The sequence below is a fragment of the Lolium rigidum genome, chromosome 4, assembly GCF_022539505.1.
Source record: "Lolium rigidum isolate FL_2022 chromosome 4, APGP_CSIRO_Lrig_0.1, whole genome shotgun sequence".
Lineage (NCBI taxonomy): Eukaryota > Viridiplantae > Streptophyta > Magnoliopsida > Poales > Poaceae > Lolium > Lolium rigidum.
This window is the reverse complement of record NC_061511.1, coordinates 150,980,701-151,052,789: the sequence shown is the minus strand read 5'-3', so window position 1 is coordinate 151,052,789 and position 72,089 is coordinate 150,980,701. Positions and strand designations below refer to the sequence as shown.

The 72,089-nt window shown below is 45.1% G+C and overlaps 4 protein-coding genes across 4 annotated transcripts; all 4 read left to right on the top strand.

Annotated features, from left to right (window-relative positions):
* The first annotated feature begins 5,203 nt into the window (after positions 1–5,203).
* Positions 5,204–6,940, top strand: LOC124708690 (actin-depolymerizing factor 10-like). Its single transcript, XM_047240363.1, has 3 exons — positions 5,204–5,236; positions 5,475–5,743; positions 6,429–6,940. Exons 1-3 carry the CDS (start codon positions 5,204–5,206, stop codon positions 6,583–6,585), a joined length of 459 nt encoding a protein of 152 aa, XP_047096319.1. The 3' UTR covers positions 6,586–6,940.
* A 20,067-nt stretch (positions 6,941–27,007) lies between these two features.
* Positions 27,008–32,902, top strand: LOC124647640 (probable trehalase). Its single transcript, XM_047187548.1, is given in 13 exon segments — positions 27,008–27,040; positions 27,682–27,704; positions 27,706–28,305; positions 29,800–29,919; positions 30,211–30,326; positions 30,420–30,520; positions 30,627–30,736; positions 30,887–30,959; positions 31,179–31,343; positions 31,449–31,536; positions 31,890–32,007; positions 32,116–32,329; positions 32,528–32,902. Coding segments are annotated over 13 exon segments (1,851 nt in total). The 3' UTR covers positions 32,618–32,902.
* A 3,026-nt stretch (positions 32,903–35,928) lies between these two features.
* Positions 35,929–39,669, top strand: LOC124706010. The gene is made up of 12 exons (XM_047237684.1): positions 35,929–36,079; positions 36,178–36,455; positions 36,560–36,633; positions 36,712–36,806; positions 37,291–37,388; positions 37,549–37,632; positions 37,713–37,793; positions 37,887–37,991; positions 38,065–38,160; positions 38,598–38,677; positions 38,841–38,929; positions 39,015–39,669. The coding sequence occupies exons 1-12, from the start codon at positions 35,944–35,946 to the stop codon at positions 39,368–39,370; spliced, it is 1,572 nt and encodes a 523-aa protein (XP_047093640.1). The 5' UTR covers positions 35,929–35,943; the 3' UTR covers positions 39,371–39,669.
* A 1,601-nt stretch (positions 39,670–41,270) lies between these two features.
* Positions 41,271–45,708, top strand: LOC124706009 (5-oxoprolinase 1). The gene is made up of 2 exons (XM_047237683.1): positions 41,271–41,460; positions 41,748–45,708. The coding sequence occupies exon 2, from the start codon at positions 41,799–41,801 to the stop codon at positions 45,552–45,554; it is 3,756 nt and encodes a 1,251-aa protein (XP_047093639.1). The 5' UTR covers positions 41,271–41,460; positions 41,748–41,798; the 3' UTR covers positions 45,555–45,708.
* The last annotated feature ends 26,381 nt before the right edge of the window (positions 45,709–72,089 follow it).

Genomic DNA, 72,089 nt, shown 5'->3' with positions numbered 1-72,089 from the left:
GAAAGGTTGCAATGCACTAGAGAGACGCTAGCAAAGCTCAACGAGACAGGCACAAGATTGCTCAACTACGGGTGCAGTAAAGTAAACTTAGGCCTTCACTTGATTCAACTAGCACAACACTTTTCTTTTTGTAGAACACACGCAGCTATGTAGCTCTTTTGCTTCTTTTCAATTTTCTCTTTTTTTTTTTTTGATTTTCTGACACAACTCCTTGATAACACGGCCAACAGAAATTGCAAAGCACCAAAACCTAACGAGCAGCCTGTCGAGCGGTAAAACTAGTCTCTTCTGGGAAAGTTCCTAGTCACTTTATATCGATAGGCTGTGTCTATGGTTGGGAACAAGCACACTGTACGCTATGTGGACTCGGAGTAACAAAACTGACACCACTAGATATAGTAACACAAGATGATAGAGTAAACACAAACCCTAACAATTCTACTAGATGAAAGATAAAGAGACGCAAAAACTACTACGAAAAGCAACTAAAACTCGAAATTAGTGCAATCTAAGGCTATGGCAAACCTAACCCTAACTTTTTTATGGCTTTTTCTGGATAGGAAAACACTCACAACTCAACTATGGGGTGGATTGTGGATGGCTTACCGAGGAAAGCTGGAAATCTGATACCAAGATGATAAGGGGGTGGCCCGATCTTCTCGATAGCGACGGGTGTTGATGAACACGGGATGGTAGCAGCGGATGGAATCGATGATGATGAGGAGGATAACTTGTATGACGCCGACGAAGTCTCTCGATTGATTCCTGATGCCAACGCAACAGCTCTCAACCCTGCAAGATATTCGCAACTCCACACACTTGCGCACGTAGCCGCCGACCACGAAGCGGTAGATTGCAATCTTCTAATCCCCAATGGAACAACGAGATCACACAAACTTTCGGTAGCATAAAACTCCGGATCGCAACGAATTGGAGAGTTGGGGAACAATAGTTTTGCTTAGCAAACAACTATGAACTAGGGTTTATCTTAAACGTGGTCTAAAGCAGCTAGGGGTCGTCCAAGGCACTTATATAGGCGTCAGGGACGAGTTACGAGTCGAAAAATACAAGTAAAACCGACCCAGAATAGATCCGGTCGAGGACAGGACTCGGACTGGTCCGGTGCAGGATCCGGTCGACCGGGTTGTGGACCGGGCGGGCCGGTCAGTGGTCCGGTCAACCGGTCGGAAACCGGAAGCTGCGAAGTTTCCGGTTTCGCCCGGTACGATAAATTTCCTCCGGTTGGCGGCCGGTTGTCGGCCGGTCGACCGGGCCGAGGACCGGGCTGTCCGGTCGGAGGCCGGTCCGACCGGGTTCCGGACCGGCCTGGACTTCTTCTTCTCCTCTCGCGCATGCCTCCCGCTCCTCCCTCGCGCGTCCATGAGATATCTTCATGTCCGGCTCCATGTCCGAGCTTCACGGCCCTCTTGACGTCCGTCTTCATGTCCAGTGCTCCTCTCCTCGTGCGATGCTTGTCTCCTCTTGATACACGATGATACATAAGTAATAGGACTTAGGCAGTATAAAGTTCTCATCAATCAAAGTATCGTTTAGGAACAAGTTCACCTGTTGTTTAAGTAGCTTCGCACGAGCTCTTGTAATTGGTCCAATCCGAACTTCATTGGACTTGAGCTTCACAGCAGGTTCATCTTCATTTGCTAATGACGGAGGTAGTAGTGAGGTAGGGATGTCCTCATCAACTAATCAAATAACACTGGCAATTGTGAACATCTATTGTGAACTATTAACTGAACTTCTTCAGTTATGCACTTTGGTTTGTAATTATTGTATTGTTGGATTGTTTGTTGTGTTCGTGGATAACGTGTCTGATCTAGTGATTGCTTTTGTAGTTGGTCCTGTAGGTTGTCTTTGGATATCATTTTGTAGGAGTAGCAGTATATTTCAGATTGTGCCCAATTTAGCGTACATTCCCATATTGCAGTGAAATTTGACGCTTTGTATGGTTTGGTAGTGTTTCAATTTGGCCTACCATTTGTGCTGCTTGTATGGCGGCCAATTTATCACTTACTCGCACATAGGTTCAAAGTTTTACTACATGTATTTCTTTCAAAGTGAAAAATTCTCAATCATCTATTTGTATGTGTTTCTGCAGGTTCACCTCAAATATGGATTATCATGCAACACTTGTGTCAAAATCCACCAAGTAGATTCCAGCTTCACATCAACATGATGTCTTGTGAAATGGAATTATTTATGTCTGATTGAATGCCTATTTGCTACCATTTTGTAAACCTGGCTATGTGGCAATTATTTGGAAATCATCTGTAATCCTGATTACGGTAACTAGTTCGTTTTGTAAACCTGATATGTGAAATGAGAACATATGAACAATTAGTATCACGATGGCAATTTTATCCACGGATCCGGGTATCCACGGATATTCGACCCGCCGGGCACGGGTATGGAGGGTTGGTTGTGTCCACGGATTTCATGGGGCGGATATCCGATAATTCATGGAGCGGGCACGGGCATAGCTTTTGCTCCATGGATATTCGATGGATATCCAACTGACATGTGGGACCCACATGTCAGTGACACATGCGATTTTACCTACGATTGGCTGTCCTTTTTAGGCCCAAATCACCAAACCCTTACTTTAAGCATTAATGATTTTATACTCTAAATAGTCACGGAACCGCCTTGTCTTTGGTAGGGCTTCCGCCGGCCGCATTGACCGTGGATCTTCGTTGATTGCTTTGCCTCCTCGCTATTGTGATATATTGTTGCTTTGATATTCCTATGAATTGTCGATATAATTACGACTGCAATGCTACGAAAATAATGTTGAAATGCTGCCAAAATACTCATGTTAGCTTATTATTGATGAAATGCAAGTGAAATATTGCTGAATTGGTACTCAAATTTTATGGGTATGGATATCCATGGATATCCAGGTATCCATCGGATTTGGATTTGGGGCGACATCCATGCCCATGGATACTTTCGTGGGCGGGGCAGAGCGAGGATGATGGATTTGGGCATGGATCTGGTTTTTCTATATCCGTCCAAACCCGCTCCATTGCCATCCTTAAATTAGTATTGTATGAATTGAGAACTGGACAACTAGTATTGTGTGAATTAATGCATATCAGTATTGGTGGTTGTGGTTGAATTTCTCTACAGATTTGGAGGATATGATTGTGGAATATGTGTCTTTGAGTGGTTTTTTTTGGCTTTTAATTGTTTTAAATATACATACCTGAAAACTGAAACTAGTGGGAAGGTGGGAAAAACTTAGTTCACGATAGGTCCAATGAACTGTTGGTTGGCAAAAGTATATGGTGTCGGATAGTTGGTTGGGAAAAACAAGTTGGTCGGGAATGTAACGATGGTCGGCAAATCAAATGTCGGTCGGGAAAGATTTTCCAGTACCGTCAGCAGTCGGTCGGCAAATATTTGTCGGTCGGGAAAGACCTTTGCCGACCGGACTTACAGTGACCAACAAGATCGGTCGGCAAAACTGATTCCCCAACGACTTTCGGTCGGCGAAAGCTGCTTCCCCGACCAACTTGTTCATTGGGGTTCAAGTCTTTGTGGTGTAGTGATAGCTTATCCTATGTTAACAATTAGGCCATGTACAATGAACAATGTTTAGAGAGGTGCTTACAAAAATAACTCAATATTTTCTTAAACACAAATGCTTATTCATATAGGAGACGTGCCTAGTTAAGCATTCTTTAATAAATAAGCATTAGTGCTTAAATAAAACCCGGTTGATCTTTGTAAACATCTTCGTTAGCACCTTGTATTGTGCATGCCCTTATTTCCAATGTTGTTACCTCCAGGACCCGTCCATGGGAAGTAGGTGGTGAGGCTGTTGATCACACGACTCTGTGCGCTCCAAGCCTCCAATGATCATGCCAAGGTCACCACCAGCATGCATGCTCCTTTTTTCTTCATCCTTTCTCGTAACATCTACAACCACATTATGTAACAAACGTATTACTACAACGAGTATGGTCCCCAATAATTCGAGCGTGTGTTTTAGGGTTGTATGAGGCACTCAGTCGAAAGACGGTGGTGGCGGCCTTGCAGTGATTCCACACACACATGTGGCATGTGCAACTCCCTGGGCATTTTGAAGGGGTGCATGAGAACCGTGCCCTCAGTTTCCCCCTTTCACGAGTCTCTTTGTTTCCTTTCAGAATGGATTCTAGTTTTTTCCCGTATTTTTTTCTTCTTTAGAAGGTTTTTGAAATATCAAATAAATAAAAGGGAGATATTGCCTTCCAACGGTTATTAGTAGTTTAGTCCAAATAATGCATAAGAAGAGTATATATCACTATAAAGTGACATTACACTTCAAAGGGAATAAATATGTTTACGAAATGTCATATACCTAAGGCAAGACAAAAAGGGAGGGACATCTGACCGTTATGTTAAAATCTAAGGTCGTGTGCACCATGCACTTATGAAAATTGCACAAAATAAATCGAACCACATCAACATGCAATCTAGTTTTGAAGAGATCAACAAAAGGAACACAAAAGTGAAAACAAATCGTTGTTTGAGCACTAGGTTCAAAAGATTTTTGTATCGTATTCGAGTCTACATAAATGGAGGAGCTAAGGTCGTGTTCATCTATGCCCTCCCTTGAACATCTAGCACATGGCGAGCATGGAGCGCACCACACGTGGCACATAGAGGCCTTTACCGCGATTGCATGAGAAAATGCACCATGTGCAGAATTATGGATTTGAATGGATTTCTAGGGCGATTCAAGAAGTATTCTTTTTTAGGGCAGGAAGTTTTTTTTGTTTTAGAGATACATTTTGAAGGGGTTGAGATTTTTTTGCAGATTTTTTTTTTGTTCTAGACATATATTTTGAAGGGGTTGAGACTTGAGAGGGCCCTTTCCTAGCAGGGCCGCCCATTGGCCTGTTAGAGCGTCTGACTTTTCATCCACGGGCTGGCTGGGCCTCTTTCACGGATCCAAATCTAGTGTTGACGGCGCGGATTTCAACCGGACGCGGCGGGGCGCCGCGCACGAATCCCATGATCCCACCATCAATACTACGCCTTTTCTCCTCGATCCCACCTCCATCGAAACACTAAAACTAATCCGACCTCAACCCAATCTCCTCTACCGCCCGTGCCCGTGGGATCGATCCCTCGGCCCGCCCGCCTCCCTCGGATCGACCAGCGCCACCCCGCCGCGAGACCAGGATCTTGGCCACACCACATGGCGCTGGCGGCGGCGGCGTGGCCGTGCCTGGTGAGTCCCCACGCTCCTGTCCCCCTCCCTCCCCTTATAGCTATCCCCCTCCGCGCGCTTCCTCACGGGCAATACCATGGAGTTTCTTGGGTTCACGCTTATGGTTGCTGTTCTTGCACTCCGACTCTGTTTTCTTTCTAACTTTTCCCCCGCCGATCTGGGCTTACCGAGCAAGCGGGAATGTCTGTTGTTCTGTGGCTGACGGGGGAGTCTGCCTGTCGGTCGGTTGTCTGTGTAGGGCGGGGGCTCGCCGGCGTGGATTGACGTGCCGGAGCGGAGCAAGAGCGCGTTCTTGGAGCTCAAGAGGAGGAAGGTGCACCGCTACGTGATATTCAAGATCGACGACAGGAGCGAGGAGGTCGTCGTCGAGAAGACAGGCGCGCCCGGGGAGAGCTACGACGACTTCACGGCCTCGCTCCCCGCCGACGACTGCCGCTACGCCGTATACGACCTGGATTTCGTCAGCGACGACAACTGCCGCAAGAGCAAGATCTTCTTCATCTCCTGGTCAGCCCTGTCTTTCTTGCCCCTGTTTCTTGTCACTCGTCACTGATATGATTCAGTCCGGTTAGCGACTCTGTCCTGATAGATTTATTTTTCAGAGGATATCTATTCTGATTGATTTGTTTACTGATAGATTGTTCTGGATACTAGATTTATTGTTGTGTTAATTATTGAAAAAGATTTGATGCTGTGATCTCTTAAAAAATATATTGACGTGGTAAACAGCAAAGAGATGAATGTAAAAGCACAGATTCAGTAATACTGGGGCTGGCTGACGGTGGTGCATCCTACATTGCCTTTCAGTTTGAGTAATTAGAGTGTTTGTACACATCGCATGATAGTCATATGTTTCAAACTCATCCAGCTACCAACTTAATTCTCCACATCCCACAAAGAAAACAAATTATATTCCTTGTAACTTCGCAAAGTTTTGGTTGTACATTACAGCAGTCAGTAGTGACAGCAAACTCATCACACAAGTGATGATGAACACCCTTGCCTCAATAAAATTGTGGCGACCTTTAAATTTGAGGAGAATGTCCATTGTGTGATACGCATGACTTCTTCATGGATTTTTCCTTTGCTGTACTGAATATCCAGATATTTGTTTCAGTGTTTTTCTACAGGTTGCTCTTGTCACAGCTAACTGCTACAAATTCCTAAGTACTGGTGTTCTCTTTCTTTTCAGGTCTCCTGATGATTCCCGCATCCGTTCCAAGACCATATATGCTGTGTCGAGGAACCAATTCCGCCACGAGCTCGACGGGGTGCACTTTGAGATCCAGGCAACCGACCCTGACGACATGGACTTGGATGTTCTCCGGGGCCGTGCTAATAGAACCTGATAGCTAGGTTAACTCTGCTAGCTTGCTGATACACACCAGTAGCTCAAGATGCCTAGCGCGCTACTGAAACGCAGCTCGGGTGCACTGGCATGGTGGTGTATAACCCGGCTACTGATGACACCTGAGCACGTGGTGCTCCTTTTTGCAGGAGTTAGCATCTAGGAGATATTAATCCAACTAGATAAGTTCCCTATAATATGATGTGGAAACTTCTCCCTTTATAATATCTAATTCACATGTACTATCTTTATGCTGCCAAAGCAGGAATTTTGTTGAGCTTAAACTGGTTCGCTAATAGTTTATGTATTTTGCTACTGAATCCTGCCCGGTCAATCAAGAGCCTTAATTTGTTACTTGTGGTCTTGTCATGCTTGTTCTGCATTTTTTTACGAACCACAGTAGCCTTGCTACTGCATATATTTTTATATATGGACCGCACTACACGGCGGCGCCGCACAGAGCCCTCGTCCGTGCGACGGTTTTGGATGGGCCCACCCACGTGATTCGGTCGACCGGGTGCGCGCGAAGGACGCAAAAAAACGTGAGCTTCACCGCATGTCCACCGCCAGCTGTACTACCGGCCCCACCCACGCCTGGATATTTCTAACCAACAAACCACGTGGGCCCTACCATAAATTTCGTCCAGGGAGACAACATCACGTGCAAAAAGACTCTCTTCTTCCTGAAGCTTTTGTCGGCCCTACACAACAATTTCGTGACCTCCCATCACTGGATCTTCTTCTTCCTCACGTTTTCTCCAAAAAACAGAACAGAAAACTAGATCTGGGAAGAGAAGAAGAACACGGGAGAGAAGAGGAGAAACACAGTGCCAGGATGAGGTGACCACCTTGTTCAGTGGGAGAAACTACCAGATTTCAAAGGGAATTTGCAGATCTACAACAGACAGGTACGATCTGGAAAAACACCATCTCCCCATAATTTTTTTGACCCTCCCCTTGATCCCCCTAAACAGTAAGTATTTTCCAAGCATCACATGCACTGGCAGAATTTTAGTTCATCCATGAGAACAAAAATCAAAAAAGGAACCCCTGTCATGTTCCTAAAACCAACAGCACTTGCCTGGCAGATTCTTGTTGATCATCATGTTCCTATAAACCAAAAACGACATACACTTGCCTGGTAGATTCTTGCTCATCACCATGTCCATCAGAACATACTAAAAAAAAACAGAGTCACACGCACTTGCCTGCTGGGTTTCTAGAACCAAATAGTACCACATGCTAAAAACAAGAAGAAAATGCATAACTACACAGCCAGCATTCATCTTGCTTCACTCTCCATTGGTCAGACTTATCTGTGCTTCACTGTGCCTTCCAGAAACAAGAAGAAAATGCATAACTACACAGCCCGAGCATTCATCTTGCTTCACTCTACTTCTGCATTACAAAAAACCAAAACAGTATTAGAAACTAATTCACATTTTGATTTGCAGGTTGCAGAAGATGAACATCACAGAATTCAAAGGGCAAGATGTGCCTAATGCTACTTTATCAGTTCAAGTATCTTCGGCAAACACAGGTTAGGCAGTTTTTAAAAAAAACAAAGTGATACTTTTTGTCATTACATTCTGCAGCAAAAACCATGCTCAAAAACTAAAAAAGCATGTATGAATTTGATAAAATTTAATTGAAAACTACCAAGTTAATTGTGCCCAGATACCAGATTGTAAGCAACAAACCAGGTTAATTGTAATAAGCTAATTTCTAAGCATGCTGGAAAAACCTACCAAGTTAATTGTAAGCAGCAACCATGTTTACTCCATCATACTTGCCAGATTTAATTGTGCCCACATAACAGATTTAATACATCACAGTTATCAGCTAAAAAGCAACAAACCAAGTTAATTGTAAAAAGCTAAATCTAAGCCTCGCTGGAAAAAACCTACCAAGTTAATTGTAAGAAGCAACCAAGTTTACTCCATCATACTTGCCACACAAAAACACCCCCTGTTTTACCGCTACTATAATTTGCGGATCTTTATTTGCTTGTACATTATTTTTTGCAAAAAAGCGAGGCATGGACAACGCAGGATCCACCTCCAGGGCTATGTCAGCAGACAGAGCGTGCACTGAGATTACACTTCCACAAGCAAGTTCTGCCCAAACTCCGCCGGCTGCACAGAACGATGGGATCGAAGGGAATGCAGAAGTAGTTTCAACTCCACAAGCACCTAGAGCAGACATGAGGTTTGATACACTTGAAGATGCTCAGAGGCACTACTTGGCATTTGCAAGGAGGAGAGGATTTGGAATCAGATACAATTACAGGAAGAAATCCGAGGTCACTGGAGAATACATAAGAGCAGCTATGGTTTGCCATAAAGCAGGTCACCAAGCAAAAGAGAAAGAAGATACGCAGAAACCTAAACCAGTTGTACCAGAAAGGATGAAGTGCAGCAACATTAGGACTGACTGTCCAGCTAGGATGGCATTGAAATTCAGAGACGGTGCCTGGCTGGTGACGGAATTCTGTGATGATCACAATCACCCTCTAATCAAGAAGTGGTCGTTGACTGGTTTCCTACGCTCACACAGAGACATACCGGAAGAAGACCAAGAGTTCTTAAAAATACTACACACTGTAAACATGGATACAAGCAAAATGATGCAAGTTATGGCTACACTATATGAATCAGTAGAAGGAGTGCCATACACACCAAAAGACATGGCAAATTTCGGATCCAAACTTCGGGCAGAGAACAAGTTCGTAGACATGCAAAACACTATGGAATACTTTGAGGACTTGAAGTCCCGAGACAAGGATTTCTACTACAGATACAAGCTTGATGATGAGGACCGTGTGCGAGTACTTGTTACGGGTAGATAGTGCAGCAAGAAGAGCTTACAAGAACTACAATGACTGTATTTCTTTCGATGCAACTTACAAGACAAACACATACAAGATGCCCTTTGCACCATTCATTGGTATAAACAACCATGGTCAGTTGATACAACTAGGCTGTGGGTTCCTAAAGAATGAGCTCGGTGAGAGCTACATATGGTTATTTGAGTCATTCTTAATTGCAATGGATGGAGTAGCACCGGTTAACATAATAACGGACCGAGATGGTGCAATGCGTGCTTGGAATTGAAAAGGTGTTTCCAAACACAACGCATCGTAATTGCAGGTGGCACATTGTCGATAAAGCAACAGAAGAAATTGGTCCATTTGTTGCAAAGATACTAGGGCTTCGGGAAGAGATGAATGATCGCATAAACGCAGCTTGACACCGCAGGAGTTTGAAACAAGATGGAACTTAATGATTCAAAAATACAATGTGCAAAACCATGAGAAGATAGCAGCTTTGTACTCGAAAAGAAGTTCATGGGTTCCCGCCTACTTCATGCACAAGTTCTATCCGTTCTTACAAACAACTCAGCGGAGTGAGGGTTTCAATGCGGTCTTGAAAAAATACATAAGTCCTTCAAATTCTGTGCTTGAGTTTGTTCTTCAGTATGCTGATATCCAAGCTAAGATAATGAAAGCAGAGAAGAAAGAAGAGGCAGATTCATCTCTTTTGACAGCTAGGAGCTGGTCTTGGCACCCAATAGAGAAACAAATGGAAAAGCTCTACACAAAAAACATACACACCCGCTTTCAGTACGAAATGTCGTACACCATGTCTTACAACATAAGGCAGTAGGCGAGAATGCATATGAAGTGTACTTGCATAACACACTTTGTACCAAGTTACCACAACAAGCACATATCAGGTTTATGCGGACCCCCAATGAAACTTACGGATGCACATGCTGCAAATTTGAAAGAGATGGCATCGTCTGTCTGTCACATCCTAAAGGTAAAAAAAACTAGACCTTACTTTCTAGATTGTTTGTGCGCGGTAGCCTCGCTAAAAAACATTCATGATTTCAAAAAAAGAATTTGTAGAGAAAATACTAAAAATGACATTCAAATGCGAGGCCATGGTTCAACTAGGTGTTTGTCGGATGCCGATGGCATATGTGTTGCGCAGTGGACATGGAGCGCGAAGAAAACCTAGTGGAAGAATTACCGGGACAACCGGCTGTTATGCCAGAGGAATCTAAGAAGAAGATGTGGCTAGCAGTAACATGCAATGAATTCAAAGGCCTAGCGCTTTGCGGGAATGAAACCGAAGATGGCAGGAAGATAATTCGGAACCACATGAAATCAATGAAGAAAGACTTGGCTTCACTGAAAAGAGAAACGAAAAAGAGCAAAGAAGGCATCTCGCTTCAAGCGATGCAAGGAAGGCAACGCAATCTGCTCCAGCCCAAACAACACACACAGATTGTCATACACAACAGTACCTCGGAAGAAGGTACCTCTTGTCCGAAACCACGACAAACTAACCGTCAAAAGAAACCTACAGGACCATCGTCAAGCACAAATCCAGCGGTGCAAACAGAAGGTTCACATCCCACTGCAGCTGAACAAACTTCAGAAACTACCGAAGCTAGTAATATCCGTGATCCTCGCGTATCAAATACTAAAGGAAGAAAGCGGAAGCAAGCATATCAGAAACCACTGGACATAGGGAGAAAAGAAGTACGCGTCTGCAAACAATGTGGCTCTACTCAACATGATTTGAGAATGTGCCCCCGGAGAGGAGAACTTCCGGACCAGAACTAAAAACTGGATCCTTGTATTCGTTGCTACTCGTACTTCATTTATTATTGTCCGTATGTTTGAATGCAAGTACTAGACATTTTTGTAATATTTATTATTGGAATACCGAGAGGAAAATGGATGTGATTGTACCTTTTAGGTCCTCCAACTGACCTACCAGATTATTTGTTCCTACCTATGAGATTTTCATAGAGTAACTACCGGATTCTAATATTTATTACTGAAATATTTGCACCTACCTATGAGATTTCCATAGAGAAGCTGCCAGATTCTGATATTTATTATTGAAAAATCCAAAATAAAAAATACATGTTATTGTTCCATTTGTTCTCTAAGACTGACCTGCCAACTTAGTTGTACCAAGCTATGAGATTTCCACAGAGTACATACCGGGTTCTGAATGCATAAAGTACCTACTGGGCTATTAAATTGGGGGAAGAGGGGGATCTACTTGTCAGTAACGTATCGGCCTCCTAACGCAAAAAAAAGCCTCCACTTCCGAGATTTTAAACTACTGCATATTACTACAGGTACACATATAGAAGAAATTGATGGCTACATGGAAAAATTGATTTGGATAACATGGCAGCTGCATAAAAATAAAAAGAAAAGAGATAGTTGTAGTGGAAAAAACTGATAGTTTATCTGGATATATAGGGTAGGTGTATTACCGGACAACATTGTTGAACAAAATCCACTTCCAATTATCTTTCTCTTTGTTAAAATCGGTACGTCAACCACCTGTGAGGTAACACCCTCCGTAGCTTAGGCACATCGTCTTTCGCAAGTGGAGGAACGTTCGTCCATCCCATTTCTCAACATTGTATATGGCATGATACCCACAATCAAAACTGCCAAAAAAAAAGAGAGTCACATATTAGAAACATGAAACAGGGAGGAATTTTTTTTTATAAAATTCAGTATATGGTGCATGCTACAGAAAACACAAAAAGAAAAGCTGAAAAACAGACCAGAAAATCCTGTGACTTACATGGTTGCCTGAATTGGAACATTTATAATTTTCAAATCCCAATTCTGGATTTGAACCTTAGATGTGATGTAGTGTATATTCCGAGTGCCTTAATCCTACCGATTAGAGCATTTGCGTGGCTTATTAGAGCTTCATCACCTTCGCCCCGCATTGAATCAAGTGCTTCGAACCTTTGAGCTTGAAAGTTCATATGCAAGGAGTACCAATGATTTCCTTCCCTTTGCTTGCCTTGTCATCTCTTGCAAAACTGGGAATGAAATCTGAAATGGATAACATACATGAGAAAAAAGTTAACACAATGAGCAAGAAAAAAAGAGAAAAGAGATCTAAGAACATGAAAAATAGAGAAGCATTCTTACCAATTTCATCACACTTAGTGAATAATCCTTGGACCTCTTGAATAGAGAAACCACCGCTTTCTTCTCGAATTCCCCATTCATAAGGTAGACAGAAATTTGGTAAGGCACTATCAATTTCCCTCGACGATGTTAGTACGCCACAGGTACTCTATTGCAACTTCCATGCAATGATTAGACAGTTCACCTCTGCCATGAATTGAATTTGCTAAATCACTCGTGTACGCAAAACTGTCATTGTATTTTATTATCTGGTACCTGATATAGAAACAGAACCAAACACTCATGTAAGCGAAAACTGTCAGTGTATTTTACTTGTGTAACCCAAAAAAGAAAACGAAGCTATAGCTACAACAAAAAGGGCATATTTAAAAAAGGCTTGTAAAAACATAAAATGCATGGAAAAAAAACTTACATCCTTATGTTCGATTTGACTGGCCTCTGATGCTTGTTGCTAAGCATTATCTTCTGATAGACTTCTTCTTGTTCAGCAGTAACTTTGATTGAGTCGTCAAAAGGTGATTGCATATAATGTGATGACTTCTTCACTCTAGCTTTATGCGGGTATACCTTCGGAGTTGCACTGTGAACATTGGTTTGCTCTTTTGATGCTAGGGGAGCTGCATCAATTTGAAGTTTTCGCTTCCTTGCTATAAATGCCTTTGACAACTCCTCATACCTTGCAAGCTCTGCCATACCATTTTCACTTAGATGGACAGTTTTCCCTGCCATGACATCTTGTACCTCCTCAGATAGTTGGATTTGTTCAAAATCATCACCACTTGATGCTTCATCTTGAGTTCCAGTTATTTGACCTATCAGATAAAATGAAGACAAAAATGAGATTAGCCTATAATGAAATACAAATAACTATAAAAATAACCACTAGTATTTGCCATAAAAATATGAACATACAAAAAGTACCTTCTGGTTCTGGTTCAGCCCAAGCCAGTGGTACTGCAAGATTAGGTGCTGCAATATTGGGTGCTGCATCCTCATATTTGTCAAACTCATCCACTTGGATATCACCGTCTGCAGATTCTTGGGAGCTAAAGCCAAGATGAAAACCTGGTGGTGTGAACATACCAATACGGTTGTCCCTAACAGCTCCACTTGATCCACCCTTTCCAATTCCCACCATCTTCCTTTTCAGAGGCATCTCTTCTACTGAGCTTGACTTTTGTGCAGCAAACCTTGATAGTCCTCCCATTTTCTTCACGATTCCAGAAAATTTCCTAACTGCATCTTCAACTTCACGTGGCACGACAACAGGTCCATGGTTCATTAACACAGGAATCCCTAAGTTAGCACCAACAGAAGGAGACACTCTCCATTGCGTTCCATATTGAGAATTGGCTGCAGTGAACTGCCTCTGTGCAACTGGAGAGGACACTAATGATTTGCATGAATTTGCATCAATGTGTGATGCCTGAGCTTCAAGAACATTCGGAGAAATTGGGATAGCGTTCTCTTTGGTTGCGCCTTCTTCTACTGACGAGCACTTCTTATCGCCAGAACTACTCGGAACATAACTTGTGCCTTGCTGCATTGTGACATTAGGAGAAATTGCAATGGCGGTTATCACGGAGTTGCCATCGCCAACAGTATGGCTACCATCCTTTTGATCTTGTTTGGTAGTAACAGTTGGTGATACAAGGATTGCTGTGCTTGAGGTCTTCCCATCTTTTGGTAATCCTGATTCAGTACTCACATCATTGCCACCAACCTCACCAGATTTGTGATTATTCATAGAAGCAAGCCTTGGAGACTTCCTTGATGGTGTAGTTGCTGCTTTACATTGGCGTTTCCTATATGTTCAACATGAAAAAAAATCAAACATTTCCAGAAAACCTGATACACATGGTCATGGCTATCCTCTTTGGAGTTATGCAAAAACAAAAAACTGATTGAAACCTTTTCTTTGGAGTTTGATTTGATACTATTTGAGGCACATGGTCATCCTCCAAAAACCCACTGTTTGTTGACTCTTGAATAATGACATCCTTGCCTTTCAATTCAACATTACCACTGATTGTATTTAAATTATGATCAATAATATCCCTACATAAAAAAAATAAAGAAACCTTAGGTACTAACCAATCAGTATTTTCCACATTATGTCGACAAAAGCTATCAGGATAAAATGCATTTAAAACACACAGATAAAAAATCCACTTGTTGTAAGAGTTTACCTTTTCTTTTGAGTTTCATTTGATACTACTGGAGCCACCTGGGCACCTCCCAAAAAACCACTTGTTGGAATTAAATGATCATCAACAATATCCCTGCATCAAAAAACAAAAAAAGAGACAGGAAAAACCTTACTTACTACCAGATTATGTATACAAAATATATCATGTTAAGTCAATGATTCCTACCAGGTTTATCAGGTTCAACTATCATATTATTTACAATTAACCACCATGTTTGCCCAAAAAGAATAACTAGCAGTTTCTTCAGAGGAATTATTCATTCAAAATTACCATATTTTATATGAAAACTTATCATGTTAAGACAGAAATAGCTACCAAGTTTATTTGGTTCAACTATCATATTATCTAGCATTTACTACCAGCTCCTTCATGGTTTCCTTGAGAACTAAATCCACAGTTTTCCATGCATGTAAACCAGATAAACAAATGTAAAAACAAAAAAAATACCTTTCTGGAATGGTTTCCAAAACTTGTTGTCCATGGTCAGGTACAAACTTTAGCATGGCAGTAGGATCATTTCCTTGCTCGGACACACGAACAGGAATTCCAAGTTCTACTGCTACCACATTCTTGATCCTACTATTTGCAATTTTTTCAGAAGATGATGGAAACCCTGACTCTTTCATCATTTTACAATTGCTAAGGCTTGCTGCAAGATGTGCTGCACTACCCCTGATTCTGTCATCATATTGCGGAGTTGACTCAAAAGGTGATTCACTTTCATTCCCGCCGCCATTCACTTCATCAGATACATCCAAGTCACTGAAGGACGGTACATTTATTTGTGAGTGCATAGCAGGAGGAGATTCTCTACTAAAATTATCTTCCTGAAGTTTCTTCTCTATTCCAACAGCAGGAGATAGATTAGCTTGGCTTGTAGTTCCATCTTGCTGACCTCCATTCCTTGTGGCGAGTTCTGGAAGCGGCGCAAGCATCTTCTTCTTTGCATGACCAGTTGCACATCCAACTTTCCTAGTGGCAGGTACATTTCTATATGTATGATTCTCGTGTGCATCATGTTCAGATACCTCTGTGTCAACATCTTCGTGATACGAATCAGCATCATCATCGCTTGATTCTCCGTCGCTACATTGTGTCAATCCTTGAACAAGGCTGCTCAACAGACCATTTAGACTTGATGCAAAGTTCTGCATTAAACTGAATGCTTTCACCCGTTGCTGTACAAAAGGAAACAAAAGCTAAAATATGTGAATACAGAATTGAACATGAAAAAAAAATGAAGGCACACTCACAACCAAAAACACAGACTAGCCAGCAGCGCCTTTAGCAGAAAACACAAAAAAGCGTGTTCAAAGTTAGCTACCTTTTGTGTACAACTGGGATGTGTATTAAGCTTCATCCAGGAATCAAATCCATCTGGACCACCAAAAAGACCCATTTCAAGGGCGCCAACATCTTTATACTCATCCTTCAACTGAAAAAGTGAATGAAAAATACAGTGAGCAACAAAAATACAGAGAATTACATGCATTTGAGTACAAAAACTGCATGGAGAAAGTTGTACATATACAAAAATGCTAACCTCCAAAACACCAAAAGTGGTTGTATCATACTCCTGAACATCCAATGCTCCCACTACATCAATAGCTAACTTTGACCAAGCATTTATAGCAAAATTAGCATTGCCAAGCTCTAGCTCAAAGTGATCAGTTTTAAGAGCATCGAAATATCTCAACTTGTATATCCACGTAAATGAAGACACATGAAAAAAAGATAAGCAGAAAACAGAAATTAGGATTGTTACATGAAAACAATGTGTAGAAAGAAAAAAGAAAAGAGCAATAATAAACAACCATTTGTTTCAGTTTAAAATACAGAGGAACTAGAAGAAACTCACCATACAGTACAATAAGCAACCCTTTGTGTATTTCTGATTTGATAGGTGATCATGAAGTTGATTGGCAACAAATTTGCAGAGGTTAAATTCATTTGCTCGAGCAATGTCGACCTGGGTAGAAAATGCAACCAACCAGAATCATGAGATAACACACACACAACACAAAAACAGATAACCACCACTTAAAAAAACACTAATGAAAAAGGAAAATGTTATTACCAGCATAGGATAACATTTGTTACTCAACTTGTTATCAGTTGTAGGGGCTACTACTGTTGACATGATGAACAACATCCACAGCTCCTTGAAAGAGTCATCAGCCCCCACATACTGCTCAACCATCTTTGCGAGATCGGAAACCTTTGGTCTAATAGTTCCACCAGGAAAAAGCCTTGTAGCAATGACAGCTTCCAACTCATAATCAGCGTAATACTTAACCTCTAACTACCCCCGTGGAAGACCAGTCATGATATAAACTGACTCTTCTGTCAAAGGTATTACGCCACGACAAGGGACTACAAACGCTCTCCTAGCTGGTTCGTAACATTGCACAAACCAACTAATAAGTGGATTGTGCGGATGTTCACACTTGATATCCGGAAAGCTTCCCGAGTCCCATTGATACTATTGCATCACGCTTATCTTGAGTCAAACTGCTATATAGCTTAATTATAGGAGCTGGAGAAGCCCTATTTCGGTCTCCACTAAAACCCCGCCGAAAAAACAATAAAGAAACTAAAATGAATATGATACCCAGTGTTTCTTGCGAAAACTAACATGGTTTTCATACAGCTACCATATTTTCAAAAAGTACCCACCAGCTTAGTACAACATGGCTACCAGGGAAAAAATGAAATTGCGTATAAAAAACGAACCATCATCATACAGCTACCATATTTTAAAAAAAAACCTACCAGCTTAGTATAACATGGCTACCAGGAGAATGAATTGCGTATAAAAAACAAACCATCATCATACAGCCAACATGTTTTAAAAAAATACCTACCAGCTTAGTACAGCATGGCTACCAGGGGAAAAATGAATTGCAGATAAAACAAACCATCATAATACAGCTACCTTATTTTTAAAACACACCTACCAACTTAGTATAACATGGCTCCTGCCACAGACCATAATCATGTACCATACCATAGTTTACAAAAAAAAACCTACCAGCTTAGTATAATATGGCTACCGGGTTCATCGGATGCATCTACACGTTATTCACATGCTACTACCACGGTTGTTGAATTACATATCGGGAAACACATACATGGTGACGCTTACGAACTGCTTTCCCTTTATGACCAGCATTGTTCCGCGCTGCCTTCCTCCTAGCCATGGTTGTAACACCTATGATTAAACAAAAACAAAAAGTCCACTCTATTAAAAACATGAATGAGAGTAACATAATTACAAAAAGGTTATCAAAAAACAGAGACTCCACATCATATCCAGTTCTCATTTTGCTCCTACTCCACATAAATATCCCCCCCGGATCTTAAAAAAATTAATCTCATTTTCCTTATCCACTGAGTCAACTCATATCCCTCAGTCTAAAGACAATACAACAAAAAACGAGAGGCCATGGCTGGACAAAATGGAGCTAGGAATCATGCAAAACCAAAGAAGCTTGTAGGAGCTTCTAAAAAAATGCTCCATCGGTAGAAAAATTGTAGCCCGTGGTTCACATCCTCGCAAAAATCCTACCTCAAAACCTGGCAACCCAAAAGAAGCACGTCACCACCATCCCCCCACCCCGCCATCAAACTCACCATCGACGCCAAAGCCCAACGAGAAGCTACAAAATGAGCTTGTCGCGCAGCTAGATTAGTACCAACACTCCAGACTGCCACCATCGTCATAGAGATGTAGTGGGAAGGGAAGAGGAACCTTAGGCAACCAACAGCACAGTCGTGCCCTCCTCATCGCATTCATGCAATTCGTGCCCAACTGTAACTTCCCCCTCAACGACTTCACAACGACACAACCTTCAGCCGTCTCGTACACAAAAACGACAGGGTATCCTCGACGACGGCCTCCCCCAGCGGCAGAGACCTCACCAAGGAGCGTGACCCACAAAAACGACAGGGTATCCTCGGTAGCGACCTACCCAGCGCTTCCTCGCCGTAGCTAACCTCCCTCAACGGACAGCTCGACGGCGGCGCCGGTGTTCATCGACGAATCTACTCGATCCGAGCCATCACGGGGGCGAGCCTTACAGTCGCGCGGTCACGGAAGCCCCCTGCCCTCCGCCGCAGAAGCACCACACGAGCACCGCAACGCCGCCCACCCAGACAAAAACCCCAAACCCATACCCACCGACGACCAGCGATTCCGACCGCCGGGGACGACGAACTACCAGCATAAAATACACGCAGATGCGGCGACGAGAACGGCTAAAAACACCACCAGCAGATGCGGGGAGACTCACCGAGTAAGCGCGTGCGGCGGATCTAGTCGCCGTCGGCGAGGAACGGGAGAAACAGCGGCGGCGAGCGAGCTCTGCCGCCGAAATCGCCACCGAGACGGACAGAAAAGGATAGGACAACCGACGGAAAATGGGCGGTGGGAGAAAAAAAACTGAAAATAATGGGATGTAGCCCGGATCCCGAAATTCAAAACGTTGATACGCTGACATGTGGGGCTTCAGACCGCTGTCCACCTGAGCGACGTGGTCGTGCGCTCGCGCCCTTAGATGGCGACGCACGTATCGCGACGCACCGTCGCACAGAGAGCCCTTCCGTGCGGCGCTTTCGTTTAGATTTCTCCTTTATATATTTTGGGTTTAAGGTTGCAGTTTGTACATGAGCCTTGCACTGAAAAAAAAGAGCCAAGTCTAAACTAAAGGTAGAAACTGGCTAAAAATTAAAGGAAATCTATCTATCCAAGATCCAAACTGACGGTATGCTTTCCTTGTTGCTCTGAACTTAATCCACTTCAACTCTTCCTTGAAAAGAAGCTTAGCTGTGTAAAGACCTGGCTTGCCATTCTAGAAGATACACCCATTCCTTGTTTTCCAAATAGCCCAAGCTGCATGAGTGAAATTTCCGTAAAGAAAGGCTTCTGGATCATCTGTTTAAGCTTATCAATGCACTCCAAATGAGACAGATGCAGGGATAGTCCAGCCCGGGCAGATAGCTGCATCAAACTTGCAATGAAAGAAAAGATGATCCCCAGTTTCCAGAATTTGATCATTAGACATGATGCAAGAATAATCATCCAGGAAAAATGTCCTTCTGGCGATCTTGCAAAATTAGCCAGCAAAATACCTTGTGTTTCTTTTAACGGAAAGAGTTCCAAAGCCAGTTGAGAGCCAAAGGTGGCTCATGAGAATCTTTGAGCAGAGAATAAGAGCATCTCCAGTCGCGTCCCCCAAACCGTCCCCCAAAGCGATTTGGGGCGCGCCGGACAAAAAAAGCGTTCCAGCCGCGTCCCCCAAAGCCCTTTTTTGTCCGGCGCGGCCCGATACGGTGTCCGGCGCCCCGAGCCCGTCCCCGTCCCACGGGGACGCTCCGGGGACGCCGGACACAACGAAGCGAGGCGGGGAGTGGCGGGGCCGACGCGTCAGCGGCACAGTTAATTTTAACCTAACCGTCGCCTACCTCGCGACGGAAGTTATTCGCGCGCAGTGACACACGGCGGCATCTTTGCCTTAATGGCGACGGAGGGACAGGCGAGACGTCTCGTCGGTGCTGCGCGGCCTCCACGCGTCGCCGGCGTTCGCACGCCACCGCCCGTTCCCGCGCGATCTTCCCGCCTCTTCTCGTCTGTTCCCGCGCTTTCTTCCCGACGCCGGCGTCTATAAAAGGTCTCCCGGCTCATCAATGGTAGCCACCACACCCCGCCGGCAACAAACACAGCCCTCGTCGCTCCACGGCCGTCTCCTCCATCACCGGTGGCAATGGCGAACCGCCCGGCGATGGCCACTTCCCTCCACCGCCGTCTCCTCCATTGACGAGCCGGCTGCGGCGTGCGGCGCTCGAGGAGGCACTCGAGGAGGAGGCCCGCCGGCGGCGTGAGGCGCAGCGAGGCGGCGGATCTTGCGGCGTTCTCCGCCCTGCCTCCGCCGCCGAGGAGGCCGCGGCGGCAGCAGCGTGGCAGGAGCAGCGGTGCGACACCGTTGCGGCGTTCGACGCCTCGACGGGACAAGAGGCGCGACGGCGCCGGTACCGGGAGGAGATGGAGCCGCGATGGGCTGACGAGCGCCGGCGCCCGGCGCGATGAGCGGCGGCGCTGTTCCGTGAACGGCGTGACTCGATCGAGCGCCGGCGGCGTGAGTCGATCGAGCTCCAGCAGCAGGCGACGGCGGAGGAGCGTCGACAGCGGGAGTCGGCGCTTACGGCGCTATGGGGGAGGCGGGCGGAGCGGTTGGCGGCGGCCGACGCGTATGCGGCGGCGATGATGGAGGCGCCAACAGATGTGGAGGAGGAGGCGCCAATGGAGGAGGAGGCCGAGGCGGAGGAGACCGAGGTGGAGGACGACGACGACGACGACGACGACGAGTTCGACTGGTCCGACGACGACGCCCCGCACCCGGACGAGACGGCCGATCAGCAACGCGCCCTCGTCGAGTCCTTCGAGTCGGAGAAGAAGCTCCGGGACGACGCCCGTGCCCGCGAAGAGGCGGAGATTCGTCGCGCCATCGAGCTCTCCCTCCTGCCGGCCCGGCGAGGGAGGGCGGAGGAGGACTATCGGCGGGAGCGGCACCGTCCGGCCACCGCCGAACGCAAGGAGAGGAGGCGCGCGCAGGAGGAGCTGCGGCGTAGGGGAGGCGACGACGGGCGGGGCCGTCGAACGCGCCGCCGGGCGGTCGATAGCCTAGGTTTAGATGAAATCTAGCCGTTTTCATTCAAACTTTGTAATATATAATCAAAATTGAATGAAAACCTTTATTTTCGTGCACAAATATTCATTTGGGGGCGGCGTTTGGGGGACGCGGCTGGGGAGCGACGTCCCCCAAACGCGGCACGAGCAAAACACGTCCCCCAAACGCTCAATCCGGCGCGGTTTGGGGGACGGTTTGGGGGACGCGACTGGAGATGCTCTAAGCGTTAGCCACGACAAAGGTAGTGCCCCAAAGATATGTCCAAGGATCTTTCTCATATCTCCTTGCTTAGACATCAGAAATTGCTCAAACCGGTGATATTCCTTATAGGCAATAACAGACAAGGGAAGCTGAAATAAGTCAAGAAAAGACACTTGCTGCAGAGCATCGTTACAAGAGATGTGTAGATTTGAGGCAAAAGTTGCCAGTCTTGCCAAAGCAAGGTTGAGGACCCATTATGCAGATTACAGAAAGCAATTTCCTTAAATTTTGGCACCAACTTAAGACAATCACGCCACCAGAAAGAACAATCAAAAGCTTTAGCCGGCGGGAGGGGCTCACTATAGTATTTTTCCCAAATCAGCTAAATCAATGGCAAATCTGCTTATTTGGTCAATGTTTTTCTGATCATCTCTTGTCGGACTCTACTACGCATAGTGGATAAGTATAATTCTGGAAGTCCCGGTGATCTAAGATTAGTTGGTTGTTACGTGTTGTGTTCCCTGTCCTTGACATGGAAGCAGACTTGAGAAATACAAATAGTTGCATGACGTGTTTTCTTCAGGTAAGAAAAACTAAAATCGAATTCTAACTATTTGCACTTCTCATTAACTGTGTAGGAATGCTACATAATGTTTTGTCTCGGTTATCTAGTCTGATCAAGTAAAAAAAAGTTATCTAGCCTGATGCTGCTTCATGTCAATTATCTATGCATTGTCACGTTTGTATGTAATTTTTTTTTTGAAACAAGGCCTTGCCATTTTCATTAATTAAGAGAAGGTTTTTAGGACAGATGCCTTGTCGACGCCAAGGACTTTACAAACACACTTACTCTCCCGGGATTACATTACTCAATAATTTCGCTTCGGCCATGCTCCACATTTTGGCCTCGTCCTTGATCTTTGTGATTACCATGTGAGCCGGCGAGGCTTCATGATGGAAGACTCTTGCATTTCACTCTTTCCAAATCTCCCAAGACACAAGTATGAGGAGCGAGGCCATAGCCTTCCGGGGGCTTCCATGTCCCAAGGCCAACTTCATACACCAACCAAAAACGCTTTCCTCGTTAACCCAAATCGCGTTGCCACAACAAGGTAGAATGGCATTCCAAATTCTTATGGAGAAGCGATACTTGAAAAGAAGGCGAGACGCATACTCTTGAACTTGATAGCGAAGGGCACAATTTTCATAATTTGTCTAACCTCTTCTAGCCAAACGGACCACCGTACAAACTCTATTTTGCAAAACTAGCCACGCGAACAACTTGCACTTGGGAGGGGCCCGAGCCTTCCAAATAGCAGGTTTAATTGTAGTGAGAGTGGTGCCTTCAAATTGCATATTGTAGACCGAGGTGGCGGAGTAGGAACCATCTTTAGTAAGCTTCCAAGAGGTTGTGTCTTTTACACCCCTTCGGTTGTTAGGTCACGAAGGAGAAGAGAAGAGAATATGGTTCAATGGACTTTTGGGCTTGGGCGAGTAACGGGCTGACAAAAAGAGGCCCATAAAGTGCCTATTTATCTCTTATATATGTGGTCTAAGTGCTAATGCGTATATAATTTGACTGGTTAATGCCTAGCCGATTAAATCAGTTAATCGACACAATTCGTATTAATGTAGGGAAGTGAGCTTAGCTTACTTGGTTGGGGGAGTGGATGTACAGACCCAACACCTGAGTTCAAATCCCCGTGGACGCGAATTTAGGTTCCTATTTATACTTGAGCCCTAGGCTAGACCTGGTACTCATGCAATTTATCTTCAGGACTATGTTTTAATCTTTACCAAGATTAAAAATCTTAGTACTCATGTTTAATGGTTGTGTGCATTTCCAGTTGGTGCAGAGGCCGAGAAGTGAAATTCTCCCCATCTTAAATTATGGATCATGACTTGGTAAAAGCATGAAACCTAAAGTTAATTCTTTCAGCATTCGAACAGTTGTTGGGTCTTAAGATTAACTTCCATAAAGTGACTTGTTCTGTTTCGGCGATGCCAAAGACGGTACCAACCTATATGCCGAGTTGCTTGGATGTGGGATTGGTTGTTTTCCAATTAGTTATCTCAGTATTTCGATTCATTATCTGACTGTGGCTGAATGGAAAGTCGTTGAGAAAAGGCTATAGAAACATCTATGTAGTTTGAAAGGTAAATTACTATCCCTTGGGAGAAGATTAGTTTTCAGAAATTTGGTGCTTACAAATATGGTATTCTATATGATTTCTTTCTTCCAGTTGCCCAAAGAAGTCTTACTAGATTGGATTATTTCCGATCAAGATTCTTTTGGCAAGGGGACAGTGAGAAAAAAATCGGTTGACGAAATGGAGTGTTGTCTGCCATCCAAAAGATCAAGGTGGACTTGGTGTTCATGATCTTGAAGATAAAAACAAGGTCTTGCTAGGGAAATGTCTGACCATATTGTTAACTGAGGATGATGTTTGGCAGCAATTATTGTGGAAAAAGTATGTGGGTTCAAAAGCAATCTGTTAGGTCATTTGGAAACCAGGTGATTCACACTTTTGGGTCGGTATTATGGCAACTAAGAAGCACTTTTCCCATATGATTCTTTCTTCATCAGGAATGGGTCGGAGATTAGGTTCTGGGAGGATAGATGGTTGGGAACAACCACTTTTCGCGAACAATATCCATCGTTGTACAGTATTGTTCGTCACAATAGATATACCTTGCAGAAGGTGATGCTTCTCCACCCTATATGACATCGATGCGTGATCTTATTGGCCCCCGCCTAACTAGTTAGAATGAATTGCTATAGAGGTTAACTTCAATCCAGTTGGTTTAGGGGACTGATGAATTTCGTTGGAGCCTCACCACCAATGGTGTATTCTCGGTAAACTCCATGTATAAAGCTCTTATTATACCCAGTCAACCGGTTGTCAACAATAAATCCATCTGTAAGATAAAGATACCTCTGAAAATAAAAGTTTTTTGCATGGTATCTTCATCGGGGTGTGATTCTTACTAAGGACAACCTTGAAAAACGCAACTGGCAGTGCTATAAGGAATGTGTTTTTTTCACGAAGATGAGACAATAAAACACCTTTTCTTCAACTATCGGGTTGTTAGATCTATATGGTCAATCATTCAGATGGGTTCTATCTTATACCCACCTCGTAGCATTGCAAATATTTTTGGTAAATAGGGTGGACCTTAGGTATAAAACGCTTATCAGAGTAGGCGCAATTGTTGTGGTATGGTCGCTTTGCTATGTAGAAAAAGACAATGTTTTTAATGATAAAAATTCTTCTATTATGCAGGTCATTTACCGATGTACGACTTTGCTTCGTTCATGGTCGCCACTTTAGTGATTGGAGGACCGCTACCTCTTTACGAAGGTGTCTACACGGTTGGAGAATACGGTCAAGGAGTTTATTTTCCAACATAGGCGGCTGCATAATCGACGAATTGAAGCCAATGAAGCTCTCTTTGTTTACTTTTTAGTACTCTTAGAAAAGTCACAATGGGAAGTTCATACACTAGTATCATGCACATGATACTAGTTTATGATACTACCCCCACAATGCATAGTATTATAGTATCATCGTATTTAATGTTTTGTAGAATCTCAATGCAAATTTGTGTACATGATGTGTTTGTAATTAAGTTTTCTACTTTTACGTGCCATGATACGGTATCATAAATCATATTATGATACCACTCACATCTCTCACCTTATTACTTCGTGCGCCACATCAGATTTTTGCCAACATGACATGCATGATACTACTTATGATACTCCCATTGTGGCTAGTCTTATTTTGTGAGACATGATACTCGGACAGCTGTGTGGATTTTAGTTATGCAGATACTGAGTGTAATGCTTAAATTTTTTGAGTAATGAAGCGGCATTTATAAAAAAAATCAAGCAATTGACGATTATGGATTTTCTTACAAGTAACAAATTGATACATGTGAAAAGATAGAATTTAGTGCTGAAATATGGGTTAGCAGGAGACTTTTTTTTGTAGGCAGAGCAAATTCGCAAAATCGCGATGGCAGGATCGGTGTCAGACCGACGTCCCTTGCATTTTCCACGCACTGACACACACCTCGACACACAGGAAAACCAAACGGACGACGACAAGATCGGTAGTACAGGACGCATCGATCCCAACGACCGGCCTAGATCCGACGCCTGGCCATTCAAAACAAAAACCCGAATTTCAAGCTTAGTCACAGCTGCCACCGTACCTGCCGAAGATCAACTAATGTCTGGGTTTGTGCGTGATCCATGTCTCCTCCCACCGGATTTCCATCGCCTCCATTTAGTTCCTTTCATTGGGGCCCAGACGTGCTTGAGGCCGCCTTCAGGAGCTGATGTCAAGGAGGTAATGGATCTGTGAGAGGAGGGAGTACTCTAGAGAAGATGATATGGAGCCGGAGGGTAGGCATGGACGGGAGTAGAAGACAAGGAGAAGGAAAAACATGGCGTGAGCTGCCACTAGTCTGTGTGGACTGTGGAGGTTGTATGGTTACGAAGGAGAAGACAAGAGGATGTATGGTTCAATGGACTTTTGGGCTTGGGCGAGTAACGGGCTAACAATAAGAGGTCTATATAAAGTGCCTAATATATGTGGTACCACTAGATAAAAACCCACCAAATTCTTTAAAAAAAGATAAAAACCCACCTTCATGAAAGGAAGATTCCTCCCGCGCATCGCACGAGGGATTGACGCGTGTCGGTCTAAGTGACGCGGCGAGTACTAACCCGCGACGCGAGATAAGGTTCCGCGACAGCACGAGTACAAACCAGCCCACCGCGTATAGATTGGTTTCAACGCGCGCGGGGCGCACGTTGACCTGGCCCCGCACACGTAAAGATTACATCTTTGCATCTTCTGTCTATCTACTCCAATTACACTTAGCTAAAAACACGAATACATTTACAAACAAAAATGAGTACAGTTTCACACAAACATACGAGTAGAGTTACATACCATACACGAGTCAACTACACACATGAGCGAGTACAAATACAACTGCACACACGAGTGAGTACAGGTACAGAAGTACAGTCGTGCACACGAGTAAGCACAGGTATAATCGCACACATGAGTTACATAAGTACAGTCGCGCACACGAGCAAATACAAGTACATAAGCACATGTACATTATCGCACACGAGCAAGTACAGTTACTTAGTAAAGAAAAATTACATCGAATACACTAAAAATAGAATTACTTATTAGTTGAAGCACGAGTACAGTATGTACACGAGTATAACAATACTAGTATTAGAAATACGGAAAAAGGTACCCTAAAATCTACCAATATAAGATCTAGTTTTGAAGATCTCGACGCGAGATCTTAAAAGTGAAAATGGACGACGACAAGATCGATAGTAGAGGAAAGGTAAATCAGTCCGTTTGGTTTTCGTGTGTGTCAGTGCATGAAAATACGCGAGATTTTTCTAACGATCTTGTCGTCGTCCGTTTGGTTTTCGTGTGTGTCAGCTAATCGGTAGAATTCATGTTAATTTTTAGTTCAAATCCTGTTCGAGCAATTAACAGCTATCGATTTTTTTACCAATTCATTTATGTGAAAAAGGTAAAATTTGGTGCTGAAATATGGGTTAGCACGAGATTTTTTTTGTTATTTTACGCAGAGCAAATTCGCGAAACTTTACGTGCCCCTTCCCTGCCACCGCGACCACGATGGCAGGATCGGCGGATCGGTGTCAGACCGACGTGGCCGCCACTCCGCCACCGCCAGCGAGCCACCCTTCGTTTCCATGCACTGACACACACGACGACGACAAGATCGATAGTACAGGACGCATCGACGCTAACGACCGGCCCAGATCCGATGCGTTCCCATTCAAAATAAAAACCGCCGCGCGAGAGAGGAAGATGAACAGGAAGAGTCCGCGCCGCTCCCGTCGTCTCCCTCGCCGCCGTACGCAAGCGTAACCGCCTCCCTCGGCTCCTTCCGAACCGACGGCAACGCCCGTTCCCCGCACGGACGTCACGAGCGGCCGGGACCGGGAGCCGTAGCCCCCACGAACTCCTCCTAAAAACCAAACCAAACCTAATGGCCCCGCCCCCACGTCGTCAACTTCTTCTACTCCACCTTCTCCTCTTCCTCTCTCTTCCACTTCTCCGGATGGGTTCCGTCGCCGCCGCCGTCCCCGAAGGCGATCGCGACCCCGAGGAGGGCGCCCGCGCGCTCCTCGCGCTGCTGCAGCGGGTACAGTCGGAGGCGCTGCGCGCGCTGGGCCCGCGCGACTTCGACCCCAAGCTCTACGTGGACCTGCCGCTGGCGCCGGGCGCCGACCTTGCCGCCGCCTCGGCCGCGCTGGCGTCCGTGGCCACGCGGGAGGAGATGGAGGCGTACCTCGCGCGGTACTTCGCGGCGGCCGGGTCCGACCTGCTGGCGGCCGACCCGCCGGACTTCGACCCCGAGCCGCGCGGGTTCCTGCCGCGCGTCGCGGCCGGCGGCGAGGCGCGGGCGTGGGCGCTGCAGGTGCACGCGCTCTGGAAGGACCTGGCGCGGCGGGTGGCGCCGGCCGTGGCCGCGCGGCCCGGCAGGCACACGCTGCTGCCGCTGCCGGGCAGGGTCGTCGTGCCGGGCGCCAGGTTCCGGGAGGTCTACTACTGGGACTCCTACTGGGTCGTCAGGTACGTACGTACGCCGTGCAACTCCACCACCTCTTTGCTTCTTCTTCTTCCTTGCATCTCCCGGACCCCGGCCGGCCGGCCCCTCCATTGCTCCGTTCCATTATTGGTCCCTAGCGAGCTCGTCCCCGGTCACCATCGTCGGAAAGTTTCGATCACGTGTCCTTCTTCCACTTGTCAACTAGTCGTGCAGCCTAGGTTGCTCTTTTGACTCGTCCGGGCTTACGTGGTGGAATACTACACTTGTTTCTTCGTGCTTTGTCGCGTATCTATGGATGCATCTGCCGCGCGTACTGTGGGCGGCTGGACCCTTTTTCTATGCCAGAGGTGGGCGTAGGACTAGGATATGGACGTGGTGTTCTGCTAGCCGGCGAACCGCCGGGACCAGGCCATTAAATTTGTCCAAATCAAAGTTTTTTAATACTGTATGTGATGTTGTTGTTGACGCTAGGTTGGTCCATCCGTCCTTGGTTCCTTCAACAGTTCAGATCGTCAGGAAACACAAACTTGGAATTATACTTACCGTAAAATGCAAGATATGATGATAATTACATTTCGTACTTATTGATGAGATAAGTACATTTGGTCTTCTCAAATTCACTCCATTTTTTTTGTAGCCTTGTTGCAACCTTATAATGCTCCTGTCTTCTCGAAGGTTTCTTCTAATATATAAAGACACACTTGGCGTGCTTTCGAGAAAAAAAGAGTTTAACCACATGTTAAGATTCATTTCGAATGGAGTGAATTTCACCGTATCTACGAGAAACGAGAGTTGAAAGAGATAGAATGTAAGTACACTAGATTTTGCCATACGAAAAATGGAACGAGGCTTGAGGCCTTGAGCTGAGTTGAGATTCATTTGGAGTAGAGTTCACAAAAAAAAAAACTTTGAGGCCCCGTTCGGTACAGGTGTATTGCTCGGGTTGCAGTGTATTTTCCCAAGCCAACACACTAGTACACCAAAAACTCTCTGCATACGGATCGACAGACCGAGCTTGAACGGGATGAGCCCGGTTGGCTACTCACGCCTGTGTTTTCAGCCAATCCCCATTAGATAATATACTAGCCAAAACTCCTGAAAACTCTCATGCCGAACAAGGCCCGAGTGGATTCCTCTAAAATACATATGCGATTCCAAAGAGGCCCTCACTTTTTGAGAACTGGGATCAAAGTGACTTTGCGATCCAACGCTCAAGGTTGATCCAAGTTTTAAACTCGAAATTCATGTTGTGAGAAAAATCTAGTAAATCATATATCTTTCAATGTGTATTCTGGGAAAGTTTTGGATCACTGGTTTATGATTTGATAGCATTTATTTTCTTTCAATCTAAAGAGGTCCTTAGTTTTTGTCACAGTATTGCATCGTTTTTTGTGGCAGAGTAGTGTAACAGTAATTCCCACAGCAAATGCCTCAGACGCTGATTTCTGCTTTGTCATTTTGTTCTTCTTTTTCTATTTCTTGTGATATGTGTGCTTCTCTTGCCTTGATGCATGCAGAGGCTTGCTGGTGAGCAAAATGTATGAAACGGCAAAAGATATCGTGCTTAACCTTGTATACCTTGTGGAGGAATATGGTTTTGTTCTCAACGGTGCAAGATCGTATTACACTAATCGAAGGTGACAACTCTTTCTTTGCAGTACTGACTATTACTTCTGCCACCAGTCACCACTCACTAGGACTTGGTCGATGCATAGCAACCGGAGTCATTTTCTTTTGTCAAATTACTCCCTCCGTTACATAATTCTTGTCGTTATTTTAGTTCAATTCAAATTTGAACTAAAATAACGGCAAAAATTATGAAATGGAGGAAGTAATAATTTGAAGTTATATTCCAATTAATTACAGAAATATTGTAAACGCGCTATATCTCAGCACAAGTAATCTGATATGTGCTTTCAACTCTGCAGCCAACCGCCACTTTTAAGCTCGATGGTTTTAGAACTATACACGGCCACAGGTGATTTGGGCCTTGTGAGGAGAGTATTCCCCTCTCTGATGAAAGAGCATAGCTTCTGGGTATCAGGTAACCGTTGATAAAAACCATTTCTTAGCATCCCCTTCTGCAATCCCACACTGTCAAAATACAGTCTCCCTTTACAATGGTTCTGTTATGCAGAGCTTCACAACGTAGCAATAATGGACAATAATGGATGTGTGCATAACTTGAGTCGCTACCAGGCTATGTGGAACAAACCTAGGCCAGAAAGTGCAACAATTGTAAAGTCTTTAACTTTGCTGATGTTGTTAATTAACTATGCCGGTTTTAGTGAAATTTTTTCATGTAAACGATGAACTAACTATGTAAGGACTATGCTGTTTTTAGGATGAGGAACTGGCCTCAAAGCTTAATTCTATAACCGCTAAGGAAAAATTATACCACCAGATTGCTTCAGCAGCTGAAACGGGATGGGATTTCAGCTCTCGATGGATGAGGTTGGATATCCAGTGACTCATGCTTTTCTTTTTGTTTGGCTAAGAAGTAACTCCTGAATTACCACTTTATTACCAGCAAAGGGGATGCTAATTCTTTCTTTGATTAATACGTACCTTATGTTGTCTATAACGATCTCATTCTTTGTGAAGCGATCCAACTGACATGACAACCTTGGTAACGACTTTCATCATACCGGTGGACTTGAACACATTCATATGCAAGGTAAGGTATGGATCTTGCATTCTAATCAAATTTCATGATCCAGATTTAGCATGGATTTGAAATGTCACAGCTGGTTCAGCATCGTATTTTTGTTCATTCTGTTAAATAGTTCACCATAGCTTGGAATATGCTTACTGGGCAATAAGTTGAAGTTCTCAGTTGTTTTGGTTAATAATGGTCTTAAATTGTACTTGGTCCTTACCTTTATACGCAATACAGATGGAACGGGACATAGCGGTGTTTGCTGAACTCATTGGAGAGAAGGCAACGGCAGAAATTTTCTCAGAGGCTTCAAAATCGCGGCATACGGCAATCGAGACTATTTTGTGGAATTCTGAGATGGAACAGTGGCTTGATTACTGGCTTCCCCTCGATGGAAACCAGGTGCTCAGAAAGCTTACCAAGGATATCAGCTTGCTCTCTTATAATCCTATTCGGTTGAACACTTTCTGATGGTATTAACTTAGTACATTACCGCTTTTGTTCTAGGGAGTCTACAAGTGGGAATCGAAGTCACAGAACCATAACATTTTTGCTTCTAACTTCGTACCCTTGTGGTTGAATGCACATAATTCAGGTGTGTCCCGTATGTTCCCTGTCTCCCTGTGTTTGTTTTCTCATGCATAGTGGCGCAATGCCAGTTGACCAGAATTCAGGAAGTACCAAAAAGAATAATATGTAGCTGCGTGTTTGTCATAACTCATATGATAATCCTGTAAAATGAACTTACCTATCAAAGGGTTGGAAACTGCATGGTCACTGTACGCACCTGTTCGGTCTTTCAGCTTGTTTATCATTTTCATAACATATGATGATATGAATTTCGTCTCTACTCTCTACCAATTATTTGAAATGTTAGACCTGGAGAGAACATGGGGATAAGTTTTGCAAGAGAAAGTTAGTGATTATGGTTGTTTGGAACTTAACCAGGTTTGATGCCGTTCCTGGATGAAGCCAAATCGGTGAGAGTCATGAGAAGCCTCCAGACATCAGGACTGGTCTATCCTGCAGGAATAGCAACTTCAGTATCAAACACAGGGCAACAATGGTTAGTTTCCTGAAATGGACATTTCGAGATGGTCAAACTACCTAGTGCACTTGCACATGAAGTTGTCTGGTTTCCCTTTTTAAAACGGGTGTTCTGATAATTAAACAGGGACTTTCCAAATGGGTGGGCACCATTGCAGCATCTGATAACCGAGGGATTGCTGAACTCTGGTTCGACAGAAGCAAAGAAGTTTGCTGAGGATATTGCTACGAGGTGGGTGAGAACCAACTATGCGGCCTACAAGTCAACTGGCGCGATGCATGAGAAGTACGACGTGGAGGCCTGTGGTAAATCTGGAGGAGGCGGTGAATACAAACCCCAGGTATGGAGTTATATGTTACAAATGAAAGTAAAAGACTTTCCATTTGTGTTAAATATGATGATGAACATGTTTGTACTTGTTGATAAATGTCAAACCATACATAACTTAGAAGTTATAAATACCAAGACTGTCATATTGCCAGCCTTCTCCTATCGACATATCTTCTGTAATTCTAAGCTGACATCCCTCATTTTGTAGACTGGTTTTGGTTGGTCCAATGGTGTATTATTGTCGTTCTTGGAAGAGTTTGGGTGGTCCCAGGACAAAGAAATAGGATGTCTATCATGATGGATCAAGCAAGCAGCCTTTTCAGAAGCAGAATGTGTCTAGGCATGCAGGTTTATAGGGCGATTGTTTTTTACTGAAAGTGCCCTTCTTCTAAGCTTTCTTGAGAAATTATAGAGAAATGTGTGTGTGTATTCATTTTCATACAAATTGGCAATGCAGTCTGTTTTCTTACTTGATCTTCCATGTATGTAACTAACCGTTGCGTTGTACCGGTGAACTGTCCCTGAACAGTCGCCTCACCTCCCGTTGTTTACACCGTGAACGGCCTTGTAGGGCAGGATCTTTATCATCTTATACAGAATGGCCCGATTAGGGCTGCAGGGAAAAGCTCTAGACTTAGGAGCAGGTCAATATCGGTTCGTCTATCGGTTCGTCTTTTAGCTTGATTTGAGATAGACTCGAAAAGAAATGAGCTGAGTCTTTTTTTTACCGCAAGCTCAAGATAAAGAAAAGGAAAACTCTAAACTAAACTTGTGATTGTAACCATTCCTTGAAGAATTCGACATGTTTCTTCTTCATTCTATGAGCTACCATTCTAAGCTCCTGGAAAAAAATAGCTTTCTAACTCTCAAAATTGGTCTCTGATTATTAAAAATCTTATTATTCAGGCTGAAAGAACAATGATGATCTCCATCGAAAAAGACAATTTTAAATTGCCTTAATATCAGCAAAGACTTCCATAACAGATAGATTCATTGTTCTTTGCGGACAAACAAAATCCCAACACCTTTCAGCAAAAGGGCATGACTAGAACAGGTATACCAACGTTTCCTCCTCTCTGCATTGCAAAAGTAGTACAAGAGTGTGAAGGTAAATGGCAGTTGTTTTCCTTCCTAGCAGATTTCTGGTATTCTGCCTGTCATGTAACAACAACCAAAAGAAAATTTTATGCTTGGCTTGGCAAGAATATTTCCAAATCCATTTGAATTGTTGAGCCGGCTGATATTCCATCATCAGTTCATATGCTTTTTGAGTCATGAAAATGTTGCTTCCCTATAGCTCGACTCATCATGGTTACCATCTTGAACTTTAACTAAATCATTGTCACAAATTTCTTCCACTTCCTCAAACTCATGAAAAGCTTGTGAGAAAGTGGTAAATGAAAAAGATCTTGGAGATATTCAGTGTGTATGACCTGATCAACTGTGAAGTGTGTCCTCTTTGCAAATGTGAGTCTCATGAAAAGCTTGTCGAGAAAGTGGTACATGAAAAAGATCTTGGAGATATTCAATGTGTATGACCTGATCAACTGTGAAGTGTGTCCTCTTTGCAAATTTAAGTAGGTGAGTATTGATCGTAAAACCACTTTTGAACTTGGGAGTATATGCTCTTGGTACCTGAGAACATATTTTAAAATGTCAAAAAAAAATTAAACAAAAATTTGGCGCTTATATGGCGATATTATATGTATGCACGTCAAGTTTCACGGAATCAACATTTCTTGTGTCCTATGTGAAAAAGATACATAAATGTCTTGTGAAAAGCTTTTTTAAAGCATCAAAATTTGTCTTTTTTACACACGACACAAAAAATGTCGGTTTTCGGCAAAACGACTTTATGAACATATAAATGTCGAGATGTATGCGTCAATTTTTTGTTCAGATTTTTTAAATATGTTTAAATTTCATTTAAAAAATTTGGAGTATATGCTCCCGCATGCAAAAACGCCTCATGTATTGATGTCTTATATAGCTGGATTGGAAAGTGAGCTGATCTTGACCGAACTCTAGCTCGCTCGACTATATGGATGTAACATAAAAATAATTAATAGTGTTTATATTAAAAGTAAATATGATAATTTATTAACTTATATATTATATTACATTTATTCCTTCTACTGTGGACAATTTAATTTAAAAAATCTAAAAGTTTAACTTATTCTTTTTATATGTTCTGGATGGTATTTTTTTTCCTTTCACATGCAAGTCTTAACTAGTTCATTATTGGTAAGCTTCAAGCATATGATTCTTACGAGATTTTTCCTCGAACTCTCACTTCTCAGGCTTGATGAGGATCACCACATGTCATCTTCTCTCATCGTACTTTGACTATAAGTGAGTTGTGGGCATTTCTCGAACGGGCTTCGGGCCTGGCCGGGAAAAGCTCGACGCTAAACAGAAAATCCCGTGAAGCCCGACCAAAGCCCGTCAAGCTATTGATCCTCGGGCTTGACCGGGCTTCAGGCCCAAGACCGGCCTAAACCGTTATCGAGCCTAAATCTGCGACACAAGCCTCGCATGAGCATGCAAAAGACCGTCAAGCCGTTGATCCTCGGGCCATGCCTCTTCCTTAATCGCCAAAATACAAAGCCCATGCCCATCCTAGCCTGGCCACCAAGCCTAAATTTTCATCCCATGCCCGACCCATCGGTGCTATTAGGATTTTCGGGTTAGCTCGGGCTGTCCATGCCCAGCTATACTTTTGACGCCGACCTATGAAAAGATGCCTAACCCACATAGAGATACATAACCCATTGTAAATATCAGATTAGTCTGATTTAGTTTCCATACAATTATAACTACGGGTGGATCGAGAGCTCGTGCAAGTAGCACAAGGGGATCAGTACCCATGTCCAAGTCCATATTCAACATCCAATACCATTTCAAGTATTGGAGCCACTTCTCCATCTGATTCCTATATAGCGAGTGTTCCCTAAAACACTGCGTGTTGAAGTTGTGTCCTTCATCGCCTGAGGGGATCAAATCCTTAGGGGCCATCTAACAAGTGTTCATTGTACTAGATTTAGATATTTTGTGCAATCTAGATTCATATTTTTTCCTATTATTTTTATCAAATAGCATTCCACTTGACTTCATTTGTAAGTTGAATTTACCCGGCTAGCGGCTCCAAATCACAATAGGATTTAGAATATGTTTCATTGGGTGGAATGAGTTCTATATGATGGAGAATTAGCTTCATTCTTGATTAGATGATATTATGAAATCTGAGTTGCTACTACCGGGCAGAGCAAGAGGTAAGTCCAACAATCAAGAATGTTTTCTCTAATTGCAACCCACCTATAATTGGAAAATTCTTAGTTGGAAGTTACGTACGAATCACGACGCAATCTAATTGTTTAGGAGTCGGCTGAGCTCTAACTTAAATCTCAGTCTGCAAAGCATTAGCAAACTATTTTTAGGGTTTCTTTTGGAAATATACATATGCACCTACTGGCTCCCACTCAATCTGAGCCGCTAGCCTATCATCGAACGGTGGAATGCAGGCATGTATCACCGCATTTCCTCCCGGCTCCTAAACCCTGAGATTCCCCACACTGATAGAAGAACAGAGTCGCTCAGCTCTGAACGCCGCCGCGAGAAAGAGCCATGGCGGCCGCACTGCTGCCGGAGACGGCGTCGCGGCTGCTGACTCCGGAGACCCTCCGCACGGCGGCCAAGCAGTCTCAGGGCATCCACCTCGTCCCCATCTCTCTCCGCCGCGCCATCAAGCGCTACCTTCGCGGTAACGCCCCGTCTCACCCCTCCCTCCCGCCCGCCCACCACCTGCTCGACGAATTGCTCAGTACTAACATGTTCAAGCCTAACGCCGTGCTCGCGCAGACCAGGACAAGACGCACATGCACAGAAAGGTGCTGCTGCTCTCCTCCTCCTTCGAGCGCGCAAAGGGCACCGGTGTGGAGCTGGCTGCGGCGGCCACCCGTGGGGCGCTCATTGACGATCCCCACGCCCCTGTGGACGCTGAGCAGCGGACCGCGCGGTGGAAGGTTCGTTCTGCCTACGGGGATATCGGCCTTCAGTACCGTGCGGATGAGACGGTGGCGTATGTCGCCTCCCGCATGCCTGCAATCTACGCCGCATGCCACCGCGTGCTCCGTGAGGTCCAAGAACCACCAGGCCCCGTTTGTTGTTTTGTTCTTACGTCCCCAGTGAGTTAAATTTCGCCTGTTGGGATGTTTCGGTGGACTGAAGCGCGGCTTTGCAGGTTCGTCGGAGATCGCCAGATTTTGCACCAAAGAATGTGTTGGACTTCGGAGCGGGGCCAAGCTCAGCACTTTGGTGTGTAGAACTAATTGATATTTTATGAGTAAGAGTTTCAGTTTACACAACCTTAGTGTTGTTGCTTCAAGAATGCAGGGCAATGAGGGCAGTGTGGCCGAAGTCAATAGAGAGGGTTCATTTGATCGAGCCCTCCAAAGAAATGCAGAGAGCGGGACAGACCCTTCTTGATAGTAAGCTGACATTTTTATGTTTTTTGCTTAAATGATACAATGATATCGGGATGATGTGATTGTTTACTAGGAGTAGTGTTTTCAGGTAGCATCTGATTTGACAGTATGTTAGAATCTGGTTAATGATATGTTATGGAATTGAAAATGATTTCACAACGTTATGATGATGGATCCGACAACCAAAGCTATATTACCGCAAAGTTATTTTAAAATTGGAAATGTAAATTCCATTATTGTGCTTTTATGTAGGTAACTTGGATTATCATTTATTGGTCATCGCTTACCATTCCCATAGTGACACTTTTAATGACAAACACTGAGAGTTGCTGATTGCTTTGTTAGTACTTTTTAAATTTCAGATTTGTCTATGTGCTGATAAATGTTCTTTATACTGTTTGCTCGTTTATATGTTGAAGGATTTTCCGCTTCCTACAAACTTTACTGATAAATTTATTGACACTGTTTACTCTTCAAACATTCATAGATTTGAAGGGATTGCCACTTATCCACAGTTATGGTAGCATCCAAGAGTTGAACCGCAGCATCGAAAAACATGAGAGAGGCCACGACCTTGTAATATCAGTAAGTCCTTTGACCTGTTTCCTTTGTAATGTTTCATGATGGTGGTTCAATGGACATTGCAATTGAAGAACTACTTCAGATCATGCTGTATTGAATTGTTTTCTATTATAATTCCTTATTATGTTTCAACCTTCATTGAATATTTTCCCTCTCTGTGTAGTCTTACGCACTTGGTGAGATTCCTTCGTTGAATGACCGTATAACAATTGTGAGGCAGCTTTGGGACCTAACAAAAGATGTTTTGGTAATGACCCCTTCTCTCTCATGTATGTGCACGCTTACAGGAATGTTCTTGTGACTCTTTTAAATGTTATTCATTGTTAGGTTTTGTTAGAGCCTGGAACTCCTCAAGGGTCAAAGATTATAAGCCAAATGCGCTCATATATCCTTTGGATGGAAAAGAGAGTATGAGCCCGCTGCATGATTCAGTATTCAGATATTTGACATATTCCTTGATTATGTAACATAAAAATAATGTAATATTTTTGTGCTCCCTAGAAGTGCCGCAAAATCGAGAAATCCACACGCGGTGCCCCAAGTGAAACTAAGAGCATTGTTGCTCAAGAAGCTTTGCTGAAAAATGGTGCTTTTGTGGTTGCCCCGGTGAGTTGAAATTGCAAGTGCTCCAATTTTTGTTTGTGTTCCCGGATAAAACTAAATTCATACTCCATATCAGTGTCCTCATGATGGTCGGTGTCCATTGGAGAATTCAGACAAATACTGCCACTTTGTTCAGAGATTGGAGAGGACATCAACACAACGTATCTACAAGGTTCCTTATCTTTTCCACCCATTCTAGTACTTTTATGTCTTTCTTAGGATGCACTCATGTCAATCAGTTGAAAGTTTTTACATACCATACATCTGAATCACTTGAGGTATTCAACAACGTCACGAATTTTATTCTCTGATAAACAAATGTTATGCTGAACATGAGTTGCATGATTTATTTTGATTGGTAGTTGCTGCATGTAGGATAGGCTTGAGTGCTCTCTCAAAATCAGTAATTTAGCACTGGATGATTGCAACTTATGAATCAAATCTTCATATACTTTAATGGTTGTGGTTTTCACTTTTGAAGAGCTCAGTGAAGCATTTCCTTTTTCTTTACTTTGTAAGATCTAGAAATTACTTCACACCTCTCAACAAATAGCTGAAACTTCGTAATTATTAGGCTTTTAAACTCCCTATTTTTTATGCTCACTGCAGAGGTCAAAAGGTGTGCCTTTGCGTGGTTTTGAGGACGAGAAATTCTGTTATGTTGCTTTAAGAAGGGGCAAGCGACCAGAGTAAGGGTTTGCGACTTTGAAGTCCAGATTTATCCTATCACCACTAACTCTACACCCAATCAATCATATGCAATTCTCACTTTGCTTAGATTATCATTGCCATATGCTCCTGGAAGTATATGCTGGACTTAATAATAACAATTCTTCCTTATCTCTGAACTAGGGAAGCTTGGCCACTTGATGGCATGAAGTTTGATACTCTTAAAGAACGTCATGCCAAGAGAAACCCAGAAGATTTTATCATTGACTATGGTGATTATCTATTCATGATTATTCGGCTGGTCTTTTCATGTATGAATGTTTTGAAAATCATGTACGCTCTGTGCTTTTTGCTCAGATGAACAATTTCCAAGTGAGGAAGATGAAGAAGCTGTTTCTGGCGATGAGGACAGTTCAGTCCCAGATGACAGTTTGGTCCCATATGCTTCTGATACACAAGAATTAAGTCTGTTCCATGAGAGTGGAGCAGAGGAGGAAGATGATCCCATCCGTGCTGGTCTTGGAGGAGGTTGGGGCCGGATTATATACAGCCCCATTCGAAGAGGAAAGCAAGTACAGATGGATGTTTGCCGTTCTACCAAAAGGGATGCATCCGAGGGCGCGTTCGAGCGTGTCATTGTCACACAAAGCAAGAACCCCGCCTTACATCTCCAGGCCCGGAAGTCTCTGTGGGGTGATCTTTGGCCATTTTAAGCTACATAATCTTCAAGCTTAGTTGTAGCCAAATCTCTTTAGTGGATTTGGTCTGTGAAAGTGGAATGTGGTGCTACTACTAATTTTTGCTTCATGGCTGTTTTTTTCCTTTTTCTTTTGGAAAGGTGCCTTATCAGTATATTTATCTGCAACAGAGCTAGTTAGCAAACTTGGTCTCAAATTCTCGGTATCAAGGATGTGCCAGAGTTCTGAGGTTGGAACTCTGCAGCATGTCAACGCTCTTCATCAACAATGTAACTCATCTTTGTATAATAATTACAGCTAGTAGCGCGAATAACTCAGGATGTGCCAGACCTCAACATTCTGTTTTTATGATCAGATTTGCGTGAATATCTTGATACATTTTTACACCTCAAGTAATTTATCATCGGGCTGTGCTTAGAAACTCCAGGGGTTTGGGGTTGACTAAGCCAACCACGCAGCCAGTTTCGTTCAATTCATAGGATTCTAATTTGTAAGACCTGCTTGATTTGCCTCAGCGGACTTCTGTATAACAACATATTAAGAATCAAGATGGCCAATGGCGTGGATACGTGGAAACCTGGCATCATTCACACAAGATTTATTGCAACCGTTAAGATTCTTATTGAACAACGTATTAAGCTTACTTTCCATGTCTTTCTCTCCAATGCGAAGTATCTTCTTAATTCTTATCGTTCATTATGAGAATAATATAACCCAACTTACTAACTTAGTGACCATAGTGAACTTAACCCAACACCTTACAGCAAAGAGCCAACGACAAGCATGCTGAAATTTTGTTGAGCCGTTGAGCGGTACACAAAAATCAAGCAATCTAGTTTAGCAAAAGACACCAAGGGCTGCAAACATGCAAAACTCTTTTAAACAAAAATCAATATGCATTTTGTTGTTGTAAAGATTACTTAACAAACTAAAGCACGGAGGTAGCAATTGCACCATGTCTAAAAACCTACCCACTCCGTTTAAAATAATTGAAGTTCTAGTTTTTTCGTAAGTCAAACTATCTTAAATGTGACCAAGTTTGTATAAAATACCAACATTCCATCACACCAACTTAGTTCTATTAAATTCATCTTACAATATGTTATATTTAAAAGATATGAGTTTGACCATAAATATTGATACATATTTTATGATTTTGGTTAAACATAAAGACATTTGACTTAAAACAAACGTATAACATCAAAAGTTTTGTAACAGAGGGAGTAGCTAGCAAATTGCCGTTAATTTGTTTTCATGCTAGTCTCTCCGTATGAAACGTTTAATCTTATAGGGTCAATAACGTACATCCTTGACTATGTTTTTTAATCGGGATTTGCTAAGTTCTCAGTAGCAAGTTGGGTTGTAACTGGGTTTTTTTTTTCAAGTTGCAAGTGAAGTTGCAATTGAGATTTTTTAGTTGCAAGTGGAAATGCAACTAAGAAAAATTATCCGAACAGTTGGATTTGTTTCGTGATTTGTGTTAGTTATTAGCTGCAACATAAGTTGCCATTAAGATTTGATGATATAATCTGACCGAGAACGAGGTTATTTCTCAGTCAACTAGGTTACTTCTCAGTTGACTGAGGAATAGCCACACCGTTTTCAGTTATAATACATCTACACAATTACTATAAATATATATATATATATGAAAAACATTTTGCAAGACAAACACAACAATAATATTTGTAAACTCCTAATTTAATCTACTCCCTCCATGCATGCAATAGTAGTAACTACTCGTCCGTTCTATTAGCTGTCGCTGATATAGATTTATCTAGACAACAGTGATGCTCGTTTATCGGAAGAAAAATGATGATTCTTTGTATGCGAAAACAACCCCAGGAAATAAGAAAAGCCACCGTGTCACCCCTAGGGCCCTAGCCAAGTCCATATCCTCTTCCTTCCTTTTTCCACTTCGCCTCTCCACTTCTCCAGCAGTCCACCAGTCTCCACGGCCACGGCGGCGCGGCCACCACCACCAAGTGACGGCTCCACTCCTACTTCCGCCGGGCTCCCAAATTCTCGCGCAACATCGCCGCACACTCACCGCCGTACACTCCTCCGGGCTCCTACCATCGGAGGGCAGCACGTCAGTCTCGAAGGTATTCTCCTCCCACAGCCTTCCCCCTCGCCCATATCTACTGGACTGGAGTGAAGATCCATCCCGGTTTGGATTGATTCCTTCTGCTAGTAACATGCCCTAACTTGCTTGGATCGTTCCAAGATTTTTGTTCTCCTTAGCCGTGAGCAATCTAATCTACAAATCCTTCTATCTGGGACGAGATGCTCGAGTTCTTCCAGTTCACTGCCGATTACTAGCTTGCTTCGTGGCGGAGCACCGGTAGCAAGTTACGAATTTTAACGAAACCCTGCTGTTTGACGCTTGCAGGGGACTCAGATTCCTGGCCTGCTGATCGCGCAGGCAGGGAGCGGGAGGAGGATGGGCAAGTTCAGGTTCTGCATTGACCGGGGCGGCACCTTCACCGACATCTACGCCGAGGTCCCCGGGAGGCCGGAAGGCTACGTCATGAAGCTCCTCTCCGTCGACCCGTCCAACTACGACGACGCCCCCATCGAAGGGATCAGGAGGATCCTGGAGGAGTTCTCCGGCGAGTCGATCCCCCGCTCCGCCAAGATTCCCACCGGCATGATCGATTGGATCCGGATGGGCACCACGGTCGCCACGAACGCCCTGCTCGAGAGGAAGGGCGAGAGGATCGCGCTCTGTGTCACCCGGGGCTTCAAGGACTTGCTCCAGATCGGCAACCAGGCCCGGCCAAACATATTCGACCTCAAGGTCTTAAAGTCCTCGAATTTGTATGAGGAGGTGGTCGAGGTCGATGAGCGGGTTGAACTTGTTCTTGACGGTGAGAGGGATGATTCGTCTATTGAAGGGATCTCAGGGGAGCTGGTCAGGGTGGGGAAGCCGGTTGATGTGGAATCGTTGAAGCCTTCACTGAAAGGGTTGCTTGACAAGGGGATTCGGTGTTTGGCAGTGGTGCTGATGCATTCGTATACCTATCCCCATCACGAGCTCCTGATTGAGAAACTAGCTCTGGAAATGGGGTTCAAGCATGTCTCTCTGTCTTCGTCGTTGACGCCGATGGTGCGTGCAGTGCCTCGGGGCCTTACAGCCAGTGTGGATGCTTATCTAACACCAGTCATCAAAGAGTACTTATCAGCATTCATGTCAAGGTTCGATGGGGGATCTGAACCAGTGAATGTGCTGTTTATGCAGTCAGATGGTGGTCTTGCCCCGGAGAGCAGGTTCTCTGGGCACAAAGCAGTATTATCAGGTCCTGCAGGTGGTGTTGTTGGTTACTCGCAGACCTTGTTTGAACTTGAGACGTCCAAGCCACTCATTGGGTTTGACATGGGAGGTACATCCACCGACGTCAGCCGCTATGATGGAAGCTATGAACAAGTACTCGAAACCCAGATTGCTGGGGCAATCATTCAAGCTCCCCAGCTCGACATAAACACAGTGGCTGCTGGTGGCGGGTCGAAGCTTAAGTTTCAGTTTGGGGCTTTCAAGGTTGGGCCAGAATCGGTTGGAGCACACCCTGGTCCAGTTTGCTATAGGAAAGGTGGTGAACTGGCAATTACTGACGCTAACTTGATCTTGGGAACTGTCATTCCTGAGTACTTTCCGTCCATATTTGGTCCTAATGAAAATTTGCCCCTTGATTATGAGGCTACACGGAAGGCATTTGAGGATCTTGCTGTTGAGATCAACTCTTACCGAAAGAGTCAGGATCCATTAGCAAAGGGCATGACAGTTGAGGAGATTGCTCTTGGGTTTGTCGATGTTGCAAACGAGGCAATGTGCCGACCTATACGCCAATTGACAGAAATGAAGGGGCACGATACCAAGAACCATGCACTAGCGTGCTTTGGTGGTGCAGGTCCTCAGCATGCATGCGCTATAGCAAGGTCCTTAGGCATGTCTGAGTTACTTATTCATCGTTATTGTGGCATACTGAGTGCATACGGGATGGGCCTTGCTGATGTTATTGAAGATTTGCAAGAACCATACTCTGCTGTTTATAATGCAGATTCTGCTAACGAGGCATCTCGAAGAGCAGCTCTTTTGGTAAAGCAGGTGAAAGATAAGCTAACAGAGCAGGGATTTGGAGAGGAGAGCATCAGGACAGATTCATACTTGAACTTGAGATACGAGGGAACTGATACAGCAATCATGGTTAAACAGCCTGAGAAAGAATCTGGATGTGATTATGCTGATGAGTTCGTGAAACTGTTTCAACAAGAGTATGGCTTCAAACTGCTACACAGAAAGATACTCATATGTGATGTGAGAGTCCAAGGTGTTGGCGCCACGAACATTTTACAACCTCGTGAACTGACACCAATATCAACCAAGCCTGTGCAAGAAAGTTCATGCAAAATTTATTTTTCATATGGATGGCAAGAAACTCCACTGTACAAGCTCGAGAATTTGGGTTATGGCCATGTCTTGGAAGGCCCTGTGGTTATTATGAATGGGAATAGCACTGTGATAGTAGAAAAAGACTGCAAGGCTATCATCACTAAGTATGGTAATGTAAAAATTGAGATCAGTGCATCTCTGAGCACTGTAGAAATATCAGAAAAAGTTGCTGATGTAGTTCAACTTTCTATCTTTAATCACCGGTTCATGGGTATTGCTGAACAGATGGGTCGGACACTTCAAAGAACTTCCATTTCTACAAACATAAAGGAACGGCTGGACTTCTCATGTGCTTTATTTGGTTCGGATGGTGGCCTTGTTGCAAATGCCCCGCACGTTCCTGTGCATTTGGGAGCCATGTCTAGCACTGTATGCTGGCAGCTTAGTTATTGGGGTGATAACCTGCATGAGGGTGATGTTCTTGTAACGAACCATCCATGCTCTGGCGGTAGCCATCTGCCAGATATCACAGTTGTCACACCAGTGTTTAATGATGGTAAACTGATCTTTTTTGTTGCTAGTAGAGGTCACCATGCAGAGATTGGTGGCATCACTCCAGGAAGCATGCCTCCTTTCTCAAAATCCATCTGGGAGGAAGGTGCTGCCATCAAAGCGTTTAAACTTGTGGAAAGGGGTGTTTTTCAAGAGGAAGGAATAGTTCAATTGCTGCAGTCACCCCGGTCTGATGAATTTACCAATCATAAGATTCCAGGAACACGCAAGATTGAAGATAATCTCTCTGACCTCCGTGCTCAGGTGGCAGCAAACCAACGGGGAATAACACTTATCAAAGAACTGATAAATCAGTATGGCCTGATGACTGTGCAATCTTATATGAATCACGTCCAGAAAAATGCTGTGGTAGCTGTGAGAGAGATGCTCAAGGTAGTCGCATCTAGAGTCGAAAAGGAAACGGGATCTTGTGTTATCGAAGACGAAGATTATATGGATGATGGCTCTGTGCTCCATTTGAAGCTCACCCTTGATTCTGTCCGAGGTGAGGCTACCTTTGACTTTGAGGGCACCAGTCCTGAGGTGTACGGTAACTGGAATGCTCCTGAAGCGGTAACAGCAGCTGCTATCATATACTGCTTGCGATGCTTGGTGGATGTAGATATACCCTTGAATCAAGGCTGCCTAGCTCCTGTGAAGATCATCATTCCTAAAGGCTCATTTCTTTCACCAAGTGACAAGGCTGCAGTGGTTGGCGGCAACGTGTTAACCTCTCAAAGAGTTACAGATGTTGTCCTGATGGCGTTCCAAGCCTGCGCCTGTTCTCAGGGGTGCATGAACAATTTGACATTTGGAGATGACACATTTGGCTACTACGAGACAATCGGAGGTGGTTGTGGAGCCGGCCCTAGCTGGGGCGGTACAAGTGGTGTTCAGTGCCACATGACAAACACAAGGATGACTGACCCGGAGATCTTTGAGCAGCGGTACCCTGTTCTTTTGCACAGGTTTAGCATCAGAGAGAACAGTGGAGGTTCTGGTGTCCACAGGGGCGGTGATGGCCTTGTAAGGGAGATCGAATTCCGCAGGCCTGTTGTTGTGAGCATTCTTTCTGAGCGACGGGTGCATGCTCCCAGGGGACTGAAGGGAGGGGAAAATGGAGCTCGTGGCGCAAACTATTTGGTCAGGACAGATGGCCGCAGAGTTTACCTTGGAGGGAAGAACACTGTAACGGTTAATGCTGGTGAGGTTCTTCAGATTTTCACTCCTGGTGGTGGCGGTTTTGGCTCTCCTTGATGCTGTTCTTGTGGACGCTCGTCTCCTTTTTTCTTCTTCTGTATTTCTATTTAAATAGAATAAAACTTGCACAAACATTATCTGGTACAGATCCCAGCTGCCACTGATGCTTCTGAGGCATTAGGGCTGAATAAATCTTGATCATTGCTTGTCAGTATTCTTTTGGCATCAAAGTAATACCGTGAACCCACTTTTTGAAAAGTGCGTTTGTGATGTAAAAACATGTTTTAAAAATCGAAACACAAAATGAATCCAAAGGTGATCTCAAACATGTGCCCTGGAAAAAACCTTTTATTTTGCCTCGGCAAAAAAGTGAAATTTTGCAGGGCTATATAGCAGTATATATGTGACGTATTTTGTCTTTTTAGATTCTAAAATAAAAAGTGGTTTCTCCGTGAAAACTTTCTACGCACACATGGAACATGCATGTGTACCCCATTATTTTTATTTTAGAATTTTTTAACATTTGGAAAATACATTTCCCATCTAGGTTCACGTGCATCCAGGTTCAACCGGGACTTTTCCTACCGTCTAATAGTTACTCTTGAAGATGACTGCGTTGCTTGTTTCCTTCCTGCATAGCCCAGGCCGTGGCCTCATGTTCTTATCTGGGATATACGGTACATTTTTTTTTGGAATGACAATAGGAGAGCTACTGTTTTCATTGCAATAGTGGAGATAATTTATACAAGGATTAGGAAAGCCTAAACTGAATGATAATTCTACTTATATGTGGCACTGTCGTCTTGGTCATATTGGAGTGAAGCGCATGAAGAAACTCCATTCCGATGGACTTCTTGAATCACTTGACTTTGAGTCACTTGATAGACGCGAAGCATGTCTAATGGGAAAAATGACTAGGACTCCATTTTCTGGTACAATGGAGCGAGCTACAGACTTGTTGGAAATCATACATACTGATGTGTGCGGACCAATGAGTGTGGCATCGCGCGGTGGTTATCGTTATGTTATAACCTTCACGGATGATCTGAGTAGATATGGGTATATTTACTTTATGAAACATAAGTCCGAAACTTTTGAGAAGTTTAAGGAATTCCAAAGTGAAGTAGAAAATCAACGTAACAAGAAGATTAAGTTTCTGCGTTCTGATCGCGGAGGCGAATATCTGAGTTATGAGTTTGGCATGCATTTAAAGAAATGTGGAATACTTTCATAGTTGACACCGCCGGGAACACCGCAGCGTAATGGTTTGTCCGAACATCGTAATCGAACTCTCTTAGATATGGTTCGATCTATGATGTCTCTTACTGATTTCCCATTATCATTTTGGGGTTATGCATTAGAGACAGCCGCATTCACTTTAAATAGGGCACCATCTAAATCCGTTGAAACGACACCGTATGAATTATGGTTTGGAAAGAAACCTAAGCTATCGTTCCTTAAAGTTTGGGGTTGTGAAGCTTATGTAAAGAAGTTACAACCTGACAAGCTAGAACCCAAAGCGGAGAAATGCGTCTTCATAGGATACCCTAAAGAAACAATTGGGTACACCTTCTATCACAGATCCGAAGGCAAAATCTTTATTGCCAAGAACGGATCCTTTCTTGAGAAGGAGTTTCTCACTAAAGAAGTGACTGGAAGGAAAGTAGAACTCGACAAGGTTAATGAACCTTCTCTCGTAGATCAGAGTAGCGCAGTACCGGAAGAAGTTCATGTGCAGCCTGCACCGATAGGAGAGGAAGCAAATGATGATGATCATGAAACTTCGAACGAGGAAGCTACTGAACCTCGCAGATCGACGAGGGAACGTACCACTCCTGATTGGTATGATCCCTGTCTAAATATCATGATTGTGGACAACAATGATGAAGACCCCGCGACGTATGAAGAAGCAATGATGAGCTCAGATTCCAACAAATGGCAAGAAGCCATGAAATCCGAAATGGGATCCATGTATGATAACCAAGTATGGACTTTGGTAGACTTACCTGATAGCCGCAAGGCTGTCAAGAATAAATGGATCTTCAAAAGAAAAACAAATGCTGATGGCAATATTACTGTCTATAAAGCTCGACTTATCGCAAAGGGTTTCCGACAAATTCAAGGAGTTGACTACGATGAGACTTTCTCACCTGTAGCGAAGCTAAAGCCTGTGAAGATTTTGTTAGCAATAGCTGCATTTTTCGATTATGAGATTTGGCAGATGGATGTCAAAACGGCGTTCCTTAATGGTGATATTGAGAAAGGGTTGTATATGGTACAACCCAAAGGTTTTGTCGATCCTAAAACTACTGACAAGGTCTGCAAACTTCAGCGTTCCATTTATGGACTGAAGCAAGCATCCCGGAGTTGGAACTGACGCTTTGATCAGGTGATCAAAGACTTCGGGTTTATACAGACTCATGGTGAGGCCTGTATTTACAAGAAAGTGAGTGGGAACTCTGTAGCGTTCCTGATATTATATGTAGATGACATATTATTGATTGGGAATGATATAGAACTACTAAGCAGTGTTAAAGGTTATTTAAGTAAGTGTTTTTCAATGAAAGACCTTGGTGAAGCAGCGTACATTTTAGGCATCAAGATTTATAGGGATAGATCAAGACGCCTAATAGGGCTTTCACAGAGTACATACCTCAACAAGATTCTAAAGAAGTTTAGAATGGATGAAAGCAAGAAAGGGTTCTTGCCTATGTTGCCAGGTAAGGTCTTGAGTAAAACTCAAGATCCGGCTACGGCAGAAGAAAGAGAGAGGATGAACAAGATCCCCTATGCCTCGGCAGTAGGCTCTATCATGTATGACATGCTCTGTACTAGACCGGATATCGCACATGCTGTTAGTACTTGAAAAGGACTAAGGATATCGCACATGCTATCCAGGAATGGAACACTGGACAGCGGCCAAGAATATCCTGAAGTACTTGAAAAGGACTAAGGATATGTTTCTTTGTTATGGCAGTGACCAAGAGCTCGTTGTAACCAGTTACACCGATGCAAGTTGGAACACTGATCCTGATGACTCTAAGTCTCAGTCTGGGTACGTGTTTATACTCGAATGGTGCTGTAGTAAGCTGGATGAGTTCCAAGCAGTGCACGGTGGCGAAGTCTTCAACTGAATCTGAATACATAGCGGCTTCAGAGGCTTCATCGGAAGCGGTATGGATGAAGAGGTTCATTGTTGAGCTTGGTGTGGTTCCTAGTGCATTGGACCCTTTAGTCATCTATTCTGACAATATGGGTGCCATCGCCAATGCACAAGAACCAAGGTCACACAAGAAGCTAAAGCATATCAAGCTGCGTTTTCATTCGATTTGCGAGTACATCGAAGATGGTGAACTAAAGATTTGCAAAGTACACACAGATCTGAATGTGGCAGATCCGTTGACTAAACCTCTCCCTAGGGCAAAGCATGACCAACACCAGAATGACATGGGTGTTAGTTACCTTACAATGTAATCTAGATTATTGACTCTAGTGCAAGTGTGAGACTGTTGGAGATATGCCCAAGAGGCAATCATAAAGTGGTTATTATAATATCTTTGTGTTTATGATAAATGTTTGCATACCATGCTATAATTGTATTAACCGAAACATTGATACATGTGTGTTATGTAAACAACAAGGAGTCCCTAGTAAGCCTCTTGTATAACTAGCTTGTTGATCAATAGATGATCATGGTTTCGTGATCACGAACATTGGATGTTATTAATAACAAGGTTATGTCATTGGATGAATGATATAATGGACACACACCCAAATGAGCGTAGCATAAGATCAAGTCATTAAGTTCAACTTGCTATAAGCTTTTGATACATAGTTACCTAGTCCTTCGACCATGAGATCATGTATCACTTACACCGGAAGGATGCTTTGATTACATCAAACGCCATTGCGTAAATGGGTGGTTATAAAGATGGGATTAAGTATTTGGAAAGTGTGAGTTGAGGCATATGGATCAATAGTGGGATTTGTCCATCCCGATGACGGATAGATATACTCTGGGCCCTCTTGGTGGAATGTCGTCTAATTAGCTTGCAAGCATGTGACTAGGTCACAAGAGATGACATATCACAGTACGAGTAAAGAGTACTTGTCGGTAACGAGGTTGAACTAGGTATGAAGATACCGATGATCGAACCTCGGACAAGTAAAGTATTGTGTGACAAAGGGAATCAGTATCGTATGTAAATGGTTCAATCGATCACTAAGTTATCGTTGAATATGTGGGAGCCATTATGGATCTCCAGATTCCGCTATTGGTTATTGATCGGAGAGGAGTCTCGACCATGTCTGCATAGTTCACGAACCGTAGGGTGACGCGCTTAAGGTTCGATGTCGCATAAGTAGATTCGGAATATGAGATGGAGTCCGAAATTTTTTCGGAGTCTCGAATGGGATCCAGGACATCACGAGGAGGTCCGGAATGGTCCGGAGAATAAGATTCATATATGGGAAGTCACTTTCCGGGGTTCAGGAAAGTTCCGGTGTTTTGACCGGAGCTTCTAGAAGGTTCCAGAGGGTCGCTAGTGGGCCCACCACCCCGGGAGGGGCCACATAGGCGCCACATGGCATGGTGGGTCCTGCCCACCATGACATGTAGGCCCAGGCCGGCCCACTCTAGAGATAAGATCTATCTCTAATTTAAATGGTTTAAATTTTGAGATAGAATCTATCTCTAAAAATTAAAAGAGTTTAATTTAGAGATAAAGGGGAATGCTTGGGGGAGGGGTTCTCCCCCCTTCATGCACCGGCCAAGGGGAGGGTGGGCCCTAGGGGAAACCCTAGGCCGACCCCTCCACCTATATAAAGAGGGGAGGGGTGGCCGGTCACTTCAACCCCTTGACCAAACCCTGGCCGCCCCCTCTCTCCTCCACCATATGCTGCTCCGGCTTAGGCAAAGCCCTGCAGTTTTTCCTCGACCACCACCACCATGCCGTCGTGCTGCTGGGATTCCGTGGAGATCTACCGCACCTCCGCTGCCTGCTGGAACGGGGAAAGGATGAGCTTCATCGACACCGTAACCACGACCGAGTACGGAAGTGCTGCCGGATTGCAGCACGAACGATCGACTACATCAACAACGAGATCTAATCTCGTAGGCTTTGGAATCTTTGAGGGTTAGTCTCGCAATCTTCTCGTTGTTTCGATCTTGGTAGATTAGATCTTGCTTCTTCCTAGATTGGATCTTGGTTTTTGTTCATGTTCACGGTAGAAATTTTTTGTTTTCCATGCAACGAACCCATCACTAACCTGAACCGGATGCCCCCTATGCTTAAAGATTGGAGCCGGGCTACGTTTGTCTCTGTTCATAAGAAGATCCGCAGGCTGGAGCAATAACTGTTCTACCCACGTGGCCAGACTTTTTTGGATGCGAGTCTGAAGGAAGACGTGGGCTATCTTCGGCTAGACACTCGGGGGCTACTGACGTGGGCATTACCCTTCGGGTAACCGACATTGCCCTATCCTGTACAATCCAACTGGAGGCCCATGAAGGTACTCGATGGTAAGGCGGGCCACTTGGACGGCGTAGCAGGAGATTCCTTGACGGACAAGACAAAGGAGGAGCCGAACAAGGAAAGTATAAAGCTAGAACTACTATAAACCTAGTCGTACTCGGTTAGGCCTCTTGAGACCTGGCCTCCTATATAAAGGCCAGGAGAGGGGCCGCCGAGGGACACGATCAATCATAGCAATCTTAGCCACCAGAAGTCTAGAGCTAGGTCGCCGTAGCACTTAGCCTCTCGACGAGAACATAGCCGAAACCTTCGGCACCCCATTGTAACCCAATATTTTCATAATCAAGATCAGACAGGCAGGACGTAAGGGTTTTACCTTATCGAGGGCCCCGAACCTGGGTAAATTGCTCTCCCCGCTTGTCTGTGAACCGATGTCTCGTGTTAGCCTACAGGATTCCATCAACCCCAAGCCCCAATCGGAGGGCATTGCCGAGGAGTACCCTCGACAATTGGCGCCGTCTGTGGGAAGCCTGTCGGCACCAGGCAGGTCATCGGCAGCACCAGTCACATCTGCGGCGTTCTTACTCGAGTCACCAACGCCATCAGATCCGAAAGATTCAATCCGCTGCGGGTCCTTCGAGTTCGTACCACACCCCGAGGCGCCGCACCTGATCCCTGTAGAATCGTGTGGCGGCATGAACACTACTTTTGGTGGTGTCCACTTCATCATCGACTCCGGAGGCTTCCTTCGCCTCCCTAGGTCAAGTGCATCTAGCCCGAGGACCTCAGTTTCGGAAGGTGTCACCCCGGCAACAACCCTGGAAGTCCCATCCAGGAACATGCAAGAAGGCAACCGAGGAAATTTCGACGTCACGACGGGGCGAAGGAAAAGACGAAGGGACTCGCGCCACGAAGAGGAAGAACGAATAGCGACTCACCCTCATCAGCTCGAACGAGGATACCAGGACACGCAATCAATCAAGGGCCGCACTCGATCACCGTATCTATCGGCTACGGAGCAGCTCGAGGCACCGTGTTATCTTCACTCTTACATCGATCCGAAGGATGGTCGAGAGAAATCCAGCCACCTGCTAAGAAACTGTCGGCACTTCCTGGAGATTCGGCAGTTCTGCGACGACCTCAGAGCCGAGGCCATGTCAAGTGTCCACATGATGGAGAGAAGGGCAGGACCCTACAGTTATCCGCTAGAACCATACGTACCGGAGCCATACGTGCCAGCAGGAGGAGACAAGTACGTACCAACTGAGGTGTTCCCGGAACCATGCGGGCATGTCAGCATGATCCATAAAACCAGCTTTTCAAAGAGAGAAATCAAAAAATTCTCACGAGAAGTAAAGTATGCGGAAGTCTCTATGGTCGATACACCCGAATTCATCGACTGGTCAGATCATAGCATCTCCTTCAGCAAGGCGGATCACCCGAAGGCCGTTCCAAGGCCTGGTCACGCAGCCCTTGTTCATGAGGCACAGATCGGAGGGTACAGTATGAGCAAAGTATTCATGGATGGAGGAAGTGGTTTGAACATGTTATTTGCCAGCACAAGGAGAGCAATGGGTTTAACAGTCGACATGCTAAGAGAGTCCGACACATGATTCCATGGCATTATACCGACTCGACCCGCTTACTCTCTCGGTAAAACATCACTGGATGTAGTTTTCGGCACGCCTGGCAATTTCAGGAAGGAAAAGATCGAGTTTGAAGTAGTTGACCGGGAATCTCAGTACCACGCCATCCACGGCAGGCCTGCGTTTGCCAAATTTATGGCCGTACCTCATTATGCGTACCTGAAACTGAAGATGCCAGGCAACAATAGGACACCCATAACCGTTCATGGAAGCTTTACCCGTTCAGACAACTGCAACAGAGATTTCCAAAAGATCGCCTCGAAGTTCGGAGCCAAGGAAGAACTCAACGCAGTCGATGCCGTCACAGATCACACACAGCCACCAGCCGACAATCGAAACGTAAGATCCAACGAGTTTGACGCTGCGAAGGAAGCCAAGAAGCTGCAGGTGCACCCCACTAACCCGAAGAAGACAGTCAATATGTCGGCAGTCCTTACTGAGGCATAGGAAGGCACGCTCATCGAGTTCCTCCGTGAGCGCTGGGAGATATTTGCATGGGAACCATCCGACATGCCAGGTATCCCCAGGGAACTCGCTGAGCACGCCCTTAATGTTGACCCAACAGCCAAACCAGTACAACAGTCGATGCGCCGATTTTCCGAGCTGAAGAGAAGAGCAATTGGCGAAGAAGTTAGTCGACTCTGCAAGGCAGGATTCATTCGGGAGCTCAAGGAAGCCGAGTGGGTGGCTAATCCTGCCATGGTGCCAAAAAAAGACACAACCGCTCTTCGCATGTGTATCGATTACACCAGTCTTAATAAGCATTGCCCGAAAGATCACTTCCCGCTGCCTCGTATTGACCAGATAGTCGACTCCACAGCTGGATGCGACCGTCTCTCCTTCCTCGATGCATACTCCGGGTATAATCAGATCAAGCTCAAGAAAGAAGACCAGGAGTTAACTGCGTTCATCACCCCACACGGCGTTTTCTGCTACAACGTCATGACTTTCGGGTTGAAAAATGCAGGGGCGACTTACCAACGGTGCATGCAAGCTTGCCTTGGAGAACAGATTGGGAGGAACATCGAAGTCTACATCGACGATATCGTGGTAAAGACGAAGCACGCCGCCACTCTCATCGACGATTTGCGGAAACCTTCGACGACCTAGACAAGTACAAAATCAAGTTGAATCCGAAGAAATGCTTCTTCGGGGTGCCAGGGGGACAAGTACTCGGGTACTTCATCTCAGCTAGAGGAATAGAAGCCAATCCTTTGAAGATCAAAGCTATTCTCGACATGGAGCCGCCGAAGAATCTGCACCAAGTGCAGCAATTGGCAGGACGATTGGCATCGCTTAGCAGATTCATCGCCAAGCTGGGAGAAAAAGCTTTGCCCTTCTATAACTTAATGAAAAAGTCAGAAAAATTCGAGTGGACAAATGAGGCGCAGGAGTCTTTCGACAATCTGAAAAAAAATCTTATCGACATCCCCAGTCCTCGTAACCCCACGCGAGAAAGAAACACTTCTTATGTACATAGCCGCAACGGCCCAAGTCTTCAGCAGCATTTTGGTCGTCGAACGAGAAGAAGAAGGGAGAGTTCACGGTGTGCAGAGGCCTGTTTACTACCTCAGTGAAGTACTCACGCTTGCAAAGCAGAGGTACCCTCATCACCAGAAGCTGGCATACGCAGTATGGAGGTCAGCTCGCAAGCTGCGGCATTATTTCACGGAGCACCCGATTATCGTCGTAAGCGAAGCACCATTGAAGAACATAATGACTAACCCAGAAGCCACGGGTCGAGTGTCCCAATGGGCCATCGAAATAGCGCCACACGATATATAACTTACGTTAATCGAACGGCGATAAAATCCCAAATCCTCCCAGATTTCGTGGCAGACTGGATCCAATCACAGACGCCAGCAGCACCCGACATGTCGGGGTCATGGACAATGTACTTCGACGGGTCGAAACGGAGCACAGGCGCAGGAGCAGGGTTGATACTAATATCGCCACAGGGAGATAAGATGAAGTACATACTACGTATGAATTTCTCCCTGCCAACAAATAACGAAGCAGAATACGAAGCACTGCTGCACGGAATGAAGATGGCAAAGGCATGTGGGGCAACTCGCCTGGAAATTTATGGATATTCAAACCTGGTGGTACAACAGTCGATGAACCTATGTGATGCGGTCAGTGACAACATGATCGCCTACCGACAGTTGTACCAAAATATGGAAGCCAAATTCGAAGGGTGGAACTTAAACATATCGGCAGAGCCAACAACGAGGAGGCCGACACTCTGGTGAATATCGGGTCCATGTGCTCCCCCATTCCAGACGAAGTGTTCTACGAAGTCATCACTCAACGATCGATAAAAGAGAAAGCGTCAGCACCCCCAAAGCCATCGGCTGACGAATCTGAGGCAAGCCCGCAACAAGCTGCTGAAGAATCTCCACCTCCATATGCGGAACATGTCCTCCTCCTCGAGCCACTATGGACCAAACCATTCCTAGCGTACCTGACGAAGCAGGAGTTGCCGGAGGATCCGGTAGAAGCAAGACGAAACGTCAGACGGTCAAAAGCCTTCACTGTGGTAAATGGTGAACTCTACAAGCGCAGCATCTCGGGTATCTTTCAAAGATGTATTTCCATTGACGATGGAAAAGCACTGTTGCGCGAGATACACGAAGGAACTTGCGGACACCACGCGGGAAGCAGGGCCCTTGTGGCGAAAGCCTTCAGGGCAGGATTTTACTGGCCAACGGCGGCATCGGATGCTCGAGATCTGGTCATGAAGTGTGACCCCTGCCAGCGTTTATCACCAAAACCGCATGCTCCTGCGACAGATCTGATGACAATACCTCTGGCGTGGCCCTTTGCTCAATGGGGACTCGACCAAGTTGGACCACTGCCAAGGTCGTCGCCTGGAGGACACACGTACCTACTGGTCGCAGTCGACAAGTTCACCAAGTGGATCGAGGCAGTACCTATTCGAAACCAGAAATCCGAAACCGCCGTTCAGTTCTTCAGGGGAATAACCTGTCGATTTGGTATGCCTCACAGCATCGTCATCGACAACGGAACTAACTTTGACTCCAAAGAGTTTCGAAAATTTTGTGATGACAGAGGAATCAAACTGAACTTTGCATCAGTGGCCCACCCACAGACCAACGGCCAGGTGGAAAGGATCAATGGTCTAATAGGGGACGGCCTCAAGAAACGCCTTACGTGTGCGGCTGGAGCCTGGGTCGAGGAATTACCATCCGTACTTTGGAGTTTGCGTACTACACCTAACAGGTCGACCCAATACACCCCGTTGACATAGGCATCCCAAATGGGCCTGCCGAAGATAGTACCCGGGGTTTATTGAAGGCCCACGACTCGAAGAATAACAAGATTCGGAAGCCCAAGTTGATATTAAGGAAAGTTAGAATTGTATTAGAGATGATGTTTGTAACCTTGCGGGATGAGTTGTAAATCGTCTCGGACTATGTAACTTGTACAACACGAATCCCTCGGCTCCACCTCCTATATAAGGGGGAGTCGAGGGACAAAGAAAGCATCGATCATTGTCTCTTAAACCCTAGTTTTCATAATCGTCGATTACTTTTCGGCTGAAACCTTCGAGATCTACTTGCCCTCTACTTCCAACTAAACCCTAGTCTACAACCCGTAGGCATTGACAAGTTAATCCGTTTTCAATTGGCGCCGACCGTGGGGATTAGAGGCGTCAAGGATCTGGTCTCGATGGCACGTTCAAGATCGTCGACTTCATCAACTGCAAGCAACGCAATGGATCGAGGTAAACAGATCGCAACTGGTCTTGTCGATTTTGTTCCTCACCCGCCCTCCCGTTTGGATGCATATGCGTATCTGGAGGAGCCTATGGAGATGACGTTCGGAAGATTCCACTTTCGAATCGAGAAAGAGGGAACGTATCGTCTCGAAGTTCCGATCTCATCGGGATTTTCGACGGTCGATTCCGATTTTTCGAACTCAACATCGTCGACTGAGTCAGGCGAAGAGGAGACTTCATCGCCACACTTCATCAGCACCAGGGCAAGCGAAAAGCTCGCCAAGATCTTCAACGACATGTCCTTCGAGTCATCTGCGGACTCCTATATAAGAGTTGACTCGAGCAGTGTCGACAGCTTCAACTTTATCGACAAATCCACTACAGTGGGCAAGGTCTTCACCAATCTTTATGATTGTGTCACCAAACCCAGCACAGATCTGAATACAAAATACCATCAGATTTATGCCATCAGAGAGCCAAGCCGCGATCAGGAGGAAACATCTGAGGCTTTCGACGATTTGGGAAATCCATATGTCGATCCCTCTGATTTACGACGAGGTCTAGGCAACAAATATATCGGGTCTGAGCCTCGTGATAGAGTTCAACTCCCGAAAGCAGCATGGGACATAGCCGCAAGAGCTATGGATGGCTCAGAACCAATGGCTACAACAGCCACGCCAGAAGAATTGCAAGCATATCAATATAGGCTCGCACGGGCCACGAGGGAATTGGAAAAACGGACATACCTGCCCCGAACGTAAGAAAGGAGGCAGCCTCTCGCGTCAAGCGAGCGAAGGGCGTAGCTGAGTCGACAATCCGGAACCTCGGGAGATAGCCACAGGGAAGCTCGAAACAGAGCAAGGTCAAGGTTGCAACATATACCCGAAGGAGAAAGAGAGCACTTGGTTCAAAACCTCGACATGTCTTTTATGTCAATAGACATAAGAGGGAATATTATCCCCAAGACACCAGAAGCTGGATATATGGCGACACAAGACTTTATCCTTGCGTCCAGGACACCTCCAGGAGATCCAAGGGAGGCACTGTACAACATGGCAATGGCAGGAGTTGGAGCCATGGGAACGGCGTTTGCATCAACACCGCCCGAAGGAACAGCAAGGCAAAATAGTCCACGACCTGCGGCAGCAGCAACAGCGACTCCCGAAGGAACAAGTGGAGCAAGAGACACGACAGCACAAGCAAGGGTGGACAGAGCACGACAAAGCAGAAGGGAACATCGGCTCTCCCCAGAACTAAACGACGAGGATATGGGCGGTTTGCCATGCTTCACAAGGAGATTACGAAAAACTCGAGTCCCTTCGGGATTTAAGTTGCCTGATAACTTCAAGAAATTCGACGGCCTGCAAGATCCAGAGGATTGGCTAGTTGATTACCTCGAGACGGTGAAGCTAACTGGAGGGACCAGAGCAACAGCTATGCAAAGCATCCAAGTGCATTTTAGTGGAGCCGCGCGATCTTGGATCAAGAAGCTTCCTCCAGGGTCTATCGACAGCTGGGATAGCTTCGAGGACATATTCGTCAAGAATTTCCGGTCCACCTGCAAAAAACCCGCATCTCTAGAGGAATTGCGGGCATGTCGACAGAAGCCAGACGAATCAATGAGAAAATATATCCAGAGGTGGAATATCATCAAAAACTCGGCAGAGAATATATCTGACGAGAGAGCGATAGATGCGTTTGTCGCAGGAATCAGGTGAGGAGATTTTGTCGAGGATTTGGGGAGAACCAATCCTAAAACAGTATCATCATTGATGGAGATAGCAAACAGATGGGCAGATGGAGAAGATGCTGTTCACAACAAACGACATAGGTCACCAGAGGAAGACCGCAGCCGAAATTATCAAAATAGGCGACGATTTCCTCGGCAATACTCGGGTGATGATGCACCTGGGCAAATTTCGGCTGGCTTCCGAGCGACCGCTGGAGGAAACAATAGAGATGATTACCAGAGGAGCAACGAGCAGCGAGGCGACAATAGAGATGACTCTCGAAACAACAGGCAAAACACTGGGTCGAGGTTCCAGAGGCCTTTCGTGTCTCCCGAGGAGATGATGAACGGGCCGTGTCAAATGCATTTTTATCTTGACAACAACAGGAAAAGACAGTCGGGACATTTGCGTAAGGATTGCCGAAATTTTCGAGCAATGTTAAGGTGGGCCGGGCATGCCAATGCTCGGCAGCACCCGTGAAATCCTCGGGGCCCATGGAGTGAAATTCACCTACCACCCCTCCCGCAATTACGGACGATAATCGACACCAGCTCAGAATTGCGACAGCACTCGCACCACCGCCTTACATTGATCCCAATTCCAATGGAGCGGTCTCGATCATTCGAAAAGGCAGGCCATCCAATAGAGCTCGTGAAAGTAATCTCGCGACGGTGTTCATGGCAGAAAAGATGCCTCCACCAACAGTCGAGTATCTTAATTGGTCAGGGCAAGATATTGGCTTCACAATAGCGGATCATCCACAACAAGTTCCTCGACCAGGGCAATCAGCACTCATCTTACCAGCAGTAATTGCAGGATTCGACGTATCTCGAGTGTTCATAGACGGCGGCAGCAGTTTAAACCTTATGTATGCAGATACATTAAGGAAGATGAACATATCCCTAGCAAATCTAAAACCAACCGACACACGATTCCACGGCATTACACCCGAGAAGCCAAGTTATCCGCTCGGGAAGATTAACCTCGATGTTCAGTTTGGCACCCGAGAAAACTACAGAATAGAGAGGCTGGAATTCGAAGTCGTGGATTTCCCATCACAATACCACGCGTTGTTGGGACGACCAGCATATGCTAGGTTTATGGCGGTACCACATTACACGTACTTGTTATGGAGGATGCCTGGGCCTAAGGGACCAATCACAGTCAAAGGGAGCTTTGCGCTAGCCGATAAGTGCGATAAGGATTTTCATCGACTGTCAGAAACTTTCGGGATGCAAGCAGAATATATGGCGTCAAGACTCACAACTGACTATGATGTGCTGCCAGATGTAGGAAGGCCAAACAAAGAATCAACTTTCAACACTGAGAAAAATTCTAAGGAGGTGCAGATTCACCCGACAGACCCGAAGAAGACGACGTCCATCGCAAAAGATATGGACCTCGCATAGGAAAGCGCGCTCGTCGAGTTCCTCCGTGAGAACTGGAAAATCTTCGCATGGTGTCCAGCTGACATGCCAGGAGTACCCAGGGAACTTGCCGAGCACCACCTAAACTTGGATCCACTAGCGAGACCAATCAAACAACCATTGCGGCGTTTTTCGGAGCCAAACCGCAAAGCTATGCTGTCAGAAATAGATCGACTAAGAGAAGCTGGTTTTATAAAAGAGCTGCATACAGAGGCCACATGGGTAGCAAATCCAGTGTTGGTGCCGAAGAAAAACACTAAAGTCCTTCGCATGTGCGTCGATTTTACGTGTCTCAATAAACATTGTCCAAAGGATCACTTTCCCCTCCCAAGGATCGACCAAATCATCGACTCCACGGCAGGATGTGAACGTCTTTCCTTCTTGGATGCATACTCTGGTTATAACCAGATCAGATTGAAAGAAGAAGATGAGGTCAAAACAGCGTTCATCACACCTTATGGCGTGTTTTGCTACAGAAGAATGCCTTTTGGTCTGAAAAACGCGGGAGCAACATACCAGAGGATGATGCAGAAGTGCTTGGCGACACAAATTGGGAAAAACGTACAAGTGTACATCGATGATGTCGTCATAACATCAAAGAAGGGAACGACGCTAATTGAGGATCTGAAGGAAACTTTCGACAACCTTGACAAATCCTGCCTCAAGTTGAACCCGACGAAGTGTTCCTTTGGCGTCCCTGCAGGAGAACTTCTTAGTTTTCTAGTTTCAGCGAGAGGGATTGAGGCAAATCCCGAAAAAATCCAAGCGATCGTAACCATGAGGAAGCAAACAAAGTTAAAGGAAATACAACAGTTAACTGGGCGAGTCACAGCTTTAAGCAGATTTGTCGCCAGGCTGGGAGAAAAAGCGTTACCGTTCTATGCTTTAATCAAGCAAGGGGAGAAATTCCAGTGGAACGAAGAGGCCGATAGAGCTTTCGAGGATTTGAAGCGCACAATTTTGACACCACCAATCCTGGTGGCGCCGAAAGAGAAGGAACCTCTCCTGCTATACATCGCAGCCACACCCCAGGTGGTTAGCACGGTGCTAGTCGTTGAAAGAGAAGAAGAAGGAAAACTCCATGGAGTGCAAAGGCCGGTATATTTTATTAGTGAAGTTTTATCTCCTTCAAAACAGCGGTACCCGCGAGCACGTAAATGAGCATATGGAGTATTCACGACAGCAAGAAAATTGCGCCACTATTTTTCGGCACACCCGATCATAGTGGTCAATGAAGCACCCCTATCACATATACTGAACAACCCAGAAGCTACAGGACGTGTCTCCCTTTGGGGAATAGAACTCTCCCCTCGGGACATCACGTATGAAAAAAGAAAAGCAATCAAGTCGCAAATTCTGCCAGATTTCATTGCAGAGTGGATGGAACTACAAAATACAGGACCCCCAGATTTGTCGAGAACCTGGACCATGAACTTCGATGGCTCCAAGAGAGTAGAAGGAGCTGGTGCAGGGGTGATACTCATATCACCCGAAGGCGACAAATTAAAGTACGTCCTACGGATGACGTTCCCGAACGCATCTAATAATGAAGCAGAATATGAAGCCCTTATACACGGGATGAAGATGGCCAAAGCTTGCGGCGCAACTCGACTAAAGATCTTCGGCGACTCACAATTGGTAGCTCAGTAGGTTATGAACCAATGTGATGCAGTCAACGACAGTATGGTGGCATACAAGGAGGTATACAATGAACTCGAGAAGCTCTTTGATGGATGTGAAGTAAATCACATCAGCAGACTGAGCAACGATGAAGCCGATGTTCTTGCAAACATCGGGTCGCAGTGCCTTGCAATACCGCCAGGAGTGTTTTGGGAAGAAATAACTGAGAGATCCACAAAGCCAAAGAAGGCGCAGAAGAAAACGAAGGAGGAGAAAACTTCGGCGCCTCTCAAAGAAGCTCTAGATGAAGAAGAGGACCAGGAGCTGGTGATGATGGTAGAAGTTCCATGGATGCAAGCGTACATATCGTATATCCTAAGGAAAGAAATACCCGAAGATCCAGTTGAAGAAAGGCGAGTTATTCGACGATCCAAAGCCTTCACAGTGGTCAAAGGGGAGTTATACAAGCGAAGTATTTCGGGCGTGCTGCAGAGGTGCGTTACACCCGAAGAAGGAAGAATCATCCTAAAGGACGTGCACGAAGGAATATGTGGTCACCACGCGAGCAGTCGAGCTATTGCCGCCAAAGTTTTTCGGGCAGGATTTTACTGGTTGACAGCAATTGAGGATGCAAAAGAGATAGTACGAACCTGCGACGCGTGCCAAAGATTCGCCGCAAAACCGCACTCTCCGGCAGCAGAGCTAATGCCAATACCATTGTCTTGGCCCTTTGCCCAATGGGGACTCGATATGGTTGGAAAATTGCACAAGGCTTCGCCAGGAGGATATGAGTACATGTTGGTTGCTGTCGACAAATTCACCAAGTGGGTAGAAGCGAAGCCAATAAACTCACCAGACGCAGCGTCGGCAATAAAGTTTGTGAAGGGCCTCGTTTTTCGATTTGGAGTACCACATAGCATCATCACAGACAACGGCAGTAACTTTACAGCTAAGGAGTTCAAGGCATACTGCGCAGAAGTAGGCATCAAATTGCACTTCGCGCCAGTTGGGCACCCACAAACCAACGGCCAAGTCGAGAAAGCCAATGGTATCATCTGCAACGGCATTAAAAAGCGCCTGCTAGGACCGCTTGAAAAGGCTCGACATACCTGGCCAGAAGAATTGCCAAGTGTTTTGTGGAGCATCCGAACAACACCAAATACGGCGACACAAGAAACTCCGTTTTTTCTCGTCCATGGAGCCGAGGCGGTACTACCAATTGAAATAGAGCATGACTCCCCAAGAGTGACAGAGTATGACAAGGAAACCTCAAGAAAAGCTCGGGAGGATGATGTAGATGCACTCGATGAAGCTCGAGATGAAGTACTATCACGAGTCACCAAGTACCAGCAGGACCTGAAAAACTACCACAGTCGACGATTGCGGCCAAGATCTTTCCAGGTCGGCGATTTGGTCCTACGGCTCAACCAGCAAAGTACTGAAAAGCTCGAGTCACCATGGTTGGGCCCTTACGTCGTCACGGAAGTAATCGACGGAGGAGCATACAGGATCAAGGACAAGAAGACAGGGGTTCCCGAGAAAAACCCCTGGAACGTGGCGCAGCTCAGGCGGTTCTACGCCTAGAGTCGAAATATAGTCCTACTCTGTAAAAATACAATGTACTGAAACGCCCGCGAGTTTTCAGACGCACTCTTTTCCTTTTCAGGGCACCGAGTGGGGCTGGAAAGGTTTTTAATGAGACGGGCTCGCGGTGCTGCAATATAATAAAGATAGTGGAGATATACTTCTTGTTCTTTGACATGCTCGGGGGCTAAATGCCTTCAAGGTTACAAAATATACACAATATAGATGAACTAGACTTACAAAAATATTTCGCCTTGGTACAAAATACCTCACCAAATAGAAAATCAGGGGTTAACACCCATAAATATAGTATACTCGTTCAAATTCTATTGCTTTGGTCTGAAAACCTCGCAACAAAAATATAGAACGTCGCAACCAAGACACTCGAGGGCTCATAACCCATCGACAGCAAAATATATGTATTCTCGCAACAAAGAAAAATCTTCGAGATAACAAAATAGTATAAGCTCCAGCCAAAGGCTCGGGGGCTTCACAACATAGACTACACTTTACAATATAAACAACTTCATCAATACAAAAGAGTTCGACAAAAATATAGACATAACCCCTCGCAATATAGTACAACTCAGTCAAGGCCTAATATACTATCTATGGATAAACCTTTGGTTGTCTTGTGCTCAGCATAGGTCCCCTTGACGAAGAATTCTGAATCCATCCGAAGAAGTTCATCCATCATCGCCTCAGCCACAGGAGTCACCATGTCATTGATTGCGTCAATGTTATTTTTTCACCGCGATTTCTTGGCCAAGCAGTCAGCGACAATCTTTGTCAGATCCAATTTGGGATGGCAAATATGTATCATGATCATGGCGAATCTTGCTCCAACAGTTAACTGAGCTCGCACAAAGTTATGAATACGGGGGGCATCTCTGAATTTCTCCATCAATCCTAGAAGAGTTTCGGGAGCCTCGTCTCGAGGGAACAGAGTCTTGTAAACAAGGGTCAAGGTTCTCATGCAGAAGTTAAGAAATTCGTGAACCTGACAGGCGCGATCTTGAAACCTGACAATCTGTTGGGTTCGCTCGGGAGTGGCCCAGAACAGACAGCCATGGTTAAGTGAAAGATTGACGAGGAGGTTCGTTCTCACATTCACTCTCTCATCTTCAGCAGCAGCGTCGGGAACCGAACCTATTGAGCGACAGAGCAAGAAATTTAAGGAGAGGTACAGCAAAAAGCAGAAGCAGTGCTAAGTTGGGAAAACATACCTAACATATCCACACTAGCTTCAGTCATTAGCTCGAGCATACTATTTTCTTGAGTCGTTGCTTTCTCAGCTTCCGAAACAGCAGCGTCCTTAGCAGCTATGGCTTCTTTAGCTTGTTGAAGAGCAATCCTCTCTCTTTCGGATGCTTTTCGAGACTGTTCCATTAGCACAAGCATTTGCTTTTTCATGGATTGAAGTTGTTGGCGAAGTTCTTGCAAATCTCGCGACAAGTGTTTACTTGAAGAACCTTCGATAAGGTTATTATCGACAAGGGTTTTCTTCGAGAAGGAAGAAGCAGGCGAAGTATCGGCAGAACAAGGATTGGCGGAGTAGTTATCAAATATCAACTGGAAAAGAAAGTCTCAGTATCAATGATAATGCAAAATAGAATTTCATTGATCTTCAGAAAATTTACATAGATATTACAGGAGGAGTTCTTTAAAAGGACTACTACGACTATTGTCGCCAAAGCTACTATGGCGACAACATCTAAAGAAACAGAAAGGAAAAGACAGGGCATTCAACTAGACCTCCGGCTTCGACGAGCTAGGAGTTGAAGTTGGCTTGATTCCAAGATAGGCAAGGATTTTCTTTGTGTTGGGCTTCGCAGCCTTGATCAGTGATCGCCACTTCGTGGTCTCCATCTCTTGTGTGTCGCCCACTTTAGTCCAGTCGATGGTTTGCTGGCTGTCTGCAACTAAGGCGACAGTGCTTTCGACAGCAATCTTCATATTCTCTTGGCGCATCTTCAGTCCAAGATCTTCTGGTGGATTGAATTCCTTGGCAAGAGCAAGGAAATTAGCGGGTTCCTTTTTCTTCGGGAAGAAGTAAGGGAATAGCCGCGACAATCCTGTTTCAGCTTGTTCAATGCCTTCACGAGTTTCTGTTCCATGAAACTCAAGGACAGAGTGTGCATCGAGAAGAGGATCGTTGTCGGGATCTTCAAGCTCAAATTCTTGGTTTGTTTTATCTGCCGAGGAAAATATATGTTGGTCGACAAGCAAGTAAAGAAAAGCAAGTCTAAAGAAGACAAAATAGATCGAAAAACTTACTGACAAAGCGCCGATTCTGCGAGTTCAGGCGCTTGAGGATCGCTTTTTCACGAGCATCCTGCGCGGCTTTATGCTCGCTCAAGGAAGTTTCGGCATCATGAAGTCTCTTCTCAAGATCTTCGACACCAGCAGCTTCTGCCTTGGCCTTATCAGCCTCTGCCCTAGCTTTGCCAGCATCAGATTCAGCCTTCTTGCGAGCCGCCTCACTTTGCTCTAATTTTTGAGCAAGCGTGTCGGCAAGTTTGTTGGCCTCCGCAAGTTTTTCTGCCAAAATAGTTAAAAAATAGTCAAAATTGCGATAAAACAGGAGCAAGAAGTCATGAACAAAGGCAAGCAAGGAGTCATTACCTTTGGTCTTGCTGGCATACTCGCGGTACCCAATGAATTGGGCACCGATGCGAATAAGTTCTTTGATCATAGGCTGTCGAAGAAAGATAAAGAAAGAAAGCGAAGGTATGGGAAAAAACATGATGGCCCAACGAAGCAAACAGAGAAAATATAGACAATGTCAGAAAGAAATTAAGGACTTACATCATCCAAAAGAGGAGTTGAGGAGCTACCCAATTGTAGGGTAGGCTCCGTGACTGATTCCACCCTTGCCCTTTTTGGCGAAGGGACAAGGGGGCTTGCAGGAGCAGCAGGTTCGTCGGTGTTTTGTTGAGGAGGCGAAGATTCTTCTCCTTCAACGTGCACCTCAGAAACAACTAGAGTATGCGACGTACTCGTTCGAGCAGTCGCATCAGTAGCTGGCATCTCTTCCTCGTCACCACTATAATTAAATGACGGCAGTATAAAAAGCAAGATAGAGAAAAATCTTCGAGTAGCAAAACAAGGAGAAACAAAAGATAACTTACGAGCTGACGAGGGCTTCAAGGTATGGATCAAAAGCTGCCTTCTGGCGTGAAGGAGCAGTTTCTTCGGCTTTGGAGGTGCCGAAATCTTCGACATCAGTCCTCTTCCTTTTGTTCTTTGGAGAAACAGCAGGAGGAGGAGACTGTGCCGAGGTGGTACCCTCGGATTCAGCTTCCTTTTCAGAGGATCCCGCAGATTTTCGAGAACCTGCGGGTTCACTATCAGGGACAGGAGCATCTTGGTTGTCTTCAGTGACAATAGCTCATTCTTTGACTTCTCCACCTTCAGGAAGGGGAGGAAGCGAGACAAGATCTGGATGGTTCTATACGAAAACAAGGGGAAGCGTCAGCAAAAGAGTTGTGCAAAGGATGGTAAGTAAAAATGAGCAAAGTCGACAAAGGTTACCTCGGGGAGCACATTGGTGGCGCTGTATGGTTTTACGCGACAAGAAGAAGGGACAGGATCTTTTTTGCTGAGGGAGGAGATTTTTCGGACAAGTTTCTCTAAGTCCTTGACCTCTAAATCCACCGACAACCGATCCACATCCTTGTCGCCAGCATACTTCCAGACAGGGTATTTGCGAGCCTGAAGAGGCTGCACTCTGATTCTAAGGAAATAGGCTGTGATTTGGATACCTGATAGCTCTTTGCCGCGAGTGTTTTGCAACTCGTGGATGCGAGTCATCAATGCCTCTGTCGCCGTTTTTTCTTCCTCGGTAGCCTCTGCATCCCAAGAGCGGCGACGATAGATTTTCTCGGCACCGTCAAAAGGAGGAATATTGTCTTTAGCACATCCATGGTTTTCCTCATGGATGTACAGCCACTTCTTGCGCCACCCTTGCACTGAGTCAGGGAATTTGACGTCGAAATATTCGACATCGGGGCGAACGCAGATAACAACGCCGCCTATATTATAGGCGACATTGGGAGAGCCATTGCGGTGACAAAATAAAATGCGCTTCCATAGCGCCCAGTTAGGCTGGACGCCAAGGAAGGCTTCGCAGAGAGTGATGAAAATGGATATGTGGAGGATAGAATTGGGCGTGAGGTGATGAAGTTGCAGACCGTAAACAAAAAGAAATCCTCGAAGGAAAGGGTGAATGGGGGCGGAAAGGCCGCGGATGAGATGGTCGACAAAACTAACCCGATACTCCATTGGAGGGGTTGGGTAGCTTTCTTCGCTGGGGAAGCACAGCGCCTTGGGCTTCTTGCTGATCCCCAGTTTCTTCAGGAGGTTGATGTCTTGGGTGGAGATTTTGGATCTCTCCCACTCGGCGCTTCCCAGATCCACGGAAGCCATCGTCGATTCCGGCGTGCTGTGTCTGGTCAATCTACACGGTGGCATTAACAATGGCGCAGGAATGCAGCTTGGGAGAAGATGAGCTCGATCAGGGAACTGTGGGGCGCAAGAGGAGTTTTTGCAGAGGAAAGCACGAGAACGGCGCGAGCGGAGGTGCTCGAGGAAGAAGAAGGGGATCTTATATAGAGGTGCGGCGAAGGCGGCGTACCGTTGGATGGAAAAAGTGTGCGGCAGATGATGACCACGTGGAAGAGGGGTAAACAAGTAATTTAACCCTGGAGGAGTTACAGTGCGTGCGCCAGGAAAAGCGGAGGACGTGTGTCCCCCACTTGCACGACGTGTCAATATGATGCGTAATTTGGGCCCGCAAGGCAGTGGGAGAGGACTTCTCGCGATTTCAGGAAATTGCAATCGTGGCTATCGTCAGCAATAACGTCACTTTAGCAAGAGAAAAATTCGACAGCTTCATAAAAATGGCGATGGCAAAAGATATTGGAGAGCCTTTGATCAAATACAAGTTTTTGAGCAAATGCTCGGGGGCTACTTTGGAAAAATGAAAAATTTGATAAAGATAAAATAGAAATGGCGAGAGCCTATGATCAAATACAAGTATTTGATCATAGCCTCGGGGGCTACTCCCATCGGAAGCGCTGTTCGCGCACCCGAGAAATTTTGATAAAATATGTGACAGGAGAAAATATAGCGACATAAGGCGTGGAGCCTACACCCAAGCACAAGTCCTTGGCTGTAGCCTCGGGGGCTACTCCCATCGGGAACGCTGTTCGCGTGCCCAATGAAATTATAAAAAAAAGAGAGAGAGATGGAGAAAAAGAAGAAGAAAAAGTGAGCATATTTCAAGTTATATACATAACTCTACATATACTCCCATCGGGAGAGCAATATAAGTCATCCGTTGACTCAATAAAATGTGCCATTCCAACAGCCGAATAAGCACTCGACAATATATTCTCAGAACGCCAAAGTTGCGAACAATTTCTCGAATGCCGCAAATTTGCGAAGGTAAGACCCCAGATCCGTTCGTGTGGCGTGGCGCCGTCTCGACGTCGGTTTGCTACTTTTATCCGTATCAACAGATACGAAGAAAAACCCTAACGTGACGCGTTAGGTACCCGATAAATATGATCGTGGGACTCGACAGAATGGTAAGACCTTAAGCGGCACTCGTCGAAGTTTACACCAAGTATCCCGAGATCATGTCCAGGGACGTGATCTTGAAGTAGGTTTTTGCGGATTGCCACTAGAGCAGTTAACTAGTACCTGATCCGTCAGATGAACTAGCCCCAACTACCATTATCCCTGTACAATATAGAAATTCATATAAAGAAATATAGAGAAGTGTTAAGTTGTCGAGTAAAAATAAACAGTGGAGATTTTCCCTGATTCTACGATTCAAGCAAAATCTCGGGGGCTACTGACATAGGCATCCCAAATGGGCCTGCCAAAGATAATACCCGGGGTTTATTGAAGGCCCACGAATCGAAGAATAAGAAGATTCGGAAGCCCAAGTTGATATTAAGGAAAGTTAGAATTGTATTATAGATGATGTTTGTAACCTTGCGGGATGAGTTTGTAAATCGTCTCGGACTATGTAACTTGTACAACACGAATCCATCGGCTCCACCTCCTATATAAGGTGGAGTCGAGGGACAAAGAAAGCATCGATCATTGTCTCTTAAACCCTAGTTTTCATAATCGTCGAGTACTTTTCGGCTGAAACCTTCGAGATCTACTTGCCCTCTACTTCCAACTAAACCCTAGTATACAACCCGTAGGCATTGACAAGTTAATCCCTTGTCACCCGTTCTTCCTGGTACATGGAGCCGAAGCAGTTCTGCCAGCCGACGTTCGGTTCGAAGCTCCTCGGGTGACAGCATACACAGAATCCTCCTCCAACATCGCGCTGCAGGATGCTGTGGACCTCCTTGACGAAGCTCGAGATATTGCTTTAGCAAGAACAACGGTATACCAGCAGGCGTTGAGAAATTATCACAGCCGATGAATACGCAGTCAAAGTTTTAATGTTGGAGATATGGTACTGCGGCTGAAGCAAGAGAGACCCTTGAAGCTCGAATCTCCATGGGAAGGACCATACATCATCACTGAAGTGATACCGGGAGGAGCTTATCGGCTCAAAAACCCAACTTCGGGAAAAGACGTTGAGAATCCATGGAACATCGCACAGTTGCGACGGTTCTATACATAGGATACAATTGTTTTTATTACTCGACAGCCCTTAAGGTTGCTTTTACATTATGAATAAAATTCTAATCAGGTTTTCCACCTTTTTTCTTGATCCAGGCCTCATCATCCGAACAAATCGTTCGGGGCCCCTGTCATTGGCTCTTACTCCCATCGGGAGCGCTGGCCAAAAACACGCTCGCACGGTGTCATTAATTAAATACTCCCAGCGGGAGCTAAGGTTAATGACACACAAAACAACCAATCCAAGCCTCGAGAAAATACGCGAGTGCTGCAGTCGATGGTTATACTATCACAAAATAAGGCTCAAACCGGTGCACCGCGTGACGAAGCCAAGCGTTTAATTCCCTCGATTAAGTCGACGGGTATCGCTCCTACAAAATTTACATATCGACTTCGCAATAAATTTGCAAATTACAACGGAGTCGTCGGGAGAGCAGGCTGAATTGATCACTCGGCCGCCCCCGACAATAAATTATCAATCGAATTAACAAATTCGCCAGAAATACATGATGTGCAAAGCACACGTTGAATCTACACAAAACAATCTTATGCAGGTACAAGGATATCACATTCACGACGAGGCTCCTTGGTTCCCTTGGGCCCTCAGATCTCTCTCGATACCTGTCTCCATCCGAGAGATGATGGTATATGCAGGACCTCTAGCGATATCATGATACTGATCTAAACTCCTCTCGGTGCTTGCTATGGCCTTCAAATCTAAAGACGGATGACATGCCAATACTGAAGCAAAGGCAAGTTCAGCACCATCCAGGAGCTCTTTTCGCACCAGCAGTCGAATCCTCTCGGGAGATTTGAATCGGGTAAACAAAGCAAACAGAGTTTCGGGTGCTTGATCCAGAGGGAACAAAGTCTTCCAAAACATCATGAGGTGAGCGTGGAATTTATCAAAATATTAGTGCACCTTCTCTGCCCGATGCTCGAACTTCGCCACGATAACAGCCTTTGGACGATGCAACCATAAATCATGTTTCGGGTGAGCAACATCAGTCATCGCCTCGACTTTCTCGTGGATCCTCCTGTTCTCCTCAGATTTATCTGAAGATACGACTGTAAAGGAACGAATGTCAGTTAAAGGAACATCCAAGCTCCGTCAGGAATCAAAAGATGGGTCAACACTTACAGCCCAAACTTCGTTAGCAATATGAAGACGATCGAGAGCATGTTGTTCAATGGCAGTTGCTATTTCACTCTTCTTCTTCACCAACGCTGCCATCGCGTGAAGGGAGCTAATATCCTTATTCAAGCGGGATACTTGGTCACGTAAACGACGAACAAGGCCAGATTCATCACTAGCCGAAGAATTTGAAAAAGGTTCGCCACAGGAAGAAGAAGAAGGAATCTAAAGTACAACTTTCAGTTCAGAACAACATTAACATAAATCTCCTATCGGGAGCGCTAGAGTGTATATGTTACATTCAAAAGATTGTTCGAACTGATTACAGAGCCAAAATAGAACAAGGTCGAGTCAAATTGCGTCAGGCCTTAATTACAATTAATAAGAGCTAGCATTCAAGGAAGTGCCGACGATGAACCAGGGGCAGCTTCAGATGCAAATTTGGTCCTTGCCTCATCAACCAGTTTGAGGAGCTGATTAGCACATGTCACTGCCGACCGTTTGAAGGGCTCGAGGTCGATTAGATGATTGTCATCATCCACAGGCAATGCCTTAGACAACTTCTCTAAGTCAGAGCCCATCCCGTGACCCATCAACAGCTGGAAAGTTAGTACCGCTCCAAATAGGCGGGAACGGCGTTTCAATACCTCTACAGGCTCAGAAGAGTCGACGAGGAAAGCATCTGCCATCTCGCCAAGAGTCTTGTCCTGCTTCACCTTTGGGAAGATCATCGAGTATAGCCTCGACAATGCTCCTTTAGTCTTCTGCAGAAGTCCAAGAACTTGGACGTTGGACTCAGCGGCGAGTGAAGGGGCGTCAGATGTAGAGTCCTCCCGAAGCATACGCGCCCGAGTGATGGTTATGTCGGCAGCCTCTGAAAGAGGACAGATCAGAAACCATAAAGGAAATGTTAAAAAAGGAGATATGTGCTAAGAACCTTACCCAATAAATTTGTAATGGATTCACGGAGGACGCCTTCCTTCTTATCGGCTGCAGCTACGGCCTCGTGCCTGGCGTCTTGTTCATCCTTCATCTGTCGCTTCAGCTTTTTCAGCTCGTCCTTCAGCAAGACATTTTCATTTTTAGCATCAGTGGCAAGCCTGTTGGCCTCCAGCACCTGGTCAGCCAAAGTTTTGACGGTTTTCCGAAGCTGAGCATTTTCAGACTCCAGTCGGGTGAACTGCTCGGCGAAGTCTACCACGGCATCAACTGTGGCATAAATCGGCTACAACGGAGAAAACCAAGAAAATTCGATCGGATGAAGAATGCTCGGCGAAGCAGGAAATAAATCAAGACAAATAAAACACTTACATGGTCGCGAGTAGCCGATGAGGTGGGAGCGTCACCAGAAGGAATAACCTTTGACACTGGAATCTTCTCTACAGTCGTTCGCGGGGGCGGCGTCGACTTGGCAGGAGAGGGGTTCGGCTCTTTAGCTGATGCAGTTCTCTCAAAGGATAATTTGGCCCTCTTTGCGAGAGGAACGTCATCATCATTAGAGCTACTTAAGAAGAGTAGATGATTAGCATACAAAACAACAAAGGATAAGTCACAAAGTGAAATAGATGCTCACATGTCCAGGT

Excerpts from the sequence above, each read along its gene's own strand:
- LOC124708690 (XM_047240363.1), top strand. The coding sequence starts at position 5,204 with ATGGCGCTGGCGGCGGCGGCGTGGCCGTGCCTG. Across the intron at positions 5,237-5,474 it reads CGGCGGCGTGGCCGTGCCTG|GGCGGGGGCTCGCCGGCGTG; the intron begins GTGAGTCCCCAC and ends TTGTCTGTGTAG. Across the intron at positions 5,744-6,428 it reads AAGATCTTCTTCATCTCCTG|GTCTCCTGATGATTCCCGCA; the intron begins GTCAGCCCTGTC and ends CTTTCTTTTCAG.
- LOC124706009 (XM_047237683.1), top strand. The coding sequence starts at position 41,799 with ATGGGCAAGTTCAGGTTCTGCATTGACCGGGGCGGCACCTTCACCGAC.
- LOC124706010 (XM_047237684.1), top strand. The coding sequence starts at position 35,944 with ATGGCGGCCGCACTGCTGCCGGAGACGGCGTCGCGGCTGCTGACTCCG. Across the intron at positions 36,456-36,559 it reads GCCACCGCGTGCTCCGTGAG|GTTCGTCGGAGATCGCCAGA; the intron begins GTCCAAGAACCA and ends GCGGCTTTGCAG. Across the intron at positions 37,633-37,712 it reads ACCTAACAAAAGATGTTTTG|GTTTTGTTAGAGCCTGGAAC; the intron begins GTAATGACCCCT and ends ATTCATTGTTAG.